The sequence below is a fragment of the Clupea harengus genome, chromosome 4, assembly GCF_900700415.2.
Source record: "Clupea harengus chromosome 4, Ch_v2.0.2, whole genome shotgun sequence".
Classification (NCBI taxonomy): domain Eukaryota; kingdom Metazoa; phylum Chordata; class Actinopteri; order Clupeiformes; family Clupeidae; genus Clupea; species Clupea harengus.
Genome location: NC_045155.1, coordinates 16,158,952 through 16,217,395, shown reverse-complemented (window position 1 = coordinate 16,217,395; position 58,444 = coordinate 16,158,952). Strand labels below are relative to the sequence as shown.

The 58,444-nt window shown below is 40.5% G+C and overlaps 2 protein-coding genes across 2 annotated transcripts in view; one reads left to right on the top strand and one right to left on the bottom strand.

The window, feature by feature from the left end:
* Positions 1-8,618: 8,618 nt before the first annotated feature.
* LOC116220214 (protein diaphanous homolog 1-like) lies at positions 8,619-38,396 on the bottom strand. The gene is made up of 13 exons (XM_031565539.2): positions 37,989-38,396; positions 36,024-36,212; positions 35,260-35,719; positions 33,586-33,751; positions 23,689-23,800; positions 21,860-21,950; positions 17,248-17,334; positions 13,977-14,129; positions 12,222-12,351; positions 12,060-12,092; positions 11,574-11,671; positions 10,669-10,752; positions 8,619-8,956 (listed from the first exon to the last, which is right to left on the bottom strand). Exons 1-13 carry the CDS (start codon positions 38,141-38,143, stop codon positions 8,852-8,854), a joined length of 1,863 nt encoding a protein of 620 aa, XP_031421399.2. The 5' UTR covers positions 38,144-38,396; the 3' UTR covers positions 8,619-8,851.
* An 11,343-nt stretch (positions 38,397-49,739) lies between these two features.
* cd40 (CD40 molecule, TNF receptor superfamily member 5) overlaps positions 49,740-58,444 on the top strand; it is a 12,212-nt gene continuing 3,507 nt past the window's right edge. The window contains exons 1-8 of the mRNA XM_012834540.2: positions 49,740-49,965; positions 50,514-50,598; positions 50,751-50,873; positions 54,159-54,305; positions 55,000-55,090; positions 55,631-55,689; positions 57,498-57,596; positions 57,709-57,737. Of these exons, the coding sequence (XP_012689994.2) occupies positions 49,741-49,965; positions 50,514-50,598; positions 50,751-50,873; positions 54,159-54,305; positions 55,000-55,090; positions 55,631-55,689; positions 57,498-57,596; positions 57,709-57,737 (858 nt within the window). The 5' untranslated portion in view covers position 49,740. The remainder of the gene's footprint in view (positions 49,966-50,513; positions 50,599-50,750; positions 50,874-54,158; positions 54,306-54,999; positions 55,091-55,630; positions 55,690-57,497; positions 57,597-57,708; positions 57,738-58,444) is intronic.

The following is a 58,444-nucleotide window of genomic DNA, read 5'->3' as shown; positions in this document are numbered from 1 at the left end:
AAAGTAGAGTAAAATGGTTTTCTCTTTTTTCATGCATGTAATCTTCAATTCAAGCCAATTCAATTTAGTTTATATAGCACCAAAACAATCAAATGGTCTCAAGGCACAGAGCCCAGGGCCTGAACCCCCTTAGAGCAAGCACAATGGCAACAGGGGCAAGGATTAACTTCCTGTTAATCAGGAAGAAACCTTAAGCAGAACCGCGGCACATAAGGGGGGGCCCCTCTGCTTGGAGCCAATGTATTAATGAGAAAAATGCAAATAACCTGAAGTGTCTCAACATCAATGAGATACCACAAAACTGGGAAGAGACCTGCTGCAGTTGCTGAATTGCAACCATTCTCGTTTATTATGTGAAGTAGCAACGTTTTTGGTCGAGTTTGACAGGCAACTTATTTTAACCTACCATTGTTTTATTATTCATTGTAACTGTTACATTTAAAGGTTTTGACAGTCATGTCCTGCTGTGCTGTTAGTTGTACGAACAGACCCCCTGTGGAAAGTTCTTCACAGTTTTTTCAGTAAGTCTAATGTTTTGATAATGAGTTATTATCTCACACTGCAGGAGCATTCCACCCCAGTAGCTATGATGAATGGGTAACGTAAGCCAAAGTAGAGATCACAATGTGCTTATATTAATATTTTATCTAATATGTTAGATCAAAATATGAGAACAGATGATAAGGAATAGGAAAACGTTGAGTGTTGAGGGGCAGGAATTTCACCATGGCCATTGGCCGATGCCCTTGTGAGTATGGCATGTTCCTCGGCCACTGTGGCCTTGGTACCCTGTGAGTATGACATGTTCCTCGGCAACTGTGGCCTTGGTACCCTGCATGTTGTGCTTTCAATTATTTATTTATATTTTCCTGAGAAACCGATATATAACATTAGCGAGATTGTCATTGTAAATGTATCCATTGCCTACTTGTACAAGCTAATTGGGAATACATGAAAGACAAATGCTGCCGGCAGTTCTGATTTTGATAGCATAGGCAATGCAATGTTATGTTGTGTTCTTGTTAGTCAAATAAGGCTTGCTAACTCTAGGGCTAACGTTAGCATAAAACTACGCAGAGTCATATTTGTGTAAAAACCTTGTAATATTATTCTACCTTGTCAGTCGACATGCTTCTTTGGCTTCTGGCGTTGTCTTTGTCGGTTTCACATCCTTCAGCTTGTCAACAAATACACATGTACCACTGTCCATTAGGGGGTCTCGAAGCGCTGTTTGTATTTACGACAGTGGTGTAAAAGTGAGCTACACTCTGCAACTTTATGGGGTGCTCAGTGGCAAAAAATACCAATTCTCGCATAATAGGGCTTTAACCCCAGCCAGGGGCAAACTCAACCTAGTCTACCCAATATAGCTAATCTTTTAAAGGTCCAAGCCAAAGTGACATACATCACCCCTGCTCACTAACATCAGCTTCAGAGGGAGTACAGATTCAGTCTGTTAGCGTCGCTCAATTTTCCTCGGAAAGGAAGTCGGAGTCTGACAGTGGAGTCCACAGTCCCGAGGCCCTCTCCCATTTTCACAATCCTTCTTTTTTATCCCTTCCTTCTCACCCTGCCAGCCATGAAACATGTTGTTGACTTCAATGAGCCACAGGTGTGCCAAAGCCTCAGTTTGATATTTCCCGGCATGACCTCACTCTCGGTTAGTAAGTAGTTATTATTGGGACGTGAGGCCTGTAACATGGTATTTTTGGCCTGAGGTTGGCTTGCAGTGGTCCACAGTACTTTTTGGGTGACTTGTTGTGTTTCACAGGGATTGTAGTGGTAATTGGCTCTTAATGAGCACTTGACACAAACGTTTTTTTGCCGCACACGTGTAGCATAATCACTAATTATAAATAATAATAAATAAATAAATTGATCACAGGTGCGTAGTAAATGCCACTCCTCTCTCTAGGTTGTTCCTCTCACATTGTTCCTATTTATACCCGTGTTCACAAGCTGATGGCAGTGCTGTCTAACGGCGGGTGTCCGTGTATTAAGGTTGGTGGGCGTGTTTGCGATGTAATTGGGTGTGGGTTCTTTATCCCTTTCTCTGTGTGTGATGTAAATCTGTAGTGCTGTCTAACGCCGGGTGTCCGTGTTATTGAGGTTAATCCAGTACGAGAGGGTACTTGGTGACTGCAGGCCCTGACGAAGCTGTGCCGTGGGTGACTGACCAGAGTCAGAAGAGCAGCCTGTCTGTCCGTGTCCCGAGGGAACGGGACTGACATGCACGCCGCAGAAACATTACGGACCTACCTTGACACCCCAGACAGACCCGTGAGCTTTCGAGTGCTGGCGCTAGTTTTATATTAACTTGAGCGTATTTCAGATGTTTTAGATCCCTTGTCCATTCCCATTGAGGAGCTATACATAAATCTATTTTCTTGATTAAAAACAATGTTGTGGTTTCTCTTGCACGCTAGTTACTCTGGTCTTTGTGTCCGAGCCTGTACAGCCCCATATTTTATTGCAATCCTACAAAGCACTGCAATAAGATACTGTTTTATTTATTCATATTCATTGAAAGCAGCACCATAAGCTTCATGAGCAAAAATAAAATATTTCCTCTGAGGTCCATACGTATATATGGGATTGGTAGGAAAAGGAGAGTTTCAGGCCACCTTTGATGCTGTTATGCATGCACTGTAGCTTATATGCACTTGCAATGTAGTCCATATCAAGTCTTACTAATATATGTTAGACATGTCTATAAGTTCATACAAGTGTATATTTAAACATATAGGTACATGCGTAGATACATTTTCTATTATTCAAATGGTCCGAATCATCTGTTGTGAATTATTTTAAAACAATTATGAATGAAATATCACAAAGCTGGCCCTTATCCACTCAGTTAAGAAACCAAATGGTTGTGCCACATGTAAATCAAATAGATTCTTTATGTGATGTTTAAGCATTTAACAGAAAATCTATACGCAGATTTTAATGTCTGGAGTGGCTTGCAAAACGGTCCTATATTCCTCTCTGATGCAAAACTTCAGGGCTGTGGGCAGATAATTAGCAGACCGGGTGAGATGTATGTATGGAAGCTGTGCAGTGGTTAACCTTTATCTGATGGGGTTAGGAGAACAGCCACAGAAGTGAAAGTGGAATTTGTCCCCCAATCACACTCTGCTGCCCAGCCTGACACAGGATTGGCAGGTATGCTCCCTTCTCCCTTTTTCATTCCCTTCACCACTCTGTTCCTCCCTCTCTTGTCATTCTCTCCATTTACCATTGGGACATAAACCCTTCCTTTCCCTTCCACACATACTGTTTTTATATTAATCTTAGTATGGATGAAAAACAGAAGCTCCAGCAAAGCTGCTTTAGTGTATTGTAAGAGCTTGTGCATAGACCACTACACACAAACTTGTAAATATCTCCTGAGTATCTCTAAGTGTTGACCATCGTGCTCATATCTGCAGGGAACTTGGTTATTTATTCTAGTTAGTGCTCATGATGCTACTAGTCTAACACTAGGTCTTCAAGATTGTAAGGACACCACAGTCTTGAGCATACATCAACCTAAATGGGAACTGCAGTATTCATGAACATAAATGTGCACACAAAAAGACCTGAAGTGAAATACAATAGACTATGTAGACTAATGCTAGATTTATAGTTATCCATTTGGACGGAGACGGACACATAGCCACGCCTTGGCAACACCCTTCCCCGTGGTGGAACGCCCATCCGAGCCCATCCGAGCCCTTCGGAGAGCTGGACGGACACCGACGTGCACCTCTCAATTTTTGTAACTTTTTCGGATACGAACGGATAGCGACGGATACCCCCTTGGCTGTGATTGGTCCGCTAACGAAATCATTTCCTAACGACATCATTTCCGGAATCTCACATTTCCTGTTTCATTCCCTATCTGTTCCTATTCTGTAATAGAGTGTGGATCAGCCGAATATTTCTGTCCGAGCCCGGCCTGCGTCCGACAGAGTAGTGCCCGAGCCAGACAGCCATTCAAATATATTGTCGGAATCCAACCAGACATAGTCAGTGTCTCAACTGTTCATACTAATGACACATTTACGTATGTTTTTTATGAATAGCCTGTAGACCGTCTCACAAGCTTCTTCTAGTTGATTATGAACAAACATAACAGAAGAGGTCTGAAGATATTTCTGAAACACTTATAAGGACGCTCAAATGACCGCGAATTCATAGGAGAGAATACTATCCCATTCTCACAGGAGACATCACAGCAATCGGAGCATATTTGTCAAAGGCGATAAAAGATTTTTTTCCTACTGCTCTGAAATATTCCCATTCCATACTGAATATTCTGTTTAGATCAAAGGTTTGTTTTTCGACACCGTGATATTTCAGATGATGGAACAGTTGAAATGAATGCTCATATACAAAAGCTAACATTAACGTGAAGTGGAGTTAACTTGCAGCCAACACCATTGTATTACAAACCCTAACACACACACATAATAAGAAAGTAGGCTTATTACACCTGGCGATTATCTCGCCTTTTATCTTCCATCTTTGAATAATGTAACTTATAAACACGTCGTTTTAAAGCGCTGTGGCCGTCCTGAAAAGATGTGTCAATAAATGAATTTAATCCATAGAATCCACATTGACTTCACTACTTATTAAGATATTGTAACAAATCACGGAAGTGTGGAATATTTGTTATGGCTTTTAATTAAACACTAAACACAATACAATGTCAAAATGGCACAGGCTTTATGCCCTGCTACAAGTTATCACGAACAGACTGTGCTACCGTCACACACCTGTATAAACTCCGTCCCAACACAGAACAACGACATGCAATTAGAACAGTAAGGAACATTGTTAAAGAACATCGTTGGGCGCTGCATCATAGAGAAAAGTATGAGCCCGCCGCACGGCATTATGGGGCGACTATTCCGGCAAGTTAAATATGGAATGTTCAATGCCTTATCGCGCTGACTTGTCCCAGCCCTACCCCAGCCCGACAGCAAGTAAAATATTTAGTCCGAACCCCAATGAGTCAATGTCTCAACTGTTCATACTACTGACACATTTACATACGTTTCTTAAGAATAGCCTGCCTTTATTAAACTCGAGCATCAACAGATGAATGATAAATGCACTGGCTCACACAAACAAGCCCCGTTAAACGCACAAGCGCGCACAAAAGGGAGATAAGCATATTGAAATGAATTATTCACATTGCAAGAACGGAATGAAATGGCCTACACATTACACACGCTATGCATCTGATATGCCTAAATAAAACTCACGTTATATACACGGACACATTCCTTATAAAAGTATCTACATAGTCCAACCATCGATGTTTAATCCATGTTGTGGAGAAAGAGGATGGCATCAATCATATTTCATTAAAGCTTCACACTTCTTACATTGGACATATCAAACAGCCTCATTAGAATCCGCATAGAATATGATGCCATCCGACAGAAATATCTCCATAGGCCTACAGTAAATTTCCCCTCGAGTGTCGTTTTAAACTCTCCAGATGACAGTTTCTTTTTTAAAAAACTTTAAGTGCACAAAGTTCGTTATAAAACGATCTACATAGTCCAACAATCGAGGTTTAATCCATTTACATTTAGTCATTTAGCCGACGCTTTTGTACAGGGGAGAAGCATGTGAAGCAAACACGTTTACTTGACTACTTATTAAGATATTTAAATATGGAATGTTCAATGCCTTGACTACTAAGCAGAAATATCTCCATACAGTAGATTCCCCCTCGTTTTGTATTGTTTTAAACTCTCCAGATGACAGTTTATTTTTTAACTTCTTCCCTGATACCAGTTTGCCTCCTGTAATCGCGTTGTCACAGCTAGGACATAAAAAAAATCCCCGCACACAAGAAGGCTATTATCCTAAATGTGATTTATTTTACTCTCAAAAACGAACTTCTCCATCACGTGAGGCAGACACGTTGACTTGACTACTTATTAAGATATTTAAATATGGAATGTTCAATGCCTTATCACGCTTATGTTTGAAAGCCATTGTTTTCAGCTTGCAGGTGCTTTTGCCTCTGGCCCAATTTGTCGGTTTTGACGTTCATCTCTCTCCCCCAACCATCCAGGTTTAATCAATCCGCGTTGACTACTAAGCAGAAATATCTCCATACAGTAGATTCCCCCTCGTTTTGTATTCTTTTAAACTCTCCAGATGACAGTTTATTTTTAACTTCTTCCCTGATACCAGTTTGCCTCCTGTAATCGCGTTGTCACAGCTAGGACATAAAAAAAATCCCCGCACACAAGAAGGCTATTATCCTAAATGTGATTTATTTTACTCTCAAAAACGAACTTCTCCATCACGTGAGGCAGACACGTTGACTTGACTACTTATTAAGATATTTAAATATGGAATGTTCAATGCCTTATCACGCTTATGTTTGAAAGCCATTGTTTTCAGCTTGCAGGTGCTTTTGCCTCTGGCCCAATTTGTCGGTTTTGACGTTCATCTCTCTCCCCCAACCATCCAGGTTTAATCAATCCGCGTTGACTACTAAGCAGAAATATCTCCATACAGTAGATTCCCCCTCGTTTTGTATTCTTTTAAACTCTCCAGATGACAGTTTATTTTTAACTTCTTCCCTGATACCAGTTTGCCTCCTGTAATCACGTTGTCACAGATATTTATTTGCCCAGTCAGCTTGTTGGTCTTGACGTTCAGATGTTGCGCCTAAACTATCATATCGTCTCGTCACATGATCAAATAGAGACTTGACATTGGACAACAGCATACATATTACCCAGCAATCATCATTACAAATCTGAATATGACAAAAAATACCAAAGAAAATAAGATAGTATTCATTTCATTGAATCGTTTTTAATAGTTTCTATAGTGTATGTAAGATAAGCATATCATTTTGTTATAGATTGCTACTATTTTTCACACAAATAATACCTACCATGATGGAGATAAGTTTGCCTTTTCAAGTGAATATATAGCGTTAGACAGACTACCCATTGTAATGTAGTGTGTCTCAAAGACCCATGTGACTACACCTGTTGCTCTTGATGACGTGACGGCTGGGAGGAGGGAGATAAACAATCGACGAATTCTATCATTCAAAGAGGTCGCGTAGTAGCTCGTCTGTGACCAAAAAACCGCTGCTCCACCTACTGTTCTGGCAGTGAATTGTTTTCAACACCCACAGCCGTCGGAGAAGTATAAATCAAAAACAGTACGTCCGAATCCGTTTCCCCGCCCATCCGTAAAACGGACGGACACCGACGCAGATCTATAATTCGGGCTTAATAGACTATGACTACATGGAGCATGTTTTACGGAGAAGCTAAATACTGATCCACAGCATTCTACTTCTCAGAGCAACATGTGGGAAAACAGGCACAAGTGGAGGACGTAAAACAATACAAAGAAATGATCGAACAGTAATGAGTTTTGAAAGGACCTGATTTATAATAAATGTCATGATTGCTGGGAATATTCAGAGAGAATGTTCCTTGTGAAAAACCCCGCTGTACAATCCTCCCCATGCTTTGCACTGGACTTTTTTTTTGCTTTATGAACATGCTGTCAGAGACCTGTACATTATGAATGTGGTTCTCTAGAAGGATTCTTTAGAAAGGTCAATGTGTTTGGACAAGGGATATATAACATACGAATGAAAAAACACTCAACCTCTCAAATAAGCACAATCAAACATCCTGATGCTATGGTCACAGACCAATTTATTTCTGTGCTTCCCCATATTTATCTACAAATGTCATAACATAATAACACATCTCTTTAACAAGCTTTTTATTGTAAACATGATGCATTCCAGCAAAGCTTGATGTTAATCAGTACTAACTATTCACTGCTTTTTAAAGGAGGTGATTTTATTGTCCTGTTTCAAATGTCAGAGTGGCCTTTGCACTAGTCTATACCACCTGAACCTCATGGCCATTTCAACTCACGAATGAAGAGGACAAAGATACTCTCACAGATAGCTGTGTGTGTGCAGCTGTTCCCCTCACTTCTGAGATGCATACAGATATTTTCTTTGAGAGCAGATGACACAGTTGACATAGTAGACCCACACAAAGTTTAAAAATCACTTGATGTCATTTGGATAGGTGTCAGTTGGCACTAAAGTCCCCCCCCAACTCAGCCCCGTGATGTCGGACAGCTGTGGATTAGCAGGTTTGGCATTCATGGGAAGTCTCGGTGAAGCCTGTTAACTGGCTCTAAATGAGTGTTCACCAAAGGGGAAACACAAATATTTCATTCTGAGCCAGGCTGCAGAACCACCTGAGGCCATGAGAAACTGGGTGATCACAGGAGGGAGGAGCCGTGGAGGAGCCTTGAGCTGAAGCCCGTGGTGAGGATCAGCAGCAGATGGGGAACGCTGCAGCCACAAGTCTCATTAAAAAGGTCCCTGCTTGTATCTATACACTGCAATCTACACACCACAAACAGAATCTATATTTTATCAGAATGTTTTTTAATAGTGTCGTCAAATCAATACTGTCAATTAATATTGTTAGAAAACTGCAATTGCAGTGCTCCCTTCCAAAGCACCCTTTGTTGTCATATTATCTGAGCACTGGTTAATCTAGGAAATCACCGGATAAATCAAGATAAATCACCGGATATCCACTATAGGGCTATTAGTGCAGAAGCTCTTTGGGGATCCACACAGCATTCATTTCAATGAGCTATATTAACATGACTAAAATACAATATTGCCAAAGCATCAAATACAAATAATAATTTAAAAAACAACAACAACAAAAAATAGATGATCAAGGGAAAACATATAAGATGGTGATATTAAAACAACATGGCAATACAATTAAGAGAATAGACTCTCTCTCTTTCTCTCTTATATATCCCATCATCATTTTGAGAGCTCTGCATGGACCTTCTTGAATTCCGTGATGAACTGGCACACCCAGCCAAACAGCTCCTGTGAGTCCTGGTCAGCTGCCTCCCCAAACTTCACCTTAGCAGCAGAAACCCAAGCGGACACACAAATAAGGAGTGTGTGAGGAGCAGAGCAAGAGCAGACAGGGCCATACAACACATGAAGAGCTGATAAAGAGCACACGTTAGTGCACTACACTTGGGTTTTCTAGTCAAGCAGTTTTAAGTCAACAAATTAAGAGAAATTAATAATTGCAGATTGAAATGGTCAGGTGAAATGATGAGTTGAACAGATCTTAGATTATACTGTATTTCATCATCGTATCATCACAAATATCAATACATTCTAGGGTGATTGAGGGGGGAAATTGTAACCCTTTTAAAATCATTCATGCCATTCATTTATACAATTAATCTCCATATTTTAATGAGACCAAACAACACATAACAGATGTTTACATGAGGTATTATCTGGTCCTCTTTTGCAATTATTCATTTAAGACAGCTGTACTGATTGAAGCCAGGTAGGAAAACATTAGAGCTTCCCCATTCTTCTGGATGGGTGTGTAATCCCCGAGCAGCGACCAGGGGAGCGCTGATAATGTCTACTTCAAAAAGGGGCTATTAGCTCTCTCTCTCTTTCTTTCTCTCTCTTTCTTTCTCTCTCTCTCCCTCTCTCTCTCTCTTTTTCTCCCTCTCTCTCTCTTTCTCTTTCTCTCTCTCTCCCTCTCTCTCTCTTTCTCTCTCTCTCCCTCTCCCTCTCCCTCTCTCTCTCTCTCTCTCTCTCTCTCTCGGTGGTCCATCTCTCTGCCCTGGGATGTGTTAGGGTGTTAGGGCTGTGAAATTGGATCTAACGCAATTGCTTGTGCTGCCTCACCCCTTAACTCAAGCAGTGCTCTCCCCTGCTCACCCCCTGACACACACACACACACACACACAAACATTGATAGATCACTGTTGGAAAATACTGAAATAAATAATTTTCCAAGAAAATTAAAAAAATCAGCCTCTTGCCCTTTTTCTATGAACACACTTTCCTTGGAATTAAATGCTATCTTCTTCAGTGACATTGGCCAAATTGGTATCAGTCCTTTAACTAATTTAGGTTCTGCTTAGATTTTATTTAAAATTGCAGGATCATAATCTTCGTGCAAAATGTCAGGATCATAATTTTCATCCACGAGGAAAGTGTATTTCATGCTTTCCTTGGATTGCACTGTCCCGGTCAAGCCTATTTTACAAAGCATTTATGATTGAATGAGGATGCACACATCAATGAAATGTAGCAGCTTAAATGCATAGGTTCCTCTCTTTAGGTGAAAATTGTGTTCTGGGAAAATTTGTAGGCAGTGTAAAAATACCTCTTTGTATGTTTTAGGTGTTCACAGTGCATTGGTATCATTTCTACCTATAAGAGGTCCTACACTGTCAAGAGGAAGAAGCACGGTATGTCATTTCAGAATAACAGTGCACATAGCTGCGGTGAAAAACTTTGTAACCTTGAGAAATAGTTTGCTCTGAAATATATCCTCCTTATGTTCTCACACACACGCGCGCGCGCACGCACACACACACACACACACACACACACACACACACACACACACACACACAAAGATAAGTTGTGAGACAATTGCAGAGAGTCATCTGAACATTGCCATTTCAGGGCTCCATCCATCTCCACTCCCTAACACACACACACACACACGCACACACACACACATATGCACACACATATACACACACAGTTGGCTTTACAGCAGATATTGAAATCATAACTCAGGGATTTACCAAGATGTCAGAGTAGATCTTCCTCATCTCCTTGCTTTTCTTTGTCAGCTGCAGCAGATCGGTGTTGTACTTCTCAATGGCTGCCTGCTTGGGACGACACACACCAACAAAGCATCTGTCAGTGCGCTAAAGCATCAGCCACCCTCTCTGGTGTGCCTGCTCTCAAAAGGTGCTGTCAAGCACCTGGGCACAGGATGATCAAGCTATGACTATCCACAACAACTAAGTCCTGTTTAAGTCATCTGAAATGTCAATTCACAGTGAGATGGGAGAGGAAAGGACACGAGATCTAAGGAGGAGGGCAAAGAAAAACACACTATCATTTCATGTGTACGTTTCATTTGGAATGCAAATGCAAACTAAGCGAGCATGTGAAATGCAAACAGGTATGTATTCCAAATTCATTATTCTTATGTACATTTTTGCAGTTGAAAAAAAAAAGCATGAGCGTGTAAATATCAACAGAGTTGTGCCCAGCCAGCAGCAGCTTTAGATCCACAGTCTTTCATCACTCTGCATTGCTCTGCTTCCTGAATCCTTTGTAAATCTCCCCTGGCCCTGACTCACATGAGCATTTCCTCTACACTAAGTCATATTCATTTCAGCAGTGCAGCAAATTCAAAGAAAAACCATAAAAAATAGTAAGAGTTAGTGAGAGAGTGCTGATAGATAGTATTTTCTGTTATCTATCTAGAATTCTATCTGTTCTTAAGTAAGAGTGAGACGTATTCCTGACATTATGAATGACTGTAATTATAAGCATGGTTTTTGTTTATTAAAAACACCATTTACATTATTAATAGTTCTTAGAATGTTTACAAATATTAACTTATTGGACTTTTTCAAATGTGTCCTAATAAATAATGTATGTGGACTGGGCAAAGGCTATGGTGTGGATACATCACCTTCAGGTCTTTAGAGAACTTTGGATGCGTGGGAATTGGGTAGTTCTTCTTGTAGGTCTTTCTGTACTGGAGAACCTTCTGAAGCTCGTTCTTCATGACTGGGGAGGAGGAAACACACTGGCCTTTATCAGTATCTCACCACAGGCTAGTTGCTAATTCCTGATTGCTAGGATTTGTATGAAAGAAAGTCCACCAGCTTTTTTTGTGTTAAAATGTGTATTGTATAGTGCTGAATTAAGAGCGCTTTTATTATTTCTTTGACATGGCTATTTTTCAGCTTAGAGATACACAGGCAGCCATATAAAGGACTGTGCTTTAGCATGTGCACGAAACGGATGTGATTTTGCTGGAAGTGTTTGGTAAACAGACCCAAATAAACGGCAACAAGTCATTGTGATTGTAAGAGGAGCCTTCTACAAAGGTAGTAAATCCAAACTGGAAGTTGATACGAAGGAGTAAATGAAAGCAAGCAAACACAATACTCACCATCTATCTCTGCTGTCAGGCCTTTGATGGAAGCTGAAGTAAGCAAATACGCACACACACAGACACACACACAAAGAATCAAAGAGTGATTCAGTGATCAAATCAGCACCAAACTGAAACCCTCCAATTTTTCCACTTTCGATGAAATTTTGATTAGCTTACCCCCCGGGACTGTGTCAAATTCCGCAAGCTCGGAGGGAAAGGTGGCCAAGCCTGGATCGTGCAACATGATCTGCTCCGCAAGGGCATGCAGCAAGGTGATGTGGCGGTCCACCCCACGCAGCTGAGAAAGCTATATAGCAGCACGAGTGTGTGTGTTCAAATAGGATTTATGAGACGGGGAAACTACCTGCTGAGATCTACACCAACATTAGGAAGGGAACACTGGTGATGTGAAGAACAGTGGTGCTGTCACACTACAAGATAACCAGGATGGTTGTACATCTGTAGCGAATATAGTGATGTACTTAGTCGTTTCATTGTTCTACTATGCAGTCTGTAATACTAGCAGTCTGTAATAAGGCATTAAAGCACTGGCACACATACCCAAACATGAACACACACATGACAACATCTAGAAAGCACAAGGCAGTCATTCACACCCCCTCAGTGCACCTTGAATCACAAAGACCTTGGCAGTTGGAGTAACGACAGAGTTGTTTTGTTTGAATGTGTGCGCCCAGGAATGCAAATATCAAGTCCACTGACTGAGAGGAATTTGTGAATTCATCACACACTCTACTAAAGACCGGACTAAAAATGGTGCGGCGCCGTGGCCTTGCACCGCAGTGCTCCTCTTAAGTGAGTACAAGAGGCTATGCTCAGGAGCCCGTCCTTGACATCTCCCATTCCGGTACCGGCAGCTCTCATTAGGGGGAGGATAGATATAAGCCATTATAAGAAAACGCAAACAAGGCAGCCTGCCTCTAAAAAAGGATCGCCATGCTCAGACTCATTACCAGCGATAGTTTAAGGGGATAGATGGGAGGCAGGAAGGCCAAATCCAAAGTGACTTGTAGTGATACGTTGGTGTTTATGTATGGGTGTGTTGATTTTCATTATTCTTTGTTTTTATTCTTAAACCCTAAATCTCTTCTGTCTATCAATGCTAATTTGTATTTAATAACTCTCCTTACTTACTGTAGACGTGCTGCTGCTCCCTTATCTATATATCTATAAAGCTAAAGCTTTCTTACTGTCTGATTTTGATTTCTGAAATTATTAACATTACAAGAAAAAAAGCAGCAAGGACAGAAAGACCCCAGGGTCAGCAAGTAACCCTCTCATTCCAGAGATTAACCTGGCAACACTATGGGTTTTTTGGTATACTGTTTTAGTCTAGAGCATGTTTAGTACATATGTAATATATATGGCACATCAGTGGTTCCCCCTTACTGTCATAAGCATATATAAACATTCATAAAGGCCAGTTCCAACTGGTATGAGCCTTCAGAAAGGAAAGGATTATTATATCAAATTTGATGTCAATTTGATTTACTGTGTCAAGTGACATACTCTACCTCAGAGTCCAAACATGAGCTCTTGAGCCTAAGATAACCAATAGTGAGATGTCCAAACATGAGCTCTTGAGCCTAACATAACCAATAGTGAGATGTCCAAACATGAGCTCTTGAGCCTAAGATAATCAATAGTGAGATGTCCAAAGACGAATTCCAAGACTGAACACCAGAAGATATGGGGCTGTTTCTGTGTGTAACTAAATATGATGTGAAGTGTTATCTGATGTGTAGAGCCAATAATAGACTAAATCCTGAACAGTACCTGAACAAACCACTCATTTATTGGTCAGACAAAAACAAAAGGGAAGCAGGAGAGAGAAAGAGAGGGTAAAGAGAGTGAGTGAGCAATTGTGTGAGTGAGTGAAAGAGAGAGAAAGAGAGAGAGAAAGAAACTTACTTTAGTCAACGATGAGAGACGAAATCCCTTTGCCTTGTCTTTGCCTGCATGTTCATTCAGGTAATTACCCACAGCCAGCAGATACTCCAGAACACATACAAATGTCTGAGAGCCAATCAGCTGCTGGCACATACGGATCTTTTGGTCAATCAACTGTGGGGCAGAAAGAGAGAGATAGTAAAGTACATGGCCACTTCTGCCCATCCAGTTACTGTGGGGATGAATGGAAAGATGGAATACAGACAATGATGTCCTCTCCATGTCCACAAAACATATTCTATATCAGGAGATCCGCTGCCACACATCTATTGTGCCAAGAATAAACACATTCATTTTCTACCATTTTTGAACAAGTCATGTTGTTCTCCACTATTCACTCTTTTCTAGATGTGCACACAAACGACAATTCATTCATGGATAAACTCACTAAAGAGTTTAAATAGAGAATTCAACATGTAGCAGGTCATGTCCGTGATAATGTGCCGTTAGCAGAGTGGGAATGCTGGGGATTGGCAGATGGTTAACAAACAAACAAAATAGAAAAAGAAAGAGAAAGAGACCAAGCAGAGATGGAGAAACTTAGAGAGGAAAAGGGATACAAGATGAAATCCAGATAAAATAAGAGATAAAAAAGCTAAAAGATCATAATAGCTAGTGGGATGCAGGCGCACAAGGGAATGTGCCTGAGCCTACTTTGTCTGAGCCATGTGTCTGAATTTTTTTGCTGGCACTAGTTTTCCATCCAGTCCGTTGGCTGGTTGGGGTAAATCCTCCTTAATATCTTAGGCTTACAGACTCTGTCATGTCAGACAATACATGGATTTATGAAGCACCAGGCCCAAACACAAGCCCTTAGATCCTGGCTGCTTGCTTGACATCACAGAGGTTCACCGAAAACATTGACCTCTCTGACTGTAGTACATTTTTAATTTAATAATACACATGACAAAATGGTAGGCCACCCACAAAGGTCAGATCCTTCCACCCAACCTGCTTATCTCTATAACCTCTAAAACACGTTCATTTCTGGGACTGTAAATGGTATGGTGTCACACCCTTACATTAGGTAGAAATGAAGCCAAAATGAATCCAAATGGAAGCAGGAGAGTAAAACAGAATTCACATGGAGTAAATTGGAGACTGCAATTTGAAGCCAGAGGCAGATGTGAGGTTGTGTCATACATGTCTGCCCGAGGCACACCTGGTATGACCTCCTCTACAAATGCCAAGGTGCAGTACAGTATCCAGATTGGCAAACATGACTTTCAACTATCAGACAGCGCATCAAGTTGAGTTATGGGTGGGCAGTGTGGTCTTAATCACTCTTCTGCAGCCAAGCACTCAGCAGAGCCAGAGACATGATGGCTTCACCTCCATACTTGTTACAGTCATTGCTCTATACCTAAGGCAAACAGCTGCCCTCTCACCAAGCCACAACACACACCTTACTACTGCTTGCCACAGGCTACACAGGGTATGGATGAGAGGTAGGTAGAGCCCCCAGCGGCACTCCAAACCCAGACTGGAGAAAGGGTTGAAATTGGATACGAATGCAGTTTAGGGTACGGGATGAGGATGGGGGCGGCACACCTCCCTGGGTATATGAATCAGACTCAAAGGTAGTTTTAGTTGTAATAAAAAAATAAAAATGCTTATAATGATGTACTCTAAGTGTGAAGGCATGATAAATAAACCATGTTCCTCAGGATTGGTGTGCATTTTAAACGCTGCGTCTCTGTTTGAGGCCTTTTTTTATTGTAGATCTTTTATTGTAGATCTAGAAGTATTTCATTTTTTCATAACAAAAACCACTGACTGCACCTTTACAGGAAAATGACAGGATGGGAACCCTGGTAACCTTGCAGGCATACAATGGGAACACCAGAATCCACATACTACAATGGCAAGGCAATAAGGCTAACAATAAAATATACCTATAAACTAAACCTACAATGTCACAGGGCTTGTGGGTTTCTTTGAAAGGCTCATCAGTGATGTTTGACATCCCAGACTCACTCTCCTCCATACTCACAAAGGGTTTCTGCATAGATCCCCACATTTGTGCCTGCTTCATCCCCAACCGTTGCTTCATACTTCCAGCAAATAATTCATTCAATGCTGCTCTAAGCAAGTGGTCTCAAAATCCAAAATCTGTAGGAGGTGACGGAGTAAATCACGCTCCAAAACCTCTAACCCATTTCTGCTGGTCCTATAAACGATTGTAAACCATGTTCCATGCTGTCAGCTCAGAATACTTTAGTTCCTTTTTTTCAAGGGCTTATAATAAACGTCAGAGAACAGCAGAGGAAGGTCTGAATCAGTAGTCCATACCTAGTAGTGTGTTACCTCCAACTATATCAGATTATAAACCCAGCCGTTATATCATGATCAACCTGTCTCTACTTACCACAATCTACCAAGATCTGGGCTCAAACCAATGTTGGTATTTGCTATACCAATAATAACTCCCCAAAGGCCTGGGTTTACCATTGAGTTTCAGAAATGAGCCAAGTAAGCATAACACACAGGATAGTGGTGGCTGGTGCATTTGGAGACTCACAGATAACACTTTTAAAATTTTAAATCAAAGGTGAAGTGAGACACTGAATTTAGATGACCAATTTCCTTTTGTTTGCACTTGTGTGTGGCGAGGAGAGAGTGTTCCACTTTACCTTTCCTAACTAATACATGTCTGGAAGGAAATCCGTCCAGAGAGAGAGAGAATTAATTCAAATATCTGCTACCTCAACTCCATCTAATTTCTTTCCTCAGAAGCCTGCCGTCTGGTAGGATTAGGTTTTTGCATTAGTAAATGGCTTTTATTCATTTTTCTTTTTCCCTTTTCTTTTTCCTTCCTTTTCTCCCTCTCCAGGAGCGCCATGGGTTTGACCTCGGAGGGCTTTTATGCTGATTTCCTCTTCAGATTTCTGAGAGCTCAGTCCAACTTCACCTGATTGTCTTAATAAGAGAAAACTTTTCCATTCACATTTACATGAGTGTTCTGCCAATCACAATCATCTAGGCAATATAATAAACACATACAATTCGCAAGGCTTTTGTACAATTAGATTACTTAGCTGAAGCCAAGCACCATGACTAATGAACGGTGTGTGTGTGTGTGTGTGTGTGTGTGTGTGTGTGTGTGTGTGTGTGTGTGTGTGTGTGTGTGTGTGTGTGTGTGTGTGTGTGTGTGTGTGCGCGCGCGTGTGTGTGTGTTTGTGTGTGTGTGTGTGTGTGTGTGTGTGTGTCTCCATGCATGTGTGTATCTCACCGGTTCCAGATCCTCCATGGTTATGGGCAACTCTCTGAGTGTGAGTAGCAGGTCTAGGCGAGAGCTCAGATAGGAGATGTTGCACATCTGAGAAGAGAAAACATCCACATGGTCATACAACTATGACATCAATCATTAGGAAGGGTAATAGGCATGCCCACAAAACCATACATGCACATGGGGATGAGACAGCCTGAGCACTGCTGACACTCAGATATGTTGTGGGTTTACCTCCAATCTTACACTCTTCCCACACATACACACACACACACACAGGGATACCCAGACACACACAGGGATACACAGACAAAGACACAGACACACACATCCACACAGAAACATGTGTTGTGTGAATCAGGCTGCAATCACCCTGGCATGAGGAGGTGGTGGTGGCAAACAGCAGCACATGTATTACTCCATCTGGTTGTGTTGTGAGGTTGCAGAAATCCATAGCAACTGTCGGCCAAGGATCCGTATTTCCGCTGGGATCGGTATTAAAACCGGAAGTAACCAGAGTACAATATGACAGAAATTCTTGCATTATCCATTTGAAACATTAGCCACATACAAATGAACCAGTCCCATAGGGCATCCATAGCCTGTATAGTTCCTGCTGCCTAAATTATGTGCTCAGTGTTGTGTGTCAGGTATACACATGCCATATAAGACATATGCCCACCCAACACACTCACTGAAGGTCTAAAATCAGTCAGAGCTCTCCTTACTGGAGTTCTCACGCACACATACACACAGGATGCATTTTTGCACAAACTGATTCTCTCGAAGACTTCCTCGCCACCATCCCATATTCTATTTCAAAAAATATATTTGCATGTGGAAAATGGTGAAGTGAACTAAAGATGGCCTTGTATGTTTAGTGTGTGTGTGTGATTACCTCCTCTCACCCTAAAGCTTCTTTTTGGACATTTAAACCACCAATACAAGAATGTGTGCTTTGCCTAAAGCAGGTTCGGTGTTCAGAGGATAAGCTTGCCTAGCTAGAGGATCAAAGCCCCAGTGACAACCTGAGGCTGTTTGGTGGTAAAATGGTGGATGGTGAGAATTGACTTGACTCTATGACCGGGCATATTCCTGGTCCAGTCTTGTTGAACTCATGTTGGAATAAGTGTGTGCCTATGAGACTGTGGTTGAACTCATGTTGAAATAGGTGTGTGCCTATCAGGCTGTGGTTGAACTCATGTTGAAATAGGTGTGTGCCTATGAGGCAGTGGTTGAACTCATGTTGAAATAGGTGTGTGCCTATGAGGCAGTGGTTGAACTCATGTTGAAATAGGTGTGTGCCTATGAGGCAGTGGTTGAACTCATCTTGGAATAAGTGTGTGCTTATGAGGCAGTGGTTGCAGTCTCTAGTGCATACTCCCCCCACAAGGCGAGAAGATAGTTCCTGTCTCCAATAATATAGAGTATAAAGATGCCTGGTAACTTGGGGGTACAGGGCACGAAACCTCTCACGAGAACTACGTAATGCTTTATGGCACCACCTCACGCAACAACAACTAGACTCATGCGCTAGCTATAAGAGGAAGCTAGTGCAGTAGTCTCTGTATGGACATCATGGAAGAGGCGATGAAGAAACGTAGGATGTTGTTGGAGGATAGTATGAGAAAAAGAGAGAGTAACCGAGCAAGAGACCAAAAAAAGTCCGTCTCTGACTGGCCTTTACGGGCCTAAACGTTACAAAAGGATGCAAGTCAGATGCCGAGCTGGCCTTCTTTCTTTTGGACTAGTCAGTAATAATTTATTAGCTGTCTTGCTATGTCTTGTGTTGCGTTTGCTTGATATTTGGCTGTACTAAATCATAAAATGAGCATAATATGTCATCAGAGATTAAGGAAACACTCTAAATTGACTCAATTTACGAATGCAATTGCTCTATTGAACGGATACGTCCAAATAAAGGCTACTCATGCATATCCCTAGCTATTTATCTATCTTATCGAATATAAACCATATACCCATTTTAGAAGACTTTATTCAACTTTGTGACAATCAATGGATGCAGTAAAATTTCACCAGCGTTAGACACTCTGTCCTCTCTCTGTCATTCTTCCTCTAGCTCTTCCTCCCTGTACTCTGCGTCCTGGACCAGGATCATACCTGTCATTTTCACGGATTTCAATCACTGACCTCACTGATTTGAGTCATGTTAACTTGACAGGTATGCATGACCTGCACTCTCTCTTCGCTCTGTTGGTCTTACTCTGGATCCTCTGCTTCTTGTACCACTGCACTCTCTACTCCTTCTCCTCCTCCTCTCTCTAGCTCATTCTCTCCGCCCTCTGCCTCTCGTATCAGCGGCACCTGACCAGCCCTCACTAACTTCACTTGACACTTGGGCACTTCATAACTGAGATCTGCATCAGGCTGCAAAAAGTAAGAGCAGTAGGCTACAACTCTGAAATAGATGTGAAATGATCTGTAAAATTGAACCTGGAAAGAAGTAACTCCAACTCCAGTGTGTAGCCTATTGTCGAAGCAGGTGGCTTGTTTTCATTGCCAGCCATGCAATTCGCTAAAACTGACAGAGTATAAAAAAATCATATGAGTGGTTTATAATGTGCTATTCTATTCTATTTTACAATAACAATAGAAACACTGCAAACTTATACATAAGCTGATCTACTTGTAGTATAAGACTCGTCATCACTTGCCATTGTCAAAGTTTAATGTTGAGCTCGTCTTGCACTCGTTCGTGTAGGTTCAGTGTCCTCAACTTGGAAACCCACATTTTACCAGTATGGTCAGAAAATCCTTAATGTTGTCCATACTTCCAATATTCCTAAGCAAGTATGTGAGCATGCTCACTCTTTCCATATCATTCACTTTATCTCTAGAACCACTAGCTCAAAATCATCACTCAGACAAATACAGATCTATTGTTCACTGAAGGAGCTCTTAGTTTGATGTATTTTCATGACATTGCTATTATTACTATTAGTATACATACTGTATATAGACAATTATAAAAACATAATAATTATATATTATTATAAGGAGAATATAAAACAAACTCTACAAAGATTATTTATTATTGTACCTCCTGGAGAAGACTAAATACATACTGCAAAGATATATCACAAAATAATTGTATTTGCATATATGTGTTTTTATTAATAATGAATGTGTGTATTTGTTAATAGTCCAAATGGAAATCAGATACACAGCAGATTGTAAAACCTTCAGTCAGTGTGGTAAAGCAGATGGGAGATATACAAAGCCAACCAGTGTGTGAAAGTGTGATATGTGTCAGAGATCATAACACAGACTGTGCACACTGCTCTAACAAAAAGCATCTGCCAAGCTGCTTGTGTGTCTCTCTCTCTCTCTGTGTCTGTACATGTGTGTGTGTGTGTGTGTGTGTGTGTGTGCGTGTGTGGCTGGGAGAGAGAGAGTCGAGCATATATCGCAGATTTACAAGGTCCCAATACCACCTTTTTCAAAGTATCCTCTGAGTGCAGACAAATACAATGTATTACTTTCCCATCATGTAAGGGAAGGAAACCTCCTATAACCTTGCTATAGAATGTATGGGCCAGTGTGTTGTTAGAAGACACTAATGTGCCATTTCATCTAGTCAAAACCTGCAGTGGCATTAAAGTAGCATCCAGTTTGCAAAGACTGCTATTAATCACATACTGAATGGACCTATTGAAGGTGTGTTATGTAAGGGATAATTGTATAGTCCGGCGGTCATTATCGAAAAATAAATCCCTTCGGGAGGGAAAAAATACCTTCCTGTCGGGATGTCTTTTTCGATAATGACCGCTGGACTGTACATTTCCCTTATTATACGGTTGCTTGCCAAAATGATAGAAGACATTCCTCCAAAATACCTCTTTTTCATGATTTAGTTGTTGTTTCGTGATTTCCGCTAAGAAAAAACATTTCTTCAAGCAAATAAAACTTTAAAGTTTCAGGTGTTGCGTAGAAACCCATTACTTGCTGACTTCAAGTTACAATGACTTTCCGTTACGTTAAATGACCAGACAACTTGCGGAATGATATGAAAGATGTGAATTAGAAGCACAAAACCCGTTGCCAATGACAGCGGTCATCATTTTTTCGCTGACCTTCGAACGTTGAGGTGGCCCATTCAAATCAACCGAACTTTTTGGAACATTCTGAAGAGCCGTATAAAAGTACAATACTGGCATACACAACACAAAGTGCACCAACATTGTTTCGCAAACAAACTCTGAGATAAAAAGTTAACCTGAGAAACTCTTCCTTGAGACATCTTATGACTGTGATTAAAAGTGGACACCCGTGACGTGTTATTGGGATAAAAACAACATCAGGTGTTTCATTCGACTACAAATAAATAAATAAATAAATAAAAGAAAGAAACCCAATGAAATATTCAAATATGCGTAAATATTAGTGAATGAAGAAAAAAAACACAGTGTGTGCTTTCTGTGTACCGCACAAGTTGCTGTTTGTGCTGCACTCTCCAACATACACACATCTGTCCCTCTGTGTGGGCACGTGTGTGTGGGCACCTGTGTGTGGGCACATGTGTGTGTGGGCACATGTGTGCTCCTCATTGTCTTAGGCACCAAGCCATGATCAGAGCACATACAGTAACACTTACCGCCAGCATGTATTGGTCCACTATGTGCAGGTCTGAGGCTGGTCCTTTGTATGACTTATACATCTCCACATCATCAATAGTCGGCACATATCTACAGTGAACCACACAAAATAGACCACATTAGTGTAACTGTAGAACTTCACATATCTACAGTGAACCACACAAAATAGACCACATTAGTGTAACTGTAGAACTTCAGAGCATCCAAATCTCACTAATATTCCCCAACCTCCTGCCCTTGTTCATTCTCTTCATTAGTGTATTCAACAGCATTTCCCACTATTCTTCTCCCACTATTCATCGCTATGTTGTTTCTGCCCTCTCACTTATCTATCTACTCTTTCCTCACCCCTCCTTCTTTTCCCATTTCCCATAGGGGGGGGGGGGGGGGGGGGGGGTCTCTCTCGGCTGTTTTCTTGTGGCCCAGGTAAGAAATGGATGATTAAAAGCCAAGTGGAGAGCTTGCCTCTGTACCAGCCTGAGTTTGAACTCCAGAATGGACTTCTCTTAGTCTTTGTGAGTGCATTTCAGCTCAAAGCCTGAGAGACTGACTATTTCATGAGGCTTGGGATGTGCAGTAGTGACTACAGCTGCCCCGCATTAATATTGCAGCTCCACCGCAAGGTCTTCTATTAGGATTGTATTCTTGTAGTCTATGCCGACAGCACATTAAAATATGCCTTTCGTTTTTACCCAGAATAAATAAATCTGCAGTTACTTTCAGTCTCCTCTTCCTCAGGGCAGGTCAGCAGAATGCAGCGACCCAAGACCAGCTCTGGGATGATGTATGAATGGTTTTGGAAAAGCATTTCAGGGCTTTCAGCACTGAGGCCCCCCCAGGGCAAGTCAATGGTGTCCATCTCCTCAAACACAAGCGGATAAAAGTTTCATCTGTGAGCAGCGGCCCTAAAAGGCTCTGGTAGCTGCTTTTTATTGTTGACCTGAGAGGAAGTGTTTATTTGCTGCCTGTTATAAATCAGACACTTATTAGGGGCATGGCCCCATGTTCTACTGATGCTGATGTGTTTAAGATAGGGCTGTCAAGTGATTCATTCATTTCAATTAATTGCATATATCAATTTGCCATGAGAAGCATTTCAAAATCTGTCAAAATTGCCATTGACTTTCACCACACTGATACTTCAATAAACTTTAGTTAATGAAGGACACATTTTCTTTATTCCTAACTAACTTAGGTAACATTTGGACTACACCAACAACTAAATGCATTTATCAAATCTTCGAAATCAGATACATGTGCTTCATAACTTTGCTTCGCTTGGTCTACTGAATTGGCATGCCCTCGACAGAAAAAGAAATTGACGTTTCATTGAAATAACGAACCTAATAAATATTAAAAACCCTATAAAAATTTTGTTTTGGGGACCCCGGGAAGAAAATAATTTCTTTCCTCTTTCCTCCTTTCATAATGTGTGTGTGGAACAATTACTTTGTTGTTTACATTAACTTTCCCATACACTGTAATATGCCGACCCACACATGTTGTATTATGTGATTTACATTAACTTAAGGGGCATCTTAGAGTGCGAATAATCTGCATTGATTTTTTTAACATGTTATTTTTCTATAATTAATTAATTGCAATTAACGCGTTTTGACAACCCTAGTTTAAACACCACACAAACACCTCATACAGCACAAATTATAACACAGACCCTATCTGTGGTTTTAAAATAGCAGATCTACTCCTGGTCAGACAGTAGACATGTTGTTTCCCCAGTGTCCCTGCCTCAGCAACATACAAACCATCAAGGTCTCATTTCAAGAAAAAGGGGAAGGAAAGGGGTTTAGGTGGGGTTTCTCTTCACCTCCTGAGAGACGCAATTTGCTCATCAGATAGGCCGCCATCCTTCTCATTAATTATAAACAGCTTTTCTCGCAGCTCCTCTGGTTGCACTGGGAAACTTTTGAGGAAAATATCTGTGAAGAAACAGACAGGAACTTGTATAAACACATGTGCACAACCTTATTAAACAGCACATAAAAAGCACATCTCCAAAAGGAAACTCTATGTACTAGCATTGGAGAAAGAGAGACACTCCTCGTGGGCTTTCAACTCAAAAGGGCTTGCTCTTAATGACCGCCATCTCCCTGCCTCCAGGGGCTCTCCTCTGGAATCATTTGTATGCTATCAAATACTGTATTAGTGAGGGTTTTCTTTGACCTCTGAAATAAAGCAAATATGGGGGCAAAGAGAAAAAAGTGCTTTAATAAACTGAGCTGAAACATTCAACCAAACAGCCAAGGCCATTAGTATGGCAGTATAGCATCCTCAACCACAGTGATGGCACTCCTTCACGAAAGCATGCCCATGAGCAACATCCCACGTGCATCTTCTTCACCATACCCCCCCCCCCCCCCCCCCCCCATCCCAAGGTGCCCCACACACGGGTGCTTCATCAATGACTGGGACCCCTTGGACAGGATTCCACTTGTTCAGGGGGGTCCCTCACAAGGTGACACCAGGCACATGCCATGCACAATCTTGATGTCCGTCTCACGTCTGATACCAATAGAGTCCAAAGTATCTCACACGCACATCAGCAAACATGTGACGGCTAAAATGCAATATGTTAATAACATATCGTAATGGAATACTGGTGGAACATTATTTAGAAACAAAAATGGTCAACTGGCCTAGAGCATAACTCTTTTGCATGTAATACTTTGAAAAGTAACCTCAAACATATATCCTAATAAAGAACAAATACCCCATTTACACTTGGCATTCTAATGCATTTTGGGTGATCAGATTGCAATCACCTGCTTGACCACATGGAAGTAAACTAAATGCACCCAAGACACACTGAGGACGGATTGTGATCTGATTGGGCAAACGACCTCCGGGCGATAAATAAGATAAACCAAAATCACAAAAAACACAAATATTAACGCAAACAACTAAAGCAAATAAACCTGGCACCTGGCATTCTAATGCGTTTTGGGTGATTTGACCGCAATCCGATAGTGCTTGACCATATGAAAGGACACGTGTGAAAGCACCCAAGACACAGTCAGTGTGTTTACATGATGGTATAATTCGAATCTTGCTTCAGTCGGACTATGCTATCTTTTGGGGCAACTGCTATTATCCCAATATACATGGCAGTGAATAAATCGAATCATTGGCCGAAAGCATGTCATATCCGATACGATAGGTGGCGCTGTTTTCATTACAACTAGTGGTGATACAGCCATTTCCTGAGGCCGGAATGTGATCTGATCAGACCAGAGGTGGTCAGGGATACATTGTGACCACAATGAACACAAGTGTAAACGCAAATGCATTGTCAATCCACATACAACAATTACATGGTAGGAAATACGTTATCGCGTGTGCAAGGTAGCAGCCACTGGTGACATAAAAGCAGCTGCATTAATCAGCTTTCTCCTCTGCTTATGTCTGAAGCACTACAGTTGTTGTCAAAATACAATAACGCAGCTTTACTGATGGCTACCATATTCTTCTATCCTTTTTTTGGTTGTTTGTTGTTTGTTTGAACTGGTGCAAAACGAGAGGAGGATGTGCCAATAGCTGGACACGGCAATTGGATCTCAATCAGATCTCAATGTGTAAAATCATATCTAGACACAATCTGGATACAACACTCATTTTAATGCCAGGTGTAAATAGGGTCAAATGTGCAATGTGCAAATGTGCACCAATGTGCAAATATGACAAACAACAGTGATAAAGTTAATTATAAGTGAAAATGATAATTGCCAGAAATCCATTTCCCACAAGTACTGTAATCCAACTTACTATGTTTGTACATCTCAAGTTGCTTATAAAACTAGCATTTTGTAAGCAACATGGGAAACCTTAGGAGACATTATGGGAACCTGTGCATGCAATGTGTCCATTAGAGATCAAATAAAACTCTTCTCTTAGCGTCTTTCTTCACAAATACATGACTAATGAAAGCTGTTACATCTGTTTCATCACTCAATTAAAAATGTGAGAAAGTGTGCCAAATCTATCCAGGTGTGTTTTCCATCTCACCTTTGAAATTATACACAATTTAACATGAAACTCAAGGTCTCATGCAGAGATTCTGTGGGAAAACCACTTTAGCCTTAGCATTTCTACAATATTTCTGTAAAGGCCTCAATAATGTGAGGCTGTGGCTGTTCCAGGTCTTTTTTGACACATTTTTGTTTAGTGTGATATTTGTTACATGCTGTGCATATGATTGCACCTCAACACTGGCTAACTTTGCAATTACCTTACTGTGACGGATCCTAATCCCAGTTAAAAGTTCACTAAAGCTATTCAGTTACAGCTCATCAAGCTAACATCTCAGTTAACGTGTAAAAACAACTACAACTAAAAACAACAACTGCCTAATAGTGAGCAGTACTACACTCAAAATTCTGCAGTGTTAAAATAACAGCTTGTACTTAGAGCGTAGGCTACTTAACATATCTATCATAATATTCCATAGCCTACTATTTCGCTTCATTCTCCAAATCCACTACAGGGCTCCTGGTAGCCTTTCGGGTGGGTATTCTTTAGATTTTGGTTGCCTGAAATGAATTAGACTAACTCAAAAGATACATTCGAGAAAAGAATAAAAAAACATTTACATTTACAATCATCAAAAAATAATAATTGTCAGGTTTTAATGGCACACACGACACACTGCAACACACACGTATGGAGGCGACACAGGACGCACACACACACACACACACACACACACGCACGTATGCATCTAAGCTTGCTCTTCTTCCTTTGTTCCTTTCAAGGACACGTCTGGCCATTTGGGTGCCCGTCCCCCTCCCAAAAAACCTTATTATTGTAGTTATAAATGTACCATACTTGTACCAGACTTGCAAAGCCCACTGATTAGCGACCATTTGGCAGCTAAAATGCAAGATGTTTACAACATACCATGTACAGAATACTTTTTTGGAATTTGGATGGAATTAGTAAGCCCTTTTCGTTAAGTAGGCCTGTAGATGTAATTTTTTTTAAACTGCTCATATGATTAAAGCATTTGAAAGGTGCTACGTGGCGCTCAGTGGAATCAGCTAACACTTGTGAGCTTCATCTGATCAATTATTACTTAACTGGGCAATGAATGGCATTCTCACAATGAAAATGCTTTTAACTACGTAGAATGCCATTCAGGTAGTTTTGAAGAATAGGGGGCTGTGAATGTCAGGGTGGAACATTATTTAGAAACAAATATGGTCAACTGGCCTAGAGCATAACTCTTTTGCATCTCATACTTTGAAAAGTAACCTCAAACGTATATCCTAATAAAGAACAAATACCCCATTTACACCTGGCATTCTAATGCATTTTGGGTGATCAGATTGCAATCACCTGCTTGACCACATGGAAGTAAACTAAATGCACCCAAGACACACTGAGGACGGATTGTGATCTGATTGGGCAAACGACCTCCGGGCGATAAATAATATAAACCAATATCACAAAAAACACAAATATTAACGCAAACAACTAAAGCAAATAAAAGGTCTGTACCTTACAAGCTATAAAGATATTCTCTTCTTTATTCTTTTGAAGTTGTAAATTACATATTTTGCTATATTGTATTCATTAATGGCATATTGCCACTTTAAGATATTTAGTTCAGGCTATGTTCTCATATTTGACTTTTTACCAAGATGATAAATGGGAGGACTGTTTTTGCATATGGTTGGGACATGGTTGAGGTGATGGAAAACTGATAGACTACTACAGAAGAATGTCTATTTTATATTATACTAAACTAAATTGAATTGTGTCTTTGAGTTTAGGAGTGCTACAAGTTATGCTATACCTTGAGGAATAACAAAGGAACGCTACGATTTTTTCAACAGCTCTTTGGTACAAATGAAGGGACACAGTCGTTTGAGAGCCGTTCCTTTTGTCAGAAATAAAACTTTTTTTTTCTGGTTGTTTCACAGCGTTTAAATTCTAAAGCACAAATAAACACGGCCGCACCTCTGCACAACCCTGTAAGAAGAACTTCTAGTGAATGCCAGATCTTACTCTATCATTATCATAAAAGTATGATGAGACATTCTTTTGAACAGCTCTCGGAAAGGGAAGGCTTCCTTCAAAGAGCCATTATTCCCATTACTAACTTGTTTGTTCTGTGATAAAAAAAAATCCTCTCTGCACTATTTTGCAACACTTAAAAGAAATGCTAGGTGCTGTAATAGTTGTGGTCCAGTAACACATGGACAGCACTGACCAAGCATAAGTATGCCGACATGTTGCAATACAATGTCATGAGAACATATTAATATGGTGAAATTCTTCAGTATGTGGTTCAAGTGTGTGGTTCCCCGGTCACAAGGGTTTTAATTACAACCAGTAATTGGTGTTTCATTGGTAATTTGACTAACAAAATATCCTGAAATAACCTGAAGAGAGGAAAATAAAACCAGGATTTAGTACTGTCAGTACAAAGGACATGATGTTTACAAATACAAGATAAAAGCCTGACACATCAAACTGTCTTCAAAAATCTCAGATGTTGGAATGATAATCTTTGTAGTCCTTTGGGCCCCCCCTAGCTGGAACAAATCCTTTTAAAGTGTTTCTCCAGGTCCTTCACCTCCTCTTGGATCACGGTTTGTGAAACACGCACCATTTTATTGTTGTATTCCATCAATGAGATCTGTACCAGCTGAACAACACATCCACCTTGTACCCCAGCTTGCCGATGCTACTCTCAAGACCCCAAATAAGGCTGATGGAGAAAGCACTGTTACATTTCACTGTGACCTAGCTACATGCCATACTAAAATCCCATTGCCCAGTTAGTTGAGCCATTGTTCAGACTGACCAATAGAGGCTCTGTTCTCATACGTCCATCTGACAATGCAGCCAACACCCACCTATATGTCAGAGCCAAACTTCAGGCTACATGCTACATGCTACTAGCATGACGATGTCATACTCATAATTCTAGTCAGAATATGAGTCATTGGGCTGTGATTATGGGGCGTGTTTCAACCGAACCAGGAAAAAAAATGCCTCATCGCTCAATTGGATATACCTAGAACCAATCTGAGCAACGTAGTATGACCATAACGTAGACCATCGGGGCCAGCTGATATACATTCAACTTTTACCGGATCCCGTAGGAAGGACGGCAAAGACATCTTTTTCGATCGACAAATGCCTTGATCGCGTTTCTCTGTTCCTCTTTCAAAATGAATGTGCTGTCAATGTCATCTAAAACAGACTAGAATCTCCACATTTCAGCTCTCCAGCGGCAGCCATGTTTGTTGAAAACGAATTCAACCCAAACGCTCTTTGGTGACGTGGTTGATTACGTTACGGTTGATCATCTGTCCATCATCGTTAAAGCCCGCCTTGACAATTTGATTGGTCAGAACAGCTTCTGGTCTGGCATAATTTCTCCCCAACGGAGCAATGCCAGACCGAACTTCCAGACCTCAAATGTTGTGGGCGGGGCTAAGTTCGGTCTGGTATCCAGGCTAACATGCTACATGAGTCCTTGGAGATCTTGTTGTAGGTCGCTTTGGACAAAAGCCTCTGCTAAATACCTTAACTATAGCTATGACTATAACCGAAGATCTATTCAGTAAATACCATCAGCCTGTTCATCATCTCTTGTGATTTGCTGAAACACATGATGAGATGCTATTTCTCTTACAGCACATTTTGGGGGTCATACCAAGGGCATTTCATTGGCATTGTACCATCACTATATTTTGTCCCTCATCACTTTCCACAATCACAATATTTCTATTTTCTGGTGAAAGGAATATATATCCTAGTGGTTCCCCCTAGGATCTGAGATGATCTGCCTCAATGTTGTTACCCAGCTCACTTAGCCTCTATGTGGAGAGTTCAGTGGGGTATGATCGATGCACTGTTCCTAACACTGTAATCCTAAAGCTCACTTATGGCCCAGGAGAATGTAGGCCGTAGGTGTGTCCTGGGGCCGAGAACTGTGGTTCAGCTGAACAAGCAGCAGAGCACACACATCCTGCGCTGGACACAAACACATGCATATTTCATGACTATTTCCTATTACTCTGGATCGAATTGGATAGCAGATAGAAAATCAGCAAATGGAGTGATCCCATGCCACATCAGAGAAGCATTACACCCTGACGGTTAATTACTACTTTGAACAGCAAAATTAGGAGCTTAACAACTAGAAAAAAGTATAGAATCAGAAATCCTTTTAGGAGCATACACCAAACCCCAGAGCTTGGATTAAGGTATGAGACAGAGATGAAAATTTTCTGTCAGGCTAAACAACCACCATCTTTCTGACATGTAATTCTGATATGCTGTTTCCCGTCTACAGTAGCTGGGGTATCCACCCATCGCACTCCACAAACACCTTGAAAGTGTATTTCTGTTTACATTTTTAAACAAAAAACTAAACAAAAATGTATTTATCACACATTTCTTGACAACTGTTAGTCTGCCTGAAATTACATTTGTGTGCTTCTGTCATGCAACTCACTCCACTCAATCATGTACCTTTGTCACTTATCCAACACGCTCCCTCTGGTGACTACTGCCACCTTGTGGCCATCAAGCAAGCTACCCTGCAGTAGACCACACCCATTGATGCAGCACTCTTATGGTGAAAGGCGGTGAATTATTCCAAAGAACATCTACTCCTATTATTGCTTAATTCTTAAAACTATGTTTGCGAAACCTATGCATTCCACTCACTCACTTTGCAAAATGTCATTCTTTTCACCATTTGCAACAAAGTCTGTTGGTAGTCTTGTCTAGTGTAGTCAAGTCTAGTCTTGTTACTGCTTGACAATCAGAATAACAAACAAAACAAAACACGAACTACCAAACAAATGTACAAATTTCTTATCCATCTTCTCCCAGTTACAACAATGTTGCAAAATGATTGATATTCCCCAAATTAACGTTTTTTTTGTATATGTATTTAACATTATACATATTAAAATTTAAAAATTCTGATTCCAATTTGTACTGATAAAAAGTTGAATAGATTTGACAGAAGAAGTGTCACAAAGGACAAAATCACTCTATTATTATTTTCTTTCCTGTCTTTGTGTTACGTCGTTCTTTAATGCAACTAAGGGCAAGTGTCCATAGCTGGGGGGTTTAGCAGCAGCAGCTTTTTCCAATTGTTCCCAATGATGAGAGAGTCCATGCGGGTGGAATAGAGAAAATAATGCTGCACCCAGCGCCTTTTTTCAGAAAGCTCTGCCTTTACTGCAGCTACTGCAGTTTGCCTACAGAGCCAACAGGTCTGTAGATGACACAATTAACATGGGACTCCACTTCATCCTCCAGCACCTTGATTCCCCCGGCACCTACACCAGGATCCTGTTTGTGGATTTCAGCTCCGCATTCAACACCATCGCCCCAGCTCTCCTCCAAGACAAGCTAACACAGCTGAGCGTGCCTGAGCCCACCTGCAGGTGGATCACTGACTTCCTGTCAGACAGGAAGCAGCGTGTGAGGCTGGGCAAGCTTGTCTCGGAGCCCCGGACCATCAGCACTGGAGCCCCACAAGGCTGTGTGCTCTCTCCTTTACTCTTCTCCCTCTACACACCAACAACTGCACCTCCAGCCACCCCTCTGTCAAACTCCTTACATTTGCGGATGACACAACCCTCATTGGACTAATCTCCAATGGGGACGAGGCAGCCTACAGAAAAGAAGTTGACAGCCTGGCTTTCTGGTGCAGCCAGAATCACCTGGAGCTGAACGCCTGTAAAACAGTAGAGATGGTAGCAGACTTCAGGAGGAGCCCAGCCCCAACCATCCCCCTCATCATGTGTGACTCCCCAGTTAACACTGTGGAGTCTTTCAGATTCCTGGGAACAATTATGGCACAGGACCTAAGGTGGGCAGAGAACATCTGTAGGAGCCATTTCTATCCACCTTTTAGTTAGCTTTGTTTTAGTGTTACTTATTTTAGCCACTTGGGGGAGTATTGCACTGGGTGTGGCACGTCACGGGAAATTGGATATATCTACAGGTGTGATTACTCAATTAGGGAAAGGTGTGGATGGCGGGGAACACACGGTTCTTACCGTAGCCGTAGTACCCACTTCACCGACAGCATTTTGTTATTAAGCAAACAGCACTGGGTGAAAAGACCAAGTTTATGTACAAACTTTTACCTTTATAATAAACGGGAACACCACCCAAAGAGAGCTCATGCCTGGACCAAGGGTTATTTGCTACGCGTTGGGAACACTTTGCCGTCCACACTGAGGCTAATAGGATAGCCTCCACAACATCACCTCCACAATCAAGAAGGCCCAGCAAAGGATGTTCTTCCTTCGGCAGCTAAAAAAATTCAATATGCCGCAGAAAGTGATGGTCGAGTTCTACACAGCCATCATTGAGTCAATCCTCACCTCATCAATTACCATCTGGTTCGCTGCCTCTACTGCAAAGGACAAAGGCAGACTGCAAGGAGGTCATCGGCTGCGACCTGCCGTCTCTCCTAGACCTGTTCCACTCCAGGACCAGCAAGAGAGCATGCAAGATCATCGCTGATCCTTCCCATCCCGGTCACCACCTATTCCAGAGACTCCCATCTGGCAGAAGGTTCCGGGCTATAAAGACCAAAACCTTGCGCCACTTGAACAGTTTTTTTCCCCACGACAGTGGTGCTCACAAACAAGCCCCCTGCATCACACTGACTCTGTGTTTGCCAATTCCAATTCACAATTATTTATTATTATTTAATATTCTGTATTTGTCTTTTATTCTTGTTTTTGCTATTTTGTTGTTATGTTATGTGTTTTATGTCCTATGCACCAACCACCAAGATAATTTCCTGTATATGTATATATACTTGGCCATTAAAAGAATTCTGATTCTGATTCTGATTTATTATTGTGCAGCTGCTCTGAGTGCTTCTAGTCGAAAATCGGTGAAGGCCCTGGTGTCGTAGGGCACTCCTAGTCATACAACAGCGGTGGTGACATGTTGTCAAGGTATGTCATAGAAACACACAAAGCAGCATGGGAGCACTGTTTTGGTGAAGCGCAGGGATGAATCATACCCCGCACCCTGCCAGCTCCTATCTGCCAGTGAAAAACTGCTATACAGACACACATCCTAAGACAACTCTGTTGGTCAGACTCACACAGGAGATAATCTGAAACATGACAGACAGAATATCTCCCACTGAGAGAGGTGCTGTCAGACCTGTCCATACTGTGTAAGACTAGGGCCCGACTGCATCCTCTGGGTATTCTTACATCTGCACAAGAGCCCAGCCGTGTACAGGGGCCTGACCTTTGACCCAGTCCACTGGGGACGAATTCTAGTCAGAGACTTAAGCTGCTAACATTTACACTGCTCTCCACCTTACCACTGATGTCTCACATAAGCCAGTGGCACTGACATAGCCAAGTCTGGGCACATGTAAATGGTTAAGGTTGAAGAGAAATGGAAACACCCCCAAGTAAAGGCACCCTGATGAAATCCTGCCTACTTAGGGACAACAGACAGAAAACAGGATTGCTAACACTGCCTGATTATACTGGGGAAACTTGTTTAAGTTATTCAATGTATATCATCATCATCTACACTGACAGTCTGGAAACCAGAGGTTAGAGATGAAGACCTTCCCAAGACTGAGTTAGACTTTGTACATTCATTTCCATTTTCAGAAATCAATGTCATATTTAAGAGAGAACTGTTTTTCCAAACAGCATTGACTTGACAAAGAAATTATTCAGATACTCACTGAAGTTGTGTGCAACCTTCTGGTTCAGCATGATCTCCACATGATGGCTGGGATCCACACTGTCAGCAAAGTTGTCTGAGCCTTTGACTTTGAACTGCTCAAACAACCGAAAGGTGTCAATCTTAGCCTTTCCATTGACTCCAAGTGTCCAGAGGGATTTGTCAATCTATGTTGAGGGGAGAAGCAAATCTGTGACACTTGCAAACAATGGAATAGACCTTTTTCTCAAAATCCCTCAAAAAGTTATACATGTTTGTCTTTCACTACATGATTGCATTTGAAGGGATTCAAGGTTTTATTTGTTACATGGACATGACATATATTTCCCCTCTGTGTTCCCCCATATTCATTGATTTTTAAAGTTTGCAAAAGTAAAAAGAATGGTTGAAAATACAACATCTGTGTCTATCATTGTAAATTTGACACATTAATCAGAGGCATCTAGTATCCTACTGATCGCAATGTCTGAATTACATCTGAATTAAAAAGTGTTCTGTGTATTATTGAATCATCCATTATTGGACGATGTTCTGAATATTCTCCTCAAACCTACTACTGATCCTGACATGGTCCTTTATACAACAGAAACAGAATAATCATTTGGGAAGCACAGAGAGACCTACATAGAAATGTACAGAGAGCATTGCAATTCAAAAAGCCCATGTGACATTGTCCTATCAGTCATTACAATCATCAAAGTATATTTCAGAATTAATGAAAATGAATCAAGGGTTATAATAACTCATAACATAACTCATAACATTTCAGAACTTAAACATGAGGTATAGGGCAGCAATTTCAACAACAGCATCATTTCCCATTGGAGGCCATACCAACTAACTCGGTTTGGTATGATACATGTGGTCACATGCACATCCAAGACTGCCAGTTTAGAGCAGGCCGTGTGGACCAGGGGAGGACAGTGGTGGCCCATGACTAATTCTGGAGGTCACTGGTTGTATACATGACTAACATCCTTTAGGGAGAAGAAAAGGGTTGTTGGAACCAGGGTAACTATTATCTTGACACATGGAAGGCACATGGAGTGCAATTAATTGTCAGACACTGTCATGAATGTTTATTAAAAAAGCATTGTGTATTTTCGTCTAAAACTAGCAAGCTTACTACCTGAAACCGAACAGACTTTCCCAACAAAAGTAAGTTGGCACTGATGAAAGATGACAAACTGGCTACCTGTGAAGACGCACCCAAAAACAGGTAAAAGTCTGCACATTTTGGCTTTAGTTGTTAGGGACATTATACAATGTGTTTGTGTGCATTTTCAGTATACACTTTACTGCCACCTGCTGGTAGACTAACCAAACTGAATATAATGATGTGAGTTTACACCTATTTCCAGGGGCCTCAAGTGTTATAACTTCAGTTTCATGAGAAAAGTGATATTTCTCTGGCATGATGTCATTTACATGAACTCCCATTTGTTGTATTGACAATCCCAGTCATTGTGTGCACACCACCACTCTTGCACATTGGACTAATATTCTGAACTAATTTTGCCATGTCATAACAGTAGTGGTATTTGTTACTGAAACAGATTTGAAGTTGTACTGAGGAATTAAAAAACAGAACACTCATTGTATGAAGAGAGAGCATTCCAAGACTGGATTCTTGATTCTGACTTTCTGTAAGAATCAATAATAAAAGACTAGTTACCTTGTCCTGGGCAACCAGATCCCAGTGGAAGGCTTTGGTGCGCTGCTTTGGTAGCTTCTGCTTTCTGGGTAGTGGAGGTGGGGCTGGCACAGGAGGTGGGGGTGGTACCTTAGGCTGCAGGGCGGAGTACAAGGGAGAAGGTGGGGGCGTGGTGGGCAAAAGCTCTGGGTTGGAAGGTTTTGCCAGTGGTGGTATTGGTGGAAGCGGAAAAGCCCTGACACCAGTGGGCGCTGAAGACTCTTCTCCATCAGACTCCTCTGAGAGTAGCAGAGAGTAAGAGAGTGTCCCATCTTCAGATTGCTGCAGGACGCCTGTGACAGCCCTGGACTCTCTCAGCTCTTTAAGGTCCTTATACATTGGCTCAGACTGTGAGCAGCGTTTCCAGTTCATACATAGTTTGTTAATAGCCTGGACCCACGAGTCCCTCTCTCCTTGTATCATGTCAGCAGGTACCCTGAACCTGGCAGGGAGAGTTTTAGATGTCAACTAGGTCTACATCTCAAGGTTGAACAATGAACAATTATGAACATTTTATCAATGAATTTGATAGACAAACTGAGGACAAATAAGTGATAAGTCTTTCCTGTCTACTGAGCAAATTCGACTTAGGTAATACAAATACCTTTGGGCTAAGAATCCAACGACCAAACATATAAGGTAACATATTACAATCATGTTTTTCTAAAAATGCAATGGGTGTACAAATGTGTGAATAGTTGTCTGTTGCATGTATGTTTCCATGTGAATAATGTATGTATACTTACTGATATGTGCCACAATGTGTGAGGAGTGTGAATGTGTCACAGGACTGTGATGCCTCCACCCTGGCCTTGCCATCTGAGAAATGGATGATGATGGGCAGAGTGGAGCTGGAGATTGTCTCACTGTCGTCTGTTGACTGACACCCCCAGGGTAAGAGAGTCAGCTGACCAACATGAAGGTGAGCCTCATACCTTTGGCAAATACATTACCTTGTTATTCTTAGACTAGGAATATTACGACCATACAAATGTATACCTTAAGACAAACTTAAATTGAATTCTGAGCTCGATACTTCATCTATTACTTCCTCAGCTAAGATGCTGTGGCATGTACACAACATGACAACAGACACATCTTTGCATGGAAACATATTCATCACATAAACAATCCTTCACTGTTGTGAAGTGAGGAAATTTGGCAACTACACTGTCGTCATTTAAGGACTGCTATGTGTGATTTGGCCACTAGGGCGCAGTACAATTCAACAGGGTAATGCTTGTAAATGTGCAGTCAAAATTAGTTTTTAAGAATTTGAACACTGAAGGATGTAACAACTGCATTTCAGTGGCATGAAAAGTGGCAACATGTTCTCTTCATCATTATCCTGTGATAGTGCAGGCAGCAACAGCAGCACTATCACACAACCCTGCACTCTGCCTTAACACTGCAAAATGTACTAAATATAGTCATAAGTATGTAGTTACACTAAATCAATATACCCACTTACACTCCACACACTGAGTATCCAGCACTAACTATACTGATGTGATGAACTGTGCTCCTCAGAAACAGTGTTGTCGACCTTCATCTGTTTCCCTGCTTTATTTCTCCTGCACAGGAGGAGAAATAAAGCCTTCCTCCTGGCCTCCCACCTTATCCAGTTGCTTACACCCTTTTCCTTACTTGTGCAGCTTTCTTGAAGGGACATAAATGGCCACTTCTTTAAGAAACAGGCTTTGCCCAAGAACTCATCTGGTTAAAAGCTCAGACACTCTTTTGCCCTTTTAAACATTTATGTGATGGATATTACCCTTTGCCAAGTTATGGTTGCAAAAGGCCTGGTAGTCAGAGGGTAGTCCAAAAACATTTGTTGTCTTTTTGAGATTGGTCGAAATAGCCTGAATCCATCAAGGCAAGTAAGTTAGATGCTATATGCAGACAGGCCAACTCTATCCTTAGATTGTACTCAGAGGAAAGCTTGAGTGAACCTGTCCATAAAAGTCAGGCACTTTCCACACCAGATGGACCAGAAGTTGAAAATAAGGAAAATGTGCACACCAAATAAGCCTACATAAACCTTCACACCAATGTGGATTGACAACTTAACACTTTTCAGAGCAGAAGCTGCAGCAAGCAGCATGCAGCAAGATGTGTAAAACCAGAGCAGTTCAGAGGTCATGGAGGAAACTAACAATACCTACACGATTGTAAAAGTGCTAGTGAGGAAAATTACTGTTGGAAGGGTAGAACATAAATCACCACATGAAGATAGGGGAAAAACATTCCACTAACTATAACCAGGGATAGAAAGACCAACGTATGGGGCACTTAATGTCCTGGGAGAGCATGGAGGAGGGAGAACAGCTGACTGCACACGGTCCACAGGGGTGAGAGGAAGAGGAAGAATGTGCAATGGCTAAACAGTAATGGATTACACCCCAGCCATGTCACTTAGTCATATGAAGGAACCACACCAACATTTCTGTTCTCAACAAGTAACCAGGTAAAGAGCTATCTGATGCTGCTACCTAGTGGCCTGAATTCAGGAAATTAGGACGTCATAAACAGGAATATGTTGGACTTTCTATGTGAGAGTATTAGGGTATTTTGGAATAGCAACAAAGTGAGTTTGATAGGAATGCATAGATGGACAAATGGTTCCATTTTTAGTTCATATATATTCACACGCACACGCACACGCACACGCACACACTCTCTCTCTCACACACACACACACACACACAAACCTCTTCCATTTAAAAGAGGCCATGCCACCCTTCTGTAGGAGGAGCTGGCCCTGGCGGAGGGTCTTTGGCACGGGGGGCACCCGGTACTCCTCTGGAGGGCCAGCTGGCTGGATGTAGATGTTACTGTGGATTATCTGACCCACTAACTGCAGCATCTACAAGGAAGAGGCAAAAAAGCAAGAGGTGGAATTTAAACCACTTTTTCCAAACGGCATTATAACTCCTACATTGCTCCCTGTGTCTTTTCTTCAAGTACTTCATTCTACTTTTACACTAAATACAACACAAACAGTAGAAACTCTAAAACATTGTGCACGTAGCTATATATTGTATATTATATTTGGAATTTTGGAACCCCTTGCAATGAATGTTATGCTTTCAATGGTCAGTTATTCAGTCTCAGAAGCACCCCAGTGACACAGCTGACAAAGGACTTCCATCTAAAGTGTTCTGGTTTTTTTTTTAAAGAAACTTTTTGTGCAGCTTTAGAATAACCTTTGCCTATTCTGTTTATACAGTAAATATATACTGCATTCAATGCCTATATAAGGTTACCATAGAAAGCCTGGACAGATCCTCTCTGGGCAACATATCTCCTTTATTGAATCTTGTCAAATCTATCCTCTTACAAGGTGGCATTTGACATTTTGAATGCAACCTAATAATCATGGGAAGATAAGCCAAGACTCACGACACACTTTAACCTTCTCAATAGTTTGCTCTTTAAATCACCTGAAGGCGGGTAAAGGGAAAGAACAGAGGTAGAGAGAACCACTCCTGTGATGGCTTCCAAAGTTTTGTAATCTGTTTTGAATGTTAGCATGGCTTATTCACCTCTTGCAAGTCAGTTGTGATGTAGAAAAATGAAACCAAGAAAAAATCATGTCAGGACCTATTATACCTTCCAGTCTTCCCTTTCCTTTAGTGTGTTATATAGCTTTTTGTGCAAGTAAATGATGCAAAACCCAAAGTACACGCCAGAGGGAGTAACTCTCTCCCACAGAAACCACTTTTCTCAGCTGCATGAAACGACTTGTTGGAATTCCAGACCTTCCCCTTTGTTACAAAATGATGCAATCTCCCCCCCCCCCCCCCCCCCCTAGCTGACCAATCAAAGCACACTAGGCTCATGTCCACTCTTCTTTGCAAAAAAAGATCTGGATCCATCAGATCTTGAGGGCCTAGTTAGGCCAAACCCTCCACAAGTCACCCCACAGATTTTAAATTGCATCCAGGTTTAGCCTCTGGTTGGGCCATTCCAAAACACTGATCTTCTTTGGGTGAAGCTGTTCCTTTGTTGGCTTATGACCATATCTGTCCCAGTACTATAGTGGTTGAGGTAATACCCAAGTTTCATCATGCACCTTAGACAATAACTGTCCCAGTACTATAGTGGTTGAGGTAATACCCAAGCATAGTCATGCACGTTAGAGTTCTGACCTTTTGCTTCTCCTGCATAGATGTGGCCTCTAGCTCATAGTCATGGCGACCCCTGAAGGAAATGGAAAACCTGGTGCCTGTCCCATCATGGCAGTTTTTCACACTGGCGAATGGCAGCTGTCGCTTTATGATACCTTTCTCTATGCTGCACACCATCTTTGTATTAAAGTCAACCTGAAAAACAAAAGAAAAATTATGGAAAATCTGGTTTGATTTCATTTGCCATGGAAAGCAAACTATACAAAATGTTTTACTGCAATCATCTCAACTTGTCTCTCCTTAAACCTCCAAATGCAATTAAGTAAGGATCACATTTAAGTTAAATGCAAGGGAAAGCGGTAGGGAAGCATGATATTGGATTTTTGACAATATTCAACATATCTTGGTATTACTCTTTTTGTGATGGCCTACTTGTTGTAGATACAGACATAAAACATTTCTTTTGATTCTACCGTAAATGAATCCTTTAACAAATTATGCCACAATTAACATTTTCATATAAAAATGTAAATCTCATCCTACCTGAACTGGTTTGTTGCTTCCCTGAGACCTTATCAACCAGGAACGTTTAAGTTATTAAGTTCTTATCGACCGATAACAATGTCATGCCGATATTATTGTGCATCCCTATAAAGTGGTCAATGGGAGTAAAAGCTAACAGAGGAAACATGACCATTACAACCACTAGAACACTGTTTCTTGTTTGTAACATACAGGTTGTCATAGATTACTCACTTGAAGTACACGCTTCTGCCAGCGATAACGGTTGGATTTATGGACACTGAAGTTATACTGTGTGGCTTGTTTTTCCTAGAAAAGACACCACACCAAAAGGAAAGACTTTAATAAGTTGGTCTGAATGGAACCTTAATCATCAGAATGTACTTAATTTGTAGTGAAAACAAAACAAATATTTGTCAGCCAGCAATCCTATTCACAGATAGAAGAACTAATAGCATATGCTATTTTAGAAGAAGAAAATTGCTAAGCAGTCATTAGTCCGAGTTGGGTGAGTGTGTCTTGCCTTTGAGTCTTAGTGTATATAACACATGCCCTTACGCATGCTATTTTGAGCTGGCATATGATTGAGCTCCACTCCACTACACTTCACTACATAACCTCTAACCTAACAAACTCTACTTTCTCCACCATACTGGCTTCCCACCGAGTCCTTTCTTATTTCATATTGCTATTCCGCCAATTCAAATGAAAACTAGAATACAGCTAAATTCATCAGATGGAAACACTTTAAAGCAACACTATGCAACAATTTGCCATTTTATGAGATATATTTTATAGGCAACTACTTTTGGTGTCACCTTCAAATTAATTTTGATGGTATTTGGTCATGTGAAGGACAGATAAACACATACACAGCCATACACTGTGTAGTCCTGACGTCCGGGATGTTAAAACCCCGTGAAAATGTAAGAGAGCCTTCCCACCACAACATTGCTAAGTCTACCGCCAAAATATACCAGTTATGTTTTTGCATGCTTTTTAGGTAATTAGCTCACTAGTTTTAGACCAAAACTCCATAATGCTGCTTTAAAGGTTCCCTTTTTGGGCACAAGTTACCCAACTGCCAAACTGCTTTTGAGCAGTCACTTAATGTAGGTTTTGCCTGGGTTGGCACATCCAAGCCTGCACCGATCCTATCAAGTCAATGAAGTGAGTGATGTGGGGCGATTCTAATCTGGAACATGGGCTGGACATGGGCGGACTGCGTATGTTTTCAATGCACTGAAAGATGCTGGGCTTTAACTGTGGTTTGTGAAACATACAAAGATATGTCAGCTATTTATTTTCACCCACCAGACGTGTAGCCCTTCACGGACCTATGACAAGCTTTTGATTACCCAGGAGGAAGTCCATAGATCTAGGCTTGTCTGTTTTTTCCTGAGTACAACTGATGTAGCAGAAGCATTCCAATACTCTTGCCAAGCCCTAAAGTTTAATTTTGTCTGCTTCCTTGTTTTCTTTGTGCAAAGGGAGAAGTAAAGGAAATATAATAAAAAAGGATCTTTGTGTGTTGTTCACTGAGTGACAGCAGAAAAAACTGTGATATTACTTCACTATCAGTATTTGGCTTCCATTTTTAAAGGTACAGTGCAGGATTAGAATCCAATACACTTTTTGGTACATTGAGCAAATTGCTTGTTCCGGTCCTCTAGCTGTCCGTTTTGTGTGCACACTCAAAAAAACTCTGGTGTTAGTACACGGTTCTGGCTCTAGCAATGGGACATAAACAAAGTGCTTTGGACCGAGCCCTACACTTTTCCAGCTAATCCACTCGCTCTTAAGGAGCACAGAAGGGAGGGATGTCATTTCATTGGTTGTTGAGCTCAAATATCAACAACCTTTTGCCAGAATAGCGGACTTTATTCTAGTCAAGTCTAGTCAATCTGGAAAATCAAGACTCTATACTTCCTCATTCAAGTATCAAAACAACTAAATAGTGACCTCGACACAGGGTGCAGTTCCGGCCCAGCCTAACAGGGACTTTCTTGCATAGAATTGGGTGTAGGTCAGAGTCGTCAGCTTCAACTCCTTGATAATAATATTGTGAGGCAATTCCAATGACAGCTATAAGGATCTTCAGACATATGCTTTCAATGAGTTGAATAAATGAATAGTTAAAGTATTCAAGTGAGGTCCACACTATGTTCCCTCAGACCAAGGTTTTTTTGGTGACATTTTCTATCAGCCTGTATGTTTCCCTGTGCCTTCAGCCAATTGCTTCTTCAGATCAATGTTCCTGCACTGCAAATTTGGAATTGGAAATGGGAAATGTCCCCTCAGCCCTGTGTTCTGTAATGTCTGTGCTGTGTCAGAAAGAGAAAGAAATATTCAAAAGAAAGAGACGCATGAGGCACTGAGCCACCTGATAGTGTAATGCGGAGGAGAAAGATAGGACAGTGCACAGATCATGTAGCTCGTCAGGTATGTAGCTCGTCAGGTAACTCTCAATGTCTGGCAAACCAACACAGTGGACAAATTGAAAGTGTTTAAACATACACAGAATGTATGCTGTGTTTCATATTATTCATTCAGTAACAGTATAACACATAACACATTAGTATTTCATAAACAAAAAAAGGGCTATCTCTGTAGGGATCCTTCCCATGAAGTCAGACACTTAGAATTACATTATGAGTGTCTCAGTGGCGGACTATAAAAGGTTTACTTTGCCCCATAGGATTACATTCCATAGCCATTTTGCGGTTGCGGAATATAGCATTGTAACTATACAGGATTGATTTCAAACGTTTTTGTCCCTAGTAAATATTTGGCCCCAAAAACCAGGGAAAATAGGACCCAGGTTTCACTTTAAAGTTTAAACAGAAGACTCTGAGGGTTTCACACATGCAACTCTAAACAGTTGAGTCGGTGGATTTAAGAGCATTAAGAGTGGTGTGTGTTTTCAGTGGGATACCTTCTGATGAAACAACTCCAAGTTGTTTTTCCTGGCCTGGTTGATCGCGTCATCAATGCTCAGCTCACCACTCTTCACCTTGCTCATGATGCTCAGTTGCATCTCATTGGTAAGCTACAGGACGATTTAAAGAGTAGAATTACACATTCTGTAAAACTGAATCTAAATCTCTTCAAACCTGCTATGCATAAGCTTTAAATGGATGCTCTCTACTTTGAACTAATGGTTTTACCACAGTTTGAAAGAAATCTCAAGTAAGGATATCTATTTGTTCATGTTGGCCTATTCATTCTTCATAAAATTACCAATCAGATTTACCAGAAACATGTCTATGATGGTTGTGATTTATGTCGTTGTTTCTTCCTCTTTTGACAACAGAAAATGTAACAGGGTACATCAACAGGCTACAAAAAAGGAAGTTGTCCAGCAATGACGTTATAAACATGTCTGTGATTTCCAGGACTTTGTCCACAGTTTCGTGTTACACAGATCGTAGGTTAGGCTCATTTCTCAATCTAAACCCTTGTGCCAAGGGAATTGACCGGTATGTCGACATCTGTGTAACTTAGCCTATGCTATGTAATGCTTACAGATAACTTTCACTCAAATTCATCAGGTCATTAAAACCCAAAAGACTTAATTGTGTTCTGTAGCCTACCTGCGGAACGCCCAGGACGATTGGTTTTTCCATGTTTTTGCAAGCGCTCTATGCCAAAGTAAATGTGTCGTCGTTGATTTCCAAGTTTAAAACATGTCTGTCATAATTTGCAATTCGGGATACAACCTTAAACCCTCCTTTTTCAGGACTGTAGAAGTACCGACGATATGTGACACACATAGGTACGTATACTGATCTACCTATGCGAGGTAACTCGAAGCACCACCCTCTCTCGTTTTTCAGTTACTCTCTCGAGTGAAAAAAAACCGACCTAGCGGGATTACAGCGTCGTTCTTTCTTGCCTATGGCAACACCCTTTTCACAGTAAACTGTGCTTGAGGTTGTGCGTAAAGTGCCCTCGCTAGGCAACACTAGCTACTTCACTTCACTGTAATACCTGATGAAAATGTCATAGCTTGCCCATCTTTACAGACCAATGCGTGGCAGTGTTGCCGATCGTTACTGGTGGATCAGATTTGCATTAAACATCTAAACAACAAAACCTGTCAACATTTTCACAATATTGTAGTATGTCAAAGTAGCCCACAACGTAAATGCTACGCAGTTAAAACAGAGACTTTAACTACGGCATTAAATAAAAACGTACGTGGCCCCATAAAAGTCATGGTAGTGATTTCTTTTCTGAGCTACTTTCGCGTTCCCTCACAATAGTTTGCATCCACTCGCAATAGTTTAGCATTTTCTCACAATACCTTTGCATTCCCTTGGTATTGTTTTTTGTTTTAACGAGGCAATGCAAAAGTATCTGGAAAAAAATTCCCCATGACCTTTAGGGGGCTCTATACTTAGGCGTTGAAATTAACTGGGATCAGCTCCACTGAACGAAGACAGTCATTAAAATAATCCAAGCCTCCCATAAAGAAGAAATGTAACACATCTAATATTTTTTTACCATAACATTTGTAATGTTAATTGAAATATTTTGCATCTGCTTTTTCAAACACACATCATTAAATATTTGTTAATTACTAACTGTGGAGTTAGAATAGTTTCATAGTGATGGTGTAGTAGTTCACAAAACTGGACACTGTGCAGATAATGCCATAAGGTCACATTCAATCATACCCTTGAATTTACATTCACGTGATTGGCTGAATTGTAAGAGACATCTGATAGGCAGCAGAGAATGTCCTTTTGAAAAAAAATACATTTGTGAGTCAAGCCACATCAGGAGTCTCGAAAATCCAAAAACAAATGCAGAGATGTTCACAAATGGTGTGTTATTTGTAAATGCACGTCCGTCAGTCTGTAAATAAATGTAACAGTGTACACATTTCTGGATGGCATGATATTCATTTTTTTGTATCAGGAATACATTTGTGAATATGAAACTATTCTAACATGCCCTTCACCACACTTGTGCATGAACTGTGTGTCTAAACCAAGACAGCAAGTTAAACTATTTTATTGATCCAAAATTACATACAGACACAGAGTAATATGAAAAACAATTCAGAGTGATATTTGATGGTCCATGCAATTACTTCTTAATTTAAATGACAGGAAATGAAAGAGGACATTTGCTGTTTGGCCCCCCAAAGTCCCTTCTAAAGCTCCATACCAGTACCACTACAGTTGGACATTAGAGAGATTGGCAGCCATTATGGAAGGGAAATATGTTTGTTGATGTTTGTTGTTGATCTACTTTGTGTTGATGAAATACAGTATGTTTTTTGGAAACTAAAAGTAAACTTTGAAATCCAACTGCAAATAGATTATCTAGTATAAAGATCATTTAGAGCAAAGCCTGATATTTGAAAAATGAAAACCATGTCTTAAGATAAAACTAACCTACATGGTGTATGGCAGAAGTGGGCTCTTTTATATAGCCTATAGGGAAAGAGCTTTTCCTGCTGAACCTCTTTTCTTTTTCCTGCTTGACGGTCTGTGGAAAACACGAATGTACAATCCCTAATGGGTCACACATCGTTTGGAAAAGCTATTTCTGATCTTTTAATTGAAACAAACTCATAATTGACACTTTTTAATAGTTTATTTTTAGCTATTCTTAGGTATTTAAAATAGATAGGGTATAGAGGGTTAAAGAATATGTGAACATGCATAAGCTGAGAAATGGCTTGACATTTGAAATGTGAATTATTTCAAAAGACGTTCTTTAGATCTGTAACATGGACTGTAAAATGATAAACATTTCTCAGTTCTTTACAGATGACGCATACAATAAACATGGCTGGTGTAGACCTATGTGATCAATGATGTGTACATTTGAGAGAACAATGGACAAGAGTGACAAAGAAGTTGAAGTTGCTTTCCTAGGTGAATGTGAGTATCTTTACCTGACTTTGTCTACTATGTCTGCCACTATGACTTGTCCAGCTCATTAGCAGGTCAAACCTAAGGCCCAAAGTATAGTTATGCAGACGCAAACACATTTTGGTCCATGAATGGTGGACATGACACAAATGTTGACATTAGCATGGTCCACGTGGACAGTCCTTATAATTCCAAGAATTGTCAGGCCGGAGTCAGGGATTAAACCCAGGCTGTTGGATTGCAGATCCAGTGTGTTGCACGCTAAGCAATGTAGGACCCTAGTGTATATATAATGTGAAGAAAGACCAAATCCAAAAGCTCAGAAGATCCGGATAAAAACAGAAGGTAAGAATAAATCCAAAAGCTCAGAAGATCCGGACAAAAATAGAAGGTATCTCAGAGAGGTAAAAAAGGGCAGATCATTCCAGGGAGTTCTAAACACAAAACAAGTCAAGAAAAACGGTTCAAGCCGGTAACAAGCAGAAGAGACAACCAAGTATGTCCAAAAAAGTCCTAGGCAAGACCAAAGGGTAACTGCACTTCCAGATGTAATTGGACATCTGGATCATTGCACAAACATAGATGTTTTGGACCATACCAGGGCCTTAACCATCCATATCATTGTAGGCCCCTTAGCTGCCAACTCTCTTGTTTATCATTATGATCTTTCAGATTGGATTAGATTCAATTGGACTTTATTGTCATTGTGCAGTAAGCATCTAAGATGAAGTGCAAAAGTTAGTCTTATTTAAAGAAGTACCAGTGGTAAGCACTACAGCATCTATAATTCAATACCGTACAATACGTACAGGCTACAAACAGTGGAGTGCAACATATCTACAGATGATTCTGTTTGTGTAGTATATTAGATAACAGAGGTGTAGTGGACAGAGTTGGAGAGTAGGGAGTGTGAAAGGAAGGTTGTTTATACAGTAAATGTCCAGTTGGTAATATGTACAGTATATAAATAACAATTGACTGAACAGAATGAGTGGTTCAGTTCATGCAAAACATGAGCCTTGAAAATTGCAGTGAAAGGTAACTGCCTGTGCAGTATTTAGTGCAAAGATGGTGTTAGTGTTAGCGGAGTTCAGCAGGGTCACAGCTTCTGGGAAGAGTGTCTTCCCGAGCCTTGTGGTGCGGGAGTGAAGGCTCCTGTAATGCTTCATGGATGGGAAGAGAGTCAAAAGTCCATGGTTTGGGTGAGAGGCATTCATAATGATGTTTTTTGTTCTGCCCAGGCAGTGTTTATGATAAATGTTCTAAAGAGTGGGTAACTGGTTGCCAGTAATCAATTGGGCAGTTTTCACAGAGATACAGTTGGTGAGAATGCTTGGAGTATGAATAATATGAATGAATGCTAAGTATTATGAGTGTTGTAATTCTGTTTGTAGTTTTTTTTAAAGAACTTCTTTTGTCTTATTTGCAAAGAAACTCACTGGAACATCTCTATTGAGCTGTTTGTACTGTGCTATAATGTAAAGCTATTTTTAATCAGTTTGGTTTCTTAGTTATTCAGATCCATTGGGTATTCAAATCTGAAATGGTCAACACCCTTGACCTGAGAAAGGAGACCTGTCCTCCAAACAGTAGAGTTGGATATATTCTCTACATTTTGGTAGGATCTGAACATGCTGTCTCAGTGTATACACTGGTCCTACAACAGGAAATAAGTAAATCACTTAATAGCTATATGGTGGTATGACTGACTAGATGGCAGGGGATCAGGGAAGAGAGGAAGGATCAAATGAAAGATAGGTTTCTTTGTGTGAGTTATGGGACATCTTTAACAAGCTAAGGTGTTCAGCGACCCCTCATTGCAATATCTATTACAGTCAGTTCAGTGCCAGAGACATGCAAAGACATGCAAAGACTGGGTATTCTACCAGAAACTAAAATGAGTGCCAGACCTCCACACTCCGTTTCCAACTATACTGGCTCAATGGTATTTGGTCAAACAGGCTTGTTATTGTGTTTCATGGACATTATGGCATGCTGTATTTTAGTCAAAGCTCGTATTGAGCAAGGCACTTTAACAGAATGGCTAATAATTGTTGTTGCCCTTCAGGCTGAGGAATATCTTATGTTTTTTTTTTTAATGAATGAATAGTAAGACTTATACTAGTGAGCCCTGGCATGAGGCATTCTGGCGAGGCCATAAATGAATCCCACAAGAGACGCTAAAACCTGTGTTGTGTAGTATGGACCACAACTATGATCTTTCGTGATTGACAGACGTGTCTGTAGTTGGTAAGCAACACAGTAACAGAAAGCGTAGTCATCAAGTGCTGGTTGACTTTTATTCTTGAACACACTTTATACAACCCAAGTTCGTTTTGAATACTGAAATTCAGAACACAGGTTTACACATAGTTATTTTTCACTTTTGCTCTAGAGTAAACAACTCTCAGCTATTCATTTGGCAAGTTAAAGGTGTACAAAGAATATTACGCCTAAGATAGTATTGTGCAGGTGCAGTATTGTGCAGGCAAAAGATATCTGGTTTCCAGAAGGATTTTTTTTTAAACATAGCTGTGCCTGAAAAGGTGAGCATTGATGCTGCATGTTAATTCTTATCTTAATTAGTTTGATCTTTTTTTTTAATCATGGGAGAAAGTTGGTTTTATACAGGGTAAATACTTTATGTCTCCTCTTCCTGTTATTTTGGCAAGCACTTGATTTATTAACATATGATGATCATGGGTTGGTAGAGAGTTCCTAAACTACAAGCTCTGAAGAGGACAACAAGCTAAGTAATCCGCAAAATATTAAAATGTTTGAAATTACTGTTGCATTTATTTATACAGTATATAAAACCTTTTGCAGTAATTGAAATGGCTTGGTTAGCTGAGCAGAAGTTCTGAGCTAAATTACTTGACTAATTGGGATGTACCTAAAAAACTACCTATCTTTTGTTCAGTTCCAACTGATTGTCAATCCCCACCCTAATAAGAGGAAATCCCCACAGTAAGTATAGTACTTGCACTATATTGTACAGTACAGTACAGTCCAATGATCATTTACAGTTAATTTCCTCTGCCATCAAAGATACAAACCAGTAGCAATTAGCAATTAGCTACGGTTCAGATGTATCCATAGTATTTTTGTTTTTTGTGGTAAAACAACACTGTCAAACATTAAGCCTCACATCCCTTTTCAGAAAAAGGACGCTGAGAAGGAACTGAAAAGAAAGATTTCCCCAAGGGAGATGTCCGCAGTGATTGTAATGATAAATAGTTTACGCAAAGTGACGTTAGAGTAATTCTAAAGCATGTGTGTGGGTTTGTGTGTGTCTGTGTGTGTCTGTCTATTTCTTTGTCTCCATGGTCACTAAAAACATACCTACTATATTTTAGCCTCTCAATTACAAGTCACAAGTCTTTTATTGTCAGATGCACAGAATGACACAGGGTCAGACTGGGCACTGAAATTCTTAGGACAAGGCACCGCACAACAACCTACCATAACATAACATAACATATTATAACATAACATAACATACACTCTCTACAAGTACTCTGAACATAATTTACACATAATACACATATAATAACCTAAATAACCTTACTAAATATACAAGATAAATATACAATACAGTGCTAAAACATATAACAACCTATACATATAATACTAACATATAACATATAATACACATACAATTAAACACCATCCATAGTAAAGGCAGTTTACACACAGACAAATCTGTCATTGTTTTCTTCAAACCAAATACTGTACTGTACAAATACTAATATGGGTTTTTTTACATCTATGTTTTGTATGCTATATGAGACATTAGGCACATTAGAGAGGTTTAAAAAAAAGTTTTAACCTCATTTGAAATACAGTGAGAACTACATTCAACCCATTTTTGAAAATCCATAAAATGTAAAAATGAGATTATACTCTTTACGTCTCAAGTGTGGATGACATTGCAAACTATCATACTGTCTACAGTTGAGGTGTCACTATTAAAAGAGAGTCACGTGGTTGCTTTGAAAAGGGAACTTGGAATCCCCCCGAACAAGAGCGGTCTTAAACTACACCTTCTGCTAACGGAGGACTACACGCTCCGCGAAAAGCTACCGTATCTGAGCTGCCCAAACGCAACAGAGTTCGTGGAAATGAAGTGTTATATCGTCTTATTGTTGGTAAGTAGGACTCGCTAACATTATCTGTGACCTGCTACGGTACATCTTTGTCTGCAAAACGGGAAGTGTGTAGGCTCTTTGTAAAGTGAATGGCAATGTAATGTAATGTTTCAGACGTTACGATTACTCAAACGTAGCCTATGCAATTCCCAAGAGCTCATAAACGACTTTCCTAGATGCGTACATTCGGTGTAGATGTCCGAAACATCATTTATTGCATGCTAATATTGGCAACAGAATGCAAAGGTTTTTTATTTTCACTTTCGGTTCTTCTACGTTACCAACATGCCACTGAAAGATTGAACTCCTACTGGCATAATGGCCATCAATAATAATTCACTGAAAGAATATCAGGTTTACAATACCATACGTTCGGAATAGTCCTCAGCACCCAGTAGTGAAAGTCTGAGTATCCTAATTAGTCATAATACGAGCATTGGGTGCATTGGGTGGGTATTTGTGGGACTTTCCGTGAAGACGTACGGTTTCATTACCAGTGGCGCAGAGATTTACGCTATTGTGTATCATTGTTTTTTCTCCCCATACAGATTCAATCCGTCTTTCATGTACAATGCTGCGACCTCACGAAAAACTTTCATCGTGGGGAAGACTGTTGCAAGATGTGTGGGCCTGGTAAGATTAGATTTAAAAATGAAAGGTCCTGAACCCCTCCCTCCCCAACTATGTTTGCCCGATTACTTGAGTTACATGCACTTCAGTACGTCAAAATTATTGCAAAAAATAATTTGCATTTATCAAAAGCTCATGAAACTTGCATTTTTTAGGAACAAGGATGCCAAACACTGGCGACTGCAAAGATCCCCGATGTGTAGCGTGTCAAGACGATGAATATCAGGATGGGTACACAAAAGAGGTGAAATGTAATCGCCAGCCATACTGTGATCCAAGTAAGTGACAACTGCATAAAAACATGGCCTTGTTCTCCATGCTTCTTCTGGTTACCTTTAACTCTGAGATGAGGAAGTCCTACTAAACTCCTAAAGCCCGGTATAATAGAGCAACTGTTTTGCACCCTCAGATGAATAGATCATGACATTAGTTTGCTTTATCATCAATTGGATTTGAAATTTGTGAAGTGTCAAATACCTTAACGAAGTGCTGTATGTGAATCATACATAGGAACGACATACCTTGGTCGACACAAAAGCAGCACTTTACCTTTTTTATTCCACCCTCCCTCCTGTTCAGTTTTCAGTTAGGGATTCAAACAGAACCATACCATGAAAGGAAATGTTCTGCAGTGTGGAGGCAGACAAAAAAAATGGAATCTTTGAAGCTTGAAAAGCCCCTGCAGTATGAAGGACCCTATAGTTTGTCTTGATAGCAAGATTTGCCATATGTGTTAGTGCAGGTCTGCAAATACATTGGGCATGATTTCATCATGTTACGTACTAAGCAACTGTACACGGCTAAAACTGTATGTTGCATGCTGCATGCTGCAGGAGCACACAATGACACGTTACGGTGGAAACCCATGACACCGTTACGAGCGACGCGATATTCTAATCCCATGCATTTCAACAGGAGCCAATCCATTGTGACGTAGACCACCTTTTTGGGCGACGCGACCGATAAAAGTTGGAAAATGTTGAATCCTATGCAAATGAGGAGCGATTTTTTCCGCAGCGGCCAATCAGAATGTTTGGTGTCGTCTCTGACAGTTTGAAAATGCTATTTCCACACGCTACAACACGCCCACTCAAAGTGATGGAAGCGTATCGCGTCGCTGTCATGGGTTTGCACCGTTACACTTGTCCTACCTCTGCGTATGCATTAGTGGGAGTTTCAAGGGAAACCCTGGAGCAAATGTGCATGGAGCGTCTGATGACGTCAAGGGCGTCAGCAGCATTTTGAGAGTGGGGGGGACATCTTTTGGCGGGGGGTCTGGGGGTTTTCCCCCAGAAAATTTTGAAAGATGTAGATGCAATTTCCCGCATTCTGGTATATTTACCATGTTTTTAGATAAAAAAATGATCTCTCTCTTTCGTTGTTTTTCCTTGGAGTCGGCATGGTCTGCAATCACTGACTACTATTATGTTCTGGTAGACTGGGTAAACCCAGCCCGATATGCAATCTTAAATAAGATTGAGCTTGGTCTGATGATAGCCAGGATAATGTTTTGGTGTAATACACAGAGGACTGACACTGACAACTTTGGCACTTTATTCTCCATTTAATGAGAGCAAAATATTTAAAAGGAGGATTTTAAAAGTCGTTAGAAAAACTAGCATGTTAGCTAACGTTAACTCCAGATTAGCTCACGTTGTTAAAAAATAAACCACCTTCATTTTTTTTTTGTATGTACTTGAAAAAAACATCCCGGTCATCCCTTTCTGCCTGAAAACAGACGCCTAGGTCTGAACACGGCCAAAAGCACAACATATTTCAGTCCCAGAATAAAAAATCAACAAATGCTGTTCCACTAATGGGTAAATAAAGTATGGTATTGCCTAGTGCTAGTTGTAGGTAAATAGCTTGCTTATGTAGCTATAATCATAATGTTTGCAGAAGGATCTTTGTGACTTAATGCTATTATAGCCAGAGAATGTCTCATAAGGGTGCTTTGGCCACTAAAGGGAAAACTTGGGCAACTCTGACTTACTTTCCTCTTCCTCGAAAAAAAACCTCCTTCCATCTCGTCTGTGGAACAGCTAGCGCAACGCTTCAATCAAAGAGTATGGGAGTTGAATCTGGTGTGTGATGTGTAGGAAACCAGGAAAACGCGGAGTGGATTTCTATTGCTATGGGTATTCATAGCAATAGAATAAAGATAAAGTGGAACGGATTTGATTGTGAAGCAATGGAAAGAACGCTGGACTAGTAGACTAGTCATGCACTAATATTTTGATGTCAAATGTGGGGGGGTCCAAACGACTTATTTTTTAAAGTGAAGGGGACGTGACACCCCCCAAGTTATATTGTGGCGACGCCCATGGATGACGTACTCCTTTGTATGTATGAACGCTTGGGGGACGAGCACAAGTCTGTTTTGCGGTGAAGGCAATACTCCAAGCCCCAGTTTTGCTTGTTTGTTATATTTACATTTAGTCATTTAGCAGACGCTTTTATCCAAAGCGACGTACAAAGGAGAGAACAATCAAGCTACGAGCAATACAGACCTAGTATCCATCTATCTATCTATCTATCTAGTATAACAATCTATACTACTTTACATAAGAAATAAAAAAGTGCAGGAATGTAACTACTGTAAGTCCGAGTTAAGTACTAGTTAGAGGAGATAGCATTAGAGGAAGGATAAGGAGAGGTAGAGGAAGAAAGAGGAAGGGAGAGGAAGTGCAAGTTAGGAAAAGAAGGTGCTCTCTGAAGAGTTGGATCTTCAAGAGCTTCTTAAAGGTAGAGAGGGACGCCCCTGCTCTGGTACTGCTAGGCAGCTTGTTCAACCAACGTGGAACTACAAATGAGAATAGTCTAGATTGCCATACTTGCACAGACGGCAGTGCTAAACGACGCTCACTAGACGAGCACAGCATCCTGGGTGTAACATTTGCCCTTACAAGAGCATTTAAGTAGTTAGGAGCAGAACCAGCAATCACTCTGTAAGCAAGCATAAGTGACTTGAACTTAATGCGAGCAGCTACAGGCAGCCAGTGGAGCTCAATGAGTGGGGTGACGTGTGCCCTCTTCGGTTGGATGAACACCAGACTGCTGCGTTCTGGACCATCTTTAGCGGTTTCACCACACATGCCGGCAGGCCCGTTAGGAGGGGATTGCAGTAGTCAAGGCGGGGAAATCACCAAGGTTTGTACCAGCAGCTGGGCTATGTTAAAAGCAACCTTTTGTTTTTGCCATCTCTTTCATTTCATCCACTTGCGTACAGCATTGATTTTGTCCAAATACGCCTAGTATTTTGAGTGGGTGTAGAATTATGGCCCGTAACATCTTTCTGTTTGATGACACCTCATTAGCAAGTATGTATTTTTCCTGTTTGCTAAACTTTTGTTTCTTTTTTCTGTTGCTCAGTGGTTCCATGGTTCCATTCAGTTGCGCTGTTATACTGGGTGCCCCAAATTATGATTAGAGTGCGGTGATTTATTTGGCATGCCTTGCGCTGCGCTGTGCTCTCCTACGTACCTATGTACATCTACCCATCGGTATCAGCCATATGTCCTGTGTAGGAGGTAATTTAACCTTTCCTGCCTTTTTGTGTGCAGATCTTCATATGGAGTCAGTGAAGCCCCTCACAAAGGAACACATCAGTATGTGTGTGTGTATGAAGGATCATCATTGTGCCAGCGCATCATGTACCGAGTGTAACTCAAACAGCCTGTGCCCACCCGGCCATAAGGTGGCTCAAAACGGTAGGCCAGCTCTCTGTGCTGTTTCATGAACAGAAGGAGTACAAATGAAAGGGATTGCACAGTTTATCAGTGACTAATGTCTTTTAGTGTCAGTCACATCAGGCATCAAAACCAGCTAACATCTGCAAACCAGTGAATGTTGGTCTGTTGTATAGCATCAGTGGATATGAAAAACTCAACTCTTGTCGAGGTGTTTATGGAATGGGCTGTGCTTGCTAGTTTGTGTCCATGTGGATATATGTTAGCTTTGAATTCTCTTGTGCATTCAAGGTTTATGTTAGAACTTGGAAAGTCTCAAATTATTTAAACTCATGCCTAACTAATTGAGATGAAGAACTGAAGACTAAAATTAGCTTGCCCTCCTCAAAGAGTTCCCACATACATAGAATCATTCAACTTGGCTGAAAGAACTGTAGAAAGAACAAGAACATCTTGGCAAACTGAAAACAAAAACCCTGCTTTTAAATATAATTTGTATAATTTTGTATTACATATGGAATTCAGTTCATTTGTATGTTGGATAGACTTTAGTCAGCTTCCGCTAATGTCTCAGGTGTACTAGTATTATGGGTATGGATCACACATGTAGGCACTCTCAGCATAAACACTTGAGTCTGATCTGAAGGATATAAGGATAGTGTGCAGTGAAATATGGTACTAACAATCATTTATTTTGTCCTGGATGCTGCTCCAGCCACTCGGAATACTGACACTGAGTGTGATGAATGCCCTTCTGGAACTTTCTCAAGTGAACATTCAGCGAACAGCTGTCACCCATGGACAGTGTGAGTTGGAGTATTTGTTTTTCAAAAGTTGCAATCATACTGTTTAAATTATAGCTAATAATTGTAATGTTAATAACTGTAATGGTTTTGTGATTGATCAAATGTAGGGGGAATTTAAGGGGGGATAGTTTTACAGCTGAGAGAATTATTGTGCTTTATTTATTTATTTATTTATTTATTTATTTAAAAATCTGAAGACAGTTGTGCTGAAAACATTTTGAATAATTCAATTGAATATTTCAAATATTTCATTTTGATTAGATTGTACAAGAAATGCAGCTATGCCTGTATGCCCCATGAGTGTCATCGTCTTTAAAAGGGAGATCTTCCCAAACAGTCTTGGGCTGCATTCACACAGAAGAAAATACAATAGAAAGACAGTTAAATGAAGTAGTAATCACTGGAGTTGTTGTAGAAGTGAATGTACATTGAAATTCAAAAACTCTGAATGGAACATTACCAGATCAATCGTTTAAAATGTAATTGTTAACAATGAACAAACCTGGTGTTAATGCTTCTGTTCTCTTTTCTGTCCATAAGGTGTGGAGGTGTGGATGTTAAACAGGAAGGCACTACAAAGAGTGACAGAATTTGTGGAGGTAAGTGAAATACATCATCACATTTGTCCGATTTTTCTCTTAATTTGTTCTGGATTGTTTAGTCAGATACATTTACATTTTCATTATGTATCAGAGAATTGCACTACCACTACCAAAACCACAACTGTAAAATGAAAAATGTGTGGGATCTGAAACTTTGGTTGACGGAACTGAAACTTTGTCAAGTATGGCCTGACTCATTATGATAGGATTTGTTTTGATATGATATGCTTGTTCAAGAAACTTGTTCATTTTTTTTCAGACATATTTGGTTTGTTTTTGACTGCTAATTATATAATTTAAACAAACAGTTATTTTTTTAAATCAACACTATTAAAGGTATAATCAACTATGGTAACTCAGATCAATTGTAATATTTGGAAATCTGCTATCAACCTATTGATATTTTTTTACCATCTAGTCTCTGTTAGCAGTCTAGGGTCCCTGCATGTGAAAAAAAAGAAATGACTTGTAATGTCTTGTAATGTCCAGCCAATCAGAACAGCAATGTATGGAGAGGGAGAGAAGTGAGAGGATGGTGAACAAAATAGTTCAAAGTAGTTTTATTGACAGCAGAAATAAGCATTTACACTTAACTAAAATCTCACTGCCAAATTTTTGAGTATCAGTACAGAGAACACACCAGAAGTCTTTAAATAGGAGAAGCCACTGTCATCTAGTGGTTAGCAGCGCCATAGGATCTCTTTGGTTGGATTAGGTGTGCTCAGCCACTAGAGAGCAGGTATCACACCTGCTTTGAATTAGCTCAACAAACTTGATTTGGTCTGAGGAAACCTCAACAGGATATCAGTTCAGAGATTGACAAGACCCATGAAGGTAATATACAGACCTGGAGAGAGTAGGGAAGTACCGACCCCATTCATTTCAGTGGCAAGGGCTTTGCTAGCTACTTCAGTCCAGGAAGTACGGAAGTACTAAAATGACTGCTGACATCTTTAAAAATCTCATCCAATGGCTGCTCACTTCAGGCACCATTTATACGTAAAAGCCATTTAGGCACCACATAGCAGATTAGAACAGGCACTAAAACAGGCTGGAAAACTTTCAGCAATGACAATCATTAAGCCATTTGGGACCGCGCATAATTGGCTTGAAGCAGCAGTGGTAATATAGGATGTTGTTTAACTTCCACATAGAGATATACTCAAATGTATTTCTTCATCGTCACCTATTCGTCACCTATACCTATAGGCCTATATTACACAACATGACACCATTTAATGATGTTGTTTATTATTTCTCATATAGCATGAGGCATGGTATGGGCCAAAAGCGTTAGCCCTGACACAAATCTCAGCGGTCAGTCTGTTTTATCCCTGTCCTGAAGGAAGTGAACTATGGGGCTCGTGCCCTTCACTAAACTCATGCATGAGCTGTCATAGTATCTGTAGCAGAGAATGGCAAAGACTAAAGCATCTGTTCTAATTTCATGAACCTGTTTGAAAACATCTCACATTTGCGATAGACAAAGAGCAATATAATGAAAGATTATCGAATTCAATTTGTTTTTGCTTTATTTAGTCAGAAAAGCCACACACTTTTCAGTTGTAGTCTATGGAGGCACCGTCTTTAGGCCACAACATTGTCTCAGGTGGTTATAGGCCTACCTTATGCTAATACTGACCCCCATGGTCAGACTCCATGTATGAGATTGCCATTACAAAATATGTGCATTTTACACAGTCCGTAAAACCACAAATGATTGAAATCTGCCAGTGTTTGGCAGAGATACAATGATAAACAATTATATGACTAATATACAGTATGTTTTTCTTTTATCATTTCAGATCGGGGAAAAGCACATCACGTTGGTCTTATTGCAGTTGCAGTCACAGTCATTGTATTAATCTTCGCCATCCTTGTCGGGATATGTCTGTGGCAAAAAGGTAATGGACAAATTACCTCTTTAATATTCCTCCTCTAATAAGCGATTCTTGACTTTCTTGACTTGGTCTTTACTTTTCAAAATGCATTTAAACCTGTTGTTTATTGTTGTAGGAAAATGTGGAGTAGATCTGGGCAAAAAGGTAATTATTTTATGGCTTAATTTTTCAGACCATCATATTAAATTAGACAACAGCTCCTTATGATGAGAAAAATGTCTCATAATTATTTTGCATGTTATGGCACATACCATGATCCACAAAATAATTAATTAAATGAATGTTTATCCATAAATGCAGAACTCCTTTCTTATGAATTATATGTTCTCATTTGAATAAACATACATTTATGTACAATTGAATGTCTGGCAGCATCCACTGGCGTAATTTTGAGACATTCTTTTTGCTTTTTCACGATCCACACACAAGGCCTTGATCCACACAAATGTGCCCCCCCTCCAAACAGAGCGTAAAACGTGAGCTTGTACGACTTAATCTGGTGCTGCACAGCCCTAGACATAAAACAATGCATGTTGGCTGGACATTTTGTCCGACTTTCGCCAACGCTTTTGTCAGCAAAATGTCACCATGGAAACCTGGCTGGAGCAAGGCAGCTGCCATTTTCAGTCAGGTAGTCAGGCAGTTGTTCCCAGTTGCAAGACAGGCAGTGTCTCTCCATCCACGGCACAAGCTAGAACATGCCACATTGGCAGGAAATTCAAATGACAAACATGATGTGTGTTTCCTTATCCTAGAATGTGTGAATAGTTTTCAAATTTAAGAAATACGTCGATCTGATATGTGATTTCTGCAACAGTGGCACGGAAAAACGTTTTAATACTCTATTATAT

Bases quoted from the DNA above. Each gene is read 5' to 3' on its own strand.
- LOC116220214 (XM_031565539.2), bottom strand. From the start codon at position 38,143: ATGCTGCAGTTAGTGGGTCAGATAATCCACAGTAACATCTACATCCAG. The intron at 17,335-21,859 runs GTAAGTGTTACT...TTCTCTTCTCAG, and splicing joins TGGACCAATACATGCTGGCG to ATGTGCAACATCTCCTATCT. The intron at 12,093-12,221 runs GTAAGCTAATCA...TGCTTACTTCAG, and splicing joins ATTTGACACAGTCCCGGGGG to CTTCCATCAAAGGCCTGACA.